Source organism: Silene latifolia, chromosome X, assembly GCF_048544455.1.
Source record: "Silene latifolia isolate original U9 population chromosome X, ASM4854445v1, whole genome shotgun sequence".
Lineage (NCBI taxonomy): Eukaryota > Viridiplantae > Streptophyta > Magnoliopsida > Caryophyllales > Caryophyllaceae > Silene > Silene latifolia.
The window spans coordinates 16,525,340-16,597,428 of record NC_133537.1 but is presented as its reverse complement, the minus strand read 5'-3'; positions in this window follow the sequence as shown (position 1 = coordinate 16,597,428).

Sequence of the window (72,089 nt, the reverse complement as noted above, 5' to 3'; positions counted from 1 at the left end):
CGACTGAGACGCTCCCGAATCAAACAAAACAAAGGTATGAATACCGTTAACAAGAAATATACCAGTGATAACATGTGCATCATCCTCAGCTGGTTTCTTGTCCACCATGAACAACTTTCCACTGGTCTTCTGTCCACCTCCCTGGACACTACTGGCTGATGTGGTCGGTTTAGCACCCGACCCCTGATTGTTGTTGTTGTTCGTAGCTGGTTTCTGATAGGAATTACCGCCATTGCGGTTACCTCCACCCTGATAGCTCTGACTTCCCCGGTTAGACCATGACCCAGACGGTCTATTGCTCGCATAACTCTGTGCCAGCCCCTGAGAATAGCTCCCCTGAGCCAATCTCTGAAAAGTTCGAGGCATACTCGTGCACTCATGTCTCTTGTGGCCTACACCGCCACAGCCATAGCAGGTCATCCCCCAACTATCACTACCACTCATACGGCCACGGCCAAAGGAAGCCCCAGCACTGAACCCTGACCCAGAAGAAAACGCTCTAGCCTGATTGTGGTTGCCTTTCTTGTGACTAGATTGGCCACCACCTTCACTCTCAGCCTTTCTTTTCTCTACTACTCTCTCCTGAGCCATCTCCACCAACCTCTCAGCTCTCCCAGCCCTCTCATAAGCTTCCTTAACATCAGTAAGGACTCCCACGGGTAGCTTATCCATGATCTTATGGGTCAACCCCCTCTCAAACCTCAACACTAGGTTCTCCTCACTCAAACCCATATCCTCAGTATACCTAGACTTCTCATTAAACTTCTTGTAGTACTCAGCCACGGACATGTCAGATGTCATCCTAAACCCATCAAACTCCTCCCTCAGCTTACTCCTCACATGCTCAGGTACAAACTCCTTCCTCGTAGCCCTCCGAAACTCGTCCCAAGGTATAGCAGGTAAGCCCTGCTTCGTGTACATCTCCCTAGCACTCACCTTCACCTTATCCCACCACTCACCAGCTGCTTCCCTCAGGTAGAACGCAGCTTGTTCCACTCTCATCTCATCAGGATAGTGTACCAGGTCCAGTATGTTCTCTATCTCACGATGCTAGTTGTCAAGAAGGTTAGGCTCCCCGGTCCCCTTGTACTCTTTTGGGTTAAACCTCGCTATATAAAGGCTGATCTTGGAGTGATCAAACTCCTTATCCTTTCCTACTCTCTTTAGGGCCTCAGTAAGAGCATCTTGGTGCTCCAACATCTTAACTACATCGTCGATGTTCATGCTCTCAGCTCTCGCATAAAAAGAGTTTCTCTTGGGCGGCATCTTGAAACTATATAAGAAAGGGTGGATATAAACATACGCACTAAAACCTCAAAACACGAAAGCAGACTGCCCAGAACACACTCGATCGAGTGCCTCAACCTACTCGATCGAGTAGCCGCTACTCGATCGAGTGCCCACTATACTCGATCGAGTGCTCCGACATCAGACCCAAAACAGACCTTCTGATCTCTAACATACTCGACCGAGTCGAGTGACCCCCTACTCGATCGAGTGCCCTATGTACTCGATCGAGTGCCCAAAAACACGATTCTGGTTATAAAAACGTCAAATACCCACTCGATCGAGTCAAACCCACTCGACCGAGTACCTCACCTACTCGATCGAGTACCCCCTACTCGATCGAGTCATGCTGACTCGTATATACTACCCGCATGTTACCTGACATATCTCAACATACTATACAACTTTATAAACTCAACATTATAACATAGCTAAGCATGCAATTCTACACAACTCGTCATATGATCAATAAAGCAACTATTTCATGTTATCAAATGCCACATAATAAACATCCAACATGCTTCTTATTCAAACAACATTTTATATACTTCACCAACCTTTCATTCACAATCTCAACCTTCTACTCCAAACATCCAACAATTTACAACATACATCGTCACATCCACATACAAGCTCACAAACATCACATACGACCTTGACATATACCCCCCCATGTGACCGGTTCAAAATTGTAGGGCGAGTTCGCGACTTTAGGATGTCTCCCAAGCCTTTGCATTAGCTCCTACAACCTTTACCCTGGGTTCATTTTAATTGACTCTCTATGTTCATTAGATTCATTGGTTACAGGTTTCAGGATCGTCGCTCTGATACCATTTTGTAACACCCCCATACTCCAAGTGCCTTACCAGGACCACTCAGGTATAAGGATGCTACCATCTCGGTTATCCGAGGCAATGATAATCATAAGACAATAACGAAACATTTAAATAGTATAACTTTAGTGAATAAGATACAATCCAAAACCAAAACCAAAACCAAAACCAAAATACGGTTACATGTTCTCAAAACCAACTGTCTACTCAACTCAAAGAAATGTTTAATAAACTAATCATGCTACAGCGGAAGACTCTATCATCTGACGGTGGCACATCCCAGCTATCCCATGTAACTCGACTCATACCTGCTCAACAACTGCTCACCATCCCCGAATGGATCACCACAGTTTTTAAAACAATAAATGGGGTCAGTACTAATCACACAATTTACATAAATCAACAACATAGTAAACAAACAGCTCAATCATCACAAATATACTCCGAACTCCAATCCCAACTCCACAATCCTGACTACACACTAAAGTGTGTAGCCCTGCTAGAGTGCCCATCGCAACAGGTCACTCCACGCCGCCAGTGGGGGACCGCAGCCGTACCCACCAAATCCCCGCTCATCTCCGTCGAGCGATAAACCCAAATTCCTTAATCTGCACATCCCTCCTGTGGCGGTTTCCACAGGAGGCGAATAATGGGCGTGAAGCCACTCCCGCAAGTGACTCCACTCAGCCAGGGACACGCCCCGAAGAACACAGACAGATATAAACAATCACAGCTACTATCAACAACCAAATCCAACAACCGTCACAATACGAGTATGATAATATTCAACAATCACAAAACACCAACAACATATTATCACTACTACAAATACAGGCAACCACAACGGCCCTTTAACAACGCTTATTCACGAAAATCATCAAAACACGTTGTAGAATTTATTCCGCGAATTTTACCAAACTTAATGACAACGGTTATGTGTTGTTAACCGTTGTTATTAGTTTTAACAACGGGTCATACTTAAACAACCGTTGTTAATGAAAAAACTAATAACAACGGTTAAATTTTAACCGTTGTTAATGGTTTGGCGCCAAATTAGTGAAAAGTAATCACAACGGTTATATTAGAACCCGTTTTTAATACGTTTTAACAACGGTTGTAGACTCAATAACCGTTGTTATTAATATTATGAAAATCTTAAGAACAACATATTGCTTTATTCTGCTATACGCTACAAACACAAACACAAGCTAATACTGCTACTATATCATCCTCCATTCCTCCCTGATCGTCTCTTTGTCTTCATCTCCGTCATTTTGTCACGTCTTCTCTCCCTCATCGCACGTGTTTATCAATCAGGTATATATATGTTTCTTAGAAACGCTTATAACTAGATATAGGATTTTTGGGTTATTATCTAATTTGTTGATAATTTAGCTTAATTGCTTTCCTGAATTTCGTTTATTTGTTTGCCTATTATTGTATTTTCTGAATTAGTTGCCTATTATTACGAATGTAGAATAATGACTCGAACTTGGATGATTGATGCAAATATGAGTGACCGCACCTACAAGGATGGTTTAGCTGAATTTTATGAATTCGTTTCGAACAATTTGAAAGGTTCTTCTAGTATTGCATGTCCTTGTGAAAGATGTGGTAATATTAGCTATATGGCTTTTCCTGACGTTAAAATACACCTAGAAAAGTGGAGATTTAGTCGATCCTATACACTTTGGATTTTTCATGGGGAATCATTAGAGGAAGAGAATAACAACTCAAGAAGATGATGTTGAGGTACACGAAAGGCTAACTGATGATCCTGAGTTTGCCGAGTTTTTTGAGTTGGAAGAGTTGGAAGTAGAGAAGTTGAATGTTGGGTCTATAGAAGAGAATGATGATGAGTCCATTGCTTTTGAAGATGTAGGTGATGACACTAGTAATTGGGATGACCTTAACAACATGTATGAGAAGTTGTGTGAGTCTGAAGCACCTCTTTATCCTGGTTGTAAGTTCACAAAAATGTCGGGTGTGGTGAAGTTGTATAATATCAAGGGGGCAAATGGGGTGAGTGACACGTGTTTCACTAGTTTTTTAGCCTTGATAAAGGAGTTGCTTCCTGATGGTAATGTTCTACCTGTTAAGACATATGAGGCGAAAAAACTAATAAGAGGAGTGGGTATGAAATATGAGAAAATACATGCATGTCCAAATGATTGCATATTGTATCGGAAATTATATCAAAACTTAACCAATTGCCCTAAATGTTTGGAGTGGCGTTATAAGGATAAGGAAGGGATCCCGGCTAAGGTGTTGTGGTATTTTCCATTGATACCAAGAGTCATAAGGATTTATGCGAATCCCGATGATGCAAAAATGTTAACTTGGCATGAAACAGGAAGAATAAATGATGGAAAGCTAAGACACCCGGCAGATGGTAAGCAATGGAAATCGTTCGACGCTAAGTATCCCGAGTTCGGCAATGAACCTAGAAACTTACGTCTAGCGCTGTCCACTGATGGAATGAACCCACACGGAAACATGAGTAGCCAACATAGTACTTGGCCTGTAGTGTTGGCTATTTATAACTTACCTCCATATGTGTGCATGAAAAGAAAGTATTTGATGTTGTCGTTGTTAATTTCCGGCCCTAAACAACCTGGAAATGATATAGATGTATATTTGGAACCTCTTCTAGATGATTTGCGATTGTTGTGGGATAGTGGGATAGAAGTATTTGATGCATATAAGAACGAAACTTTCAATTTGAGAGCGATGTTATTGTGTACAATAACTGACTATCCGGCTTATGGCGACCTTTCTGAGCGTTGTAACCTCTCTTTGTCAGTTGGAAATGTATTTTCCACCCTCTTTCTTCACTATCATGATTCATCTGACCATTCACTTGGTTAGGGAGATTTTGTACCTTGGGCCCGTGTACTTGAGATACCAGTATCCTTTCGAAAGATTGATGAAAGTCTACAAGGACTATACATCTAATCGGTATCGTCCGGAAGGTTGTATTGCTGAACGCGCTATTTTAGACGAAGCTCTTTCATATTGTTACGCTCATCTCTCCCCTGAGGAGTTGATTGGCGTTCCTAAGAATCGTCATAGTGAATGGATGACCGGAAAAGGTATTAGGGGCCGGGTTGAAAAAATTGTGACACGTGAAATGTTGCATTTAGCACACATGTATGTGCTAAACAACGAAGATGAGGTGCAACCTTATATTCAACAACACAAAGATGAGCTCAAATACGATCACCAAAACAAGACCGAGAAGTGGATTGCGAACGAGCATACGAAGACGTTTCCCAGTGGTTTAGGAATATTGTCTTACGATGTCTTGATCAAACTGGTGATGACATCTCTCCTAGGTTACTACGTCTTGGTTTAGGTCCAAATGCCAGGGTCACCTTTTACAACAGTTTTGCCATTAATGGATATACTTTTTACACCCGCGAGCAAGATGAGGTGAGCACAATGAAAAATAGTGGTGTGAGTTCCGAATTTGAGGCAATGCACTTTGCTACTTCAAAAGATAAAAAGCCTATTTGGGGAAAATGCCTTTATTATGGTGTTATTCAAGAAATATTGGTACTAGATTACATTGATTTCACAATGCCTTTGCTTCGATGTAACTGGGTTGATAACAACATCCATTGTGTCCGAAAGGAGAAGATGGGATTTACGTTGGTCAATCTGGGTAAGGTTGGCAATAATAAGGATGATCCTTTCATAATGGCATCCCAAGCTAAACAAGTATTCTATGTCACCGATCCTATGGATAAGAAGTGGTCTGTTGTACTGTCTATAAGGAAAAGAAGGAGTAGTCCATCCGATAATGATGATGATGATCGGGATGTCGTTTTGAGGAATGGATCGGTCTACCACTGTATCTTATTTCGACGATGTTGACACCGATCATGAGGACACTGAAAGCATCTATATGCGTGATGACCATGGTGAAGGTATTTGGGTTAACGAAGAAACTATGACATCCAAGAAACGTCCCCGATCCCGAGATAGTTCATCGGGACACGGTATGCATGCATCTTTGGTGTAAGTTGTCTTATTTTCTTGATCTTATTATTAGATGTGGATCTTTGTGTTGAAATTGCTTTGAATAATGTTGCGGTATGTATTATTACTGAGTTTGGACCGTAATGGAATTACAGTAATTTTTTAAAAAAAAGAGGTTCAACAATAACAACGGTTATATTTAAATTACCCGTTGTTAATACTTTCAACAACGGGTGTAGTACCTCTACCCGTTGTCAATTATTTTTTTGACATATTTCATTTTGGCGCAAATTTGGTGAACATATATTACAACGGGTATATTTTACCCGTTGTAATAAACTTTTGACAACGGTTGACTTTTATTGACCCGTTGTTATTAACATACAACAACGGTTTTGTTTTGAGCACCCGTTGTCAATAGTTTGTCTTAATAAAAAACTAATATAGAAACCCATCCAGCATGCCATACACAAACACACACAACATTATTACTCCAACCGTTGGTATCCTGTGTTAATTCTTCTCTCTTCCTCGCTTTTTACATTCTCGTCGCCGTCGCCGTCGCCCGATTTAAAGCCCGATTCCGTTGCCTTCCCTTATCATCCTGCTCGTTCTCTTTATCATCATCATCAACAGGTATGTTCACTTTAATTTTGTGTTTCGTCATTAGGGTTTTAAGACGATCATCTTGTTTCTTTTTTCATGCATCTGTTTGTTTTTCGTTTTCTTTGTTATCTTTATCATCCCGCATCATCTACTTTACTCCTCTTATCGGGGTTTAGGATTTTAGAAGCTCAATCTGTTGTTTTAAATTTTCATTCCTATTAGGGTTTAGGGTTTTAGATAATACTCTGCATGTACGTTGTTAAGTTGTTCATTTACTATATCATTCATATTTGGGTTTTAGGATTATCATGGGTGAAAAACGTAAAAGAAGTCAAAAGAATAATGAGCCTGGTGATAATAAGCCTGGTGAGAGCGGTGCTACGAAGTGCAAGAGAGTCCTTGCGGCTATAGCCGCTAAACGTAGTTCGAAATAACATGGAGTGAGAAGGGTTTCCCTCTTTGGTCCAAATGCGGGTCTTTTCTCCAATTGGATTGGTGCTTGCACAAGACAGTTTGTGCCTATCCATTTAGATGATGTTAGAACTTTGAATCCAAAATTGGCGGAGTTATACTTGGCTCGTATAAAGGAAGGCTTTATTATACCCGATATAAGCCATGATGAGTATTTAATGCATAAGGCGTGGATGTCCACGGGCAGTGGAAGTGTGGCGTTGCTAGGGATTGGTTGTATGTGGACAAGGCAACGGGGAGATGCGTAAGAGCCCATCGGAAAACAAGTGTCCCACCATCAAGCAGGAAGAATGGGATCTTTTCAAAAAGATGAGAACTACTGAGAAGTTTCGGGTTAAATATCCTCGCCTTTTAACGATTTACCTATCATTTTTTAATTAATGAGTCCTTTATATAATCTTTTTATTATCTCATCTACTTGCGCTTTTATATAATTATTTGAAGGCCGTTAGCAAAAGAAATCGTGCTAACATTTCATGCAAGAAGGGGAAATTCTATGGTTCTCGAGGCGATTCTGAGAAAGATAGAAGAGGACCTCGTAAGTAGCATGCATTATTGCCCTGTGAGACTTTATTTTTTTAATCACACTTGGACTTGCATTGATACACATTTACGTGTATAAATGTTACCATGTTAATGTGTAGGTGGCAAAGGGAGTGAAAGAGGTGGATCGGCATGTAACTTATAAACATGGGCACACGCCTAAAGGATCCCGGTCGTCGCATGACAAATACGATGAGGAAGTTTTGGCCAACATAGTAAGCATTATTTTATTAAGACGAGTTCATTACTAACTTTATTATTTTAGTCACAAATATAATTTGAAGTTTATTTAATATATTATAGGATAACGTATTGAAAGAGGTAGAAGAAGGGAAATTCACTCCCAGTGGTCGTAATGACGTTCTTGCTAGAGCGATCGGCCGACCCGAACATCCAGGTCGTTTGAGGGGCGTCCCGTTACAGGTTGGAGTAACGAAATATTATGGGAAAACTGCCCAGATAAAGAAGAAAAGGAAGACTAAGTCTGAGAACGCTGACATGGTAACATTTATTCTATTATTTTCATTTAAGTTCAATTCACATGTTATTGTTGGGATAAAAATTGCTGACACATTACATTCTTGGCAAGCAGCTTCAGTTAATGGCATCCGTACTACTAAAGTGAATGTTTGGAGGTAAGCTTTCGAAGAAGAAGTGAAGATGATGGAGGATGTCATTTCTAAAGGGGGTAATAATAAGGTACAACAGATTGGTGAAGAGGCCGCTACTACCTTGGCAATACATGAGAAGGAAGTATCGGTCAACGAGATTCAGAAAGATCAGGTACCTAATAATGCTTCCGAAGTTGTAACAACTAAAGCCGATCAGGTACCTAATATACTTCCTTATTTTTCTTTTTTTTTTTTTTGGGTAAGATCGGGGGTGTGTTCACTTTGCGCCAACTTCGACATGGTGCCATTGAATTGGTTAATTTTATTAGGTAAATAATGGGTCCGAAAAGGAGATGCAACTTGATGAGAAGACGGTGATGGAAAACGAAAGATACATCCCCTTCAAGTCGGTTCCTGTTTTCGAAGGTATGCATGAAGTGTTTAATTAGTTAAATTTATATGAATGCTGAAGTTTGTGCAAAAATCGGCTGAGACGAAAGCGTTTTTGCAAAATCTTTTGAATCTTGAAGCGTTTTTGCAAAGATATAATAATGTATGTATGTGTATATTCTTCAGGCCGTAAACAAGAGGCCGCTTATTCTTGCTAACCCTAATAGAATCGAAAAGCCACATGCGTGTTGGCGGGGTCTCGTAGAAAACAAATCTGCAGCAATGAAATCGTAGTTCATGGCGAAAAACTTTTGCCGAATCATAGAATAGTAGAGATAACTACAGTCAATCCAGGCCATGAAAAATTTCCACTTTGCTGTCCCGATTCGTGACGACATTACCATTATGGGAGATGCGCTTGGAAGTTTCATCCAATGGCCTGATACTCACATCTACTTGGCGAAGATATCTCCGCCGCCTCCGCCCTGAGCTTGCGGAAAGCGATTGGGGTTAGAAGAAATACCTTTATATATATATATATGTGTTACATTTTTAATTGTTGAATGTTTTTATATGTTAAATTTATATGTTATTTTTTTTTTTTAGGGAACAAAAAAGGCGGCTTTGGCGGATAAGCCTAAGTCCACAGACATGCCAACGACCTCGACTTCACAACAACTTGATGAGGTATGTATTTAATTAACTTCTCCATTTTTTTAAAAATTAACCTCGCCCCTTTATTTATATTTTGTCTGTATTTATAAAAAGCATGGTAATTTTGTGTAGGGGACAAAAAAGACTGATAAGCCTAAGTCCCCAGTCTTACCTGCTACTACTACCTCATCATTGAAAGAGCAGGTTGACGAGGTATTTAATTAAGTACGCTTTTATTTTTATTACTCCAACTAGGATATGTTACCTTTGGATTTTTTATTATTTTAATTATCTATACTACATGTGTAGGCTGGTGGTAGTAGCACCACATCAAAGACTCATTCTTTCCCGGCCGTGAAAGTTAGGAGTATAAACTCCACAAAATATAAAGGGAAGGATTACATGCAAAAAGTAAGAACGGGGACGATGATGAGACTGTATGAGGAGGTTGGCCATCGCATAGCCTCCGAGCAACTGATAATTATTCCGCTCGAGGAGGATATTCTAGGGGCTGAGCGCCAAGCGCTTATATCATGGGATCTGCTAGCCGTATGGGCTGGACTAGACCAGATTGATATAGCACACATATTTGTTTGGATGAAGTAAGTTTCTTAATAAATAATTTCATAGTCTAATATTCTGACTACTAGGTAGATAGTGTTTTAAATACCGGAATTAATACCGTAATAATGTAGGATATTGAAATTGAGAGTGATCCCAGAGAAGAATATTCCATCTGATCAATACGGATTCCTGTGCCCCTATGTTTTATCTTTATTTATTCCGGATTTCTCGTTCGAACAACGGGTAGATTATATTGCTCGGAATTGACGACAACCAAGAAGCTGATTTTTGGCGCTTATAATGAAAAAGGGTAATAAACAAATTAATATTACGTTTCCCCCTACAATTGCATTTTCATAACTAATATATGTACTTGTTAATAATGATGATGTCTCTTGATGTAGGACTCATTGGGTGCTAGCGACCATCATGCCGACAAAGAAAAAGTTTTACGGTTGGACTCTTTACATCATCAACCAAGCGAGACTTTTAAGCACTTGATTAAAATGTAAGTTTATAATACTGATTTATTTATAATAACATTTTCAATTTTTATTTATAGAAAAAAGCTCGTTCATATTTTTGCCCTAAAAATTAGTTTCGCCTCCTTTTTATTTTTTAAAAAAAGGGCCTTTAAGAAGAAAAGAGCAAACGAGGAGGATCAACCCACGAACGATTCGATGTTGGCCCGATTTTATTACGATAACAGGGGTACGTGCTCAAATACAATAACATTAAGTGCAAAATCTGTTTTTAATACTAATACAATACCTAAAGTTCAAGATTCTGATGTGAGCCTTCTCTCGTCTGTTTGTTTTTATGTAATAATAGGCCCTCGCCAGCCAGATAGCATACAATGTGGATACTACGCTTGTCGGTTCATGTTGGAGATTATTAGGCGAAGATATCTCGTTATTCCAAAAAGGGTTAGTAATAATTTAAACATGTGTTTATTACTTTTTTTTAAATTAGAGCTAATGTTGTCTTGCAATTCTTTGCTATATATACCATGATGTTGCTAATGTTGTCTTGCTTGTCGCTATATATACCATAATGTATTCTCTTTGTTTTTCCAAAGCAGTATGTAATCAACTACCACAACAGATTGAGCAATACTCAAGTATAGATATAGACGAGGTAAGAGACATGTGGGGCAACTACGTCTTAGAATATATATAGATAGAAATGCATGATACTATACTCACGGTTTAGATCGACTTATTAGTAATTTTTTTGTTGAAGTTAGGGAATGATTAATTAGTTCATGTAAATTCAACTCCTTGTAATTATATATATATATATATATATATATATATATATATATATATATATATATATATATATATATATATATATATATGATCTTCTTTATTGTGGTTGAATTGAATCTATTGAGTTCGATGAACCCAGCTATGATTTATCTTTGTCTTTGGTATATGGTCTTTTGATATATGCGGTTTTTGAATGACATGAAACAAATTTAATTTTTCAGAACATTAGGTGTACGTAATAAAAACGGTTACTAAAAAAAACCGTTGTGAATACCTTTCACAACGGTTAATAAAACTAACACCGTTGTGAATGACATTTACAAATAACCGCGCATAATATTCAACAACAGGTTTTAATCAAAGAACCGTTGTTAAAAGTATTCACAATTTTGGAGGTAAAATTACAACAACAGGTATTAAACAAAGAACCGTTGTTACTAACAATTTCAACAACGGGTATGTAACATAAACCCGTTGTCAAAAGACTTCATAATTTTGGAGGGAAAGTTACAACAACGGTTATACATACGACAACCGTTGTTATATTATTCCCTCCAAAATTTTGAAACACTTTCCACAACGGAGAACACCCAACAACAACGGCTTTTAACCGTGGTGAATACTTTAGACAACGGTTTCACTAAATAAGCAAACCGTTGTAAATACCTTCTACAACGGCTGCTTTAACAACGTCCGCTTTTTTATTTTACAACGGTTTTTACCCGTTGTTATAAGCTGTATCTGTAGTAGTGTATGGGACTAATACTGAGTAGGGAAACCCTACCTGGAAAGCAACACAGTCAGACGATCTCAACAGCTGATATCAAAAGGCTTCTTCTACGAATCCTCCTCCTAACATACAATCATAAAATTACTACCAATCAAGAAACACAACAAAACCCCCAAATCCCCAATTTAAGGTTTAACTAACTTTAATGAAAAACTATAAAAACGGTACTTAGATCTTACCCTCGACTCAAGGATCACAAAGGTATAAAGAAAGGTGAAATCCGAACTTCCAAGCTCTGGGATTTGCCAACAATGCGATTGATGCGAAGAACGTAGTTTGTTTTCTCTTTTGAAAGTGATTAGGTTTATAAAAGTGTTTAAAGAAAGTGACGGAAGTAATTATATACTAAATCGCATTATTAACAAAACCCGACAAATCATCCCCCAGAATCAAACCTGGCTTACTCGATCGAGTAGGCCGGTACTCGATCGAGTGCCCCCTACTCGATCGAGTATCAAGGTTACTCGATCGAGTACCCAACAGGTCAGAAACTGTTTTAAAACGTAACATACCCTTACTCGACAGAGTAAGGCCCACTCGATAGAGTATCCAGAGACTCATAAAACCGTAGTATTACAGTATTAGAGCGACGATTTTGGAACCTGTAACAAATGAGCCTAATGAACGTAGCGAGTCTAATAAAATGAACCTGGTGTATGTATGTTGGGAGCCCCAGCTGATGCTTGATTTTGGGTGAGTAGGCGCCCTCATTTCAAAATCATGGCCCCATTATGCTTAAGCCAGTCACCGGTTATGGGAATATCGAGTCGGGAATTATGTGCCTAGTGTCAGTGTGTATAGTGGTTAAGTTAGAAATAATTGTGCTAGAGTCTCTGTTAATGTTTAGTACGTGTAATTAGGTTAATGATTTGCGTAGGGTTATGGTTGAGTAGATGTGTGGGTGAATGTGGTAGAAACGGTGAAGTGTCAGTAGTGTATGACCAGGTTGGGTGATGTGGTGGTAAAGATGCCTTCTAAGTCTTTCTATGCGTATTAGTTAATAAAGGAAATGTGAGCCTTGCATGTGGTGATGATAGTAAGTAGTAAGTTTTGAACTAATGGTAATGTTTGTCAAGTAGTGATTGGAAACTATGATGGGTGAATTTGTTGAGTCCTTGATGATATGGCATAATTGAGTCGGATAATTGGTTGATGAGTCGTTGTGGCATGACTGGAATTTCGGCATATTCGCGTAATATAGGATGGTTAAGGTTAAATGGATGCCTAGTGTAATAAACACGTATGATGGATGTTGAATTTGCAAATGCATGATTAGGAGTAAAACAATGTGTTGAGTGTATGTATGAATAAGTTACTGGTATGGTAAACGGTTTTGCGTAGTGTTTGATAAAGAACGATGTAATATGTGTGATGTTTGGATGAAATAGTTGAGTTACATTTGCGTAGTAATAAGATGTCGTGAATGAATATAATAATCTGTGACGAATTCCAAATACATTTTGGAATCGACACGAGTTGTTGTTTTGCAGGAATCATCAACTAAACTCGTAACTTTTAACCTTGTTCTTAATCTTGCTCGACCGAGTACGTGTGCCTACTCCATCGAATAGACCTCATTCGATCTAGTGGAGGAATTATAAGATCGAAATAGCTGAAACTGCCAGCGAAAACTCGATCGAGTAGCTCCAACTTAATCGAGTAGAGGCCACTCGATCGAGTAACTTACTTACTCGATCGAGTAAGTGAACAATAATCGGGATTTTACGGGATTCTTATACCTTCTTCCCATCTTTCTTCTTTCTATTTCCTTCATATCTAACCCTAACCCTTTCTAAATCTCTCCTTCTCTCAAGTGCTTGGTGTTTTGTGTGTTGAATCTTGATATTATTCTTGTTCAATTCATCCTTTTGCTTGCTAATCATTTCAGATAAGAATGTTTATCCTTTTCTATGTTTTTAATTGATTAGAAACATGTAGGTTGTTGGGGTTTTTCTGAAAATTTGATTTATATGCATAAAATCTTGCTAGTAGTTGTTGTAACATGATCTATTTGCTTTAATTTGTTGAGTATTGATGCTAGAAGTAGAAAAATCGAATCAATTTGGGGATTTGTAAGTATCGAATTTTCTAGGGTTTGGGGATTCAAATTGATTTTTGGGTATCCTTTGCATATGAAATGAGGAAAATTAAGTAATGTATGTTATGGTATCATGTTAAGAATTTATTTTGATGAATTTTGCTCAAAATTTTGCCTGAAAACTCCGTCTTAAAAGTGCCCCAAACTGAAATTCGTCCCACATTCTTTGTGAAACTTGTCTGTTTGTGGAACTATTTTGAAAGTTTAATCCTTAAAATTTGTAGCTGGGTTGTTAATTGATGTTATAGTTGTCATAACTTGATAGCTGTAGAGACCGTCTGCTGAGAATTTGAGAGTTGTATACTTGAAATTTTGGATTGTTTGGTGAAAGTGTGTACATAGTAGCTCTTTTTCCATGACTATACATCAAAGTTTATATGTTTTCAAGTAAGTGTTTGTTTGTATCTCTAAAATATGTGTTGAAAACAGATGCCGAGACCAACTGTTGGAACCCGTCAGAGTAAGAGGGGGAGGGCGTCTGAGCCTGAGGTAGGTGAGGGGAGTGGGGGGACCTACGGTCCCACCGGTGTCGGAGTACCCTTCTGTTGTCTTTGCTGAATTTAAGCAAAGAGATGTTTTCGTTGCTTTGCAGAGACGTCGTTTGAAACCCACCCGCTGCATTGATACTACCATCTTGACTGACCTAGGGATTGAGATTGATGTGAGGCACATCTTTGAGACTTTGGGTATGCCCTGGCTGTATCGTCTTAGGAAACACTCCTATGCTTTTCTGACCTTGGAGTTCATGAGTTCCTTTCGTTATGATGCGGTGGAAAAGACCGTTGAGTTCCGTCTCATGAACACTAGCTTCTTTCTGACCATGGACATGTTTGCCACCCACCTCGGCCTTGCTAGAACAGAGAAAGGAGCCCTTAGGGACATCCCGATCGAGTGTGGAGGTAGTAGTCTCATGCCTTGCTTTACCGGCAAGCCACCTCCCACCTCTAGCAACATGTTGATCAATGACGTGCAACACGTCACTCTGAAGATATTTCTTCGTACTATGACCTGTTTGCTTTATGACCGGAAAGATGTGAGTAAGCTTAACTCACATGAGGTGATGTTGCTTGCGGCGTACCTTAACCCCACGCGAGCCCCGCGAGTCTCTTTCAGTGCCCCGGCCATAGTGTGTGCTAACTTAGCTTTGATGGCCTCTGCTGACACCCGTTTCTTGAGTTGTGGTGCCATTGACACTCGGTTGGCGGAGCGTTTGACCACTTTTGAGGCCTCCTCGGCCTTTACATCTTTGACCCCGACGGTGCATACCTTGGACCGTGAGTACTTTCTCGACCAGAACTGGTTGAGGACCTTGAGGGATGGTGGGTTAGCGTGGAGAGTTTGGGGGATGAGTTGGATGAGGATACCCGACCCTGAGCACCTTCCCGTGACCGAGCCTTTACCGGCGGCTGTGGTGGAAGCCGATTTTGATGATGATGAGGAGGTCCCTGATAGGTAGTTTTACCTCATTGATGATGACCTTTTGGGGGTGATGCCTAAGCCGACGAAGAGGGATCAGGCTAGACCCGAGGATATACAGCCTAGAGTGGGGAGAGGTCTGCGACGGGTGAGAGAGAGGATGGCTGAGACCCAGCCAGAGCAGCCTGTGCCTCCACAATTTCAGTTTCCCAACTACCCTTCCTTATTCACCCCTGAGATGAGAGTGAGTGAGCTCACGGAGAGAGTGTCTACTGCCTTGACACTCCGGAACCTCTATGAGATGGCATATGTTCAGGGCATCGGGACCGAGGCGGCTCAGCCGGTGTGGTGGAGAGGTGTTGGAGATGACAGCGGGGTCTTCTATTCCTATGGTATGGAGCGGTCTACTTGGAGGGAGACTACGAGCTACCCCTACGGTTTCTTGGCACCGTGGCGAGTGGGAGCCGATTCTGGCACGGGTGATGTCGCAGGTGCATGTACAACTGGAGCAGGCACGTCCTGAGGTGGTGGTGGAGATGAGATGATGGATGTGCAGACTATGGAGTCATGATACTCCTTTTGTTTTTATCTTGTTACATGGATTTGTAGTCGTTGATAATTGTTTCGTTTGGTACTTTTATTAGACTTTGGTGTGTATTTTGGCTATAAGGCCGTATTTTTTGAATGCTTTTCAGACTTTTTATGCAGGATGTTGGTGTCGGGAATACTTTCCGACGCTTGTGTACGTTGCCTAAGCCTTATAAAGTGACGAATTGGGGGAATTTTGACCTGTGGCTACTCCATCGAGTGCCCCTCACTCGATCGAGTAACTGCAGAGGTGACATCTGGGGGGGTATTCTGATCTCAGCCAACTCGATCGAGTAATTGATGAACTCGATCGAGTAAGACCAGCTCGATCGAGTGCCTTACGAACTCGATCGAGTAACCCTGTAACATCTCTATTTCATTTTAACACTCGTTTGCATCATCATGTCGGTGGTTGTTATTATAATACCTCTTGTTGTGGGTATGTTATATCGTTGTATTATCTCAACGGTGGTTATACAGTTGTGCATATTTGTATGCTTTATACAACTTCGGTGGTGTTTCTATAATTTCGTATGATTGTAATTCTTGTCGCATAATTTGTATGGTTGTATAAGGAAATAATTGATGCCATGACTGATAGTTGATGATAAAATATTCAGTTGTGTTGTTCACTTTGCTAATAGTTTCATATCTATATGAGTCATATTTATGTAATGTCAAGGAAGCATCGTGGTTAACATGAGTCAAAATGTGCATTGTGGTTTGTGAGTAATGTCAGTGTGGAATAATATATATCGGTTTGTGTGACAGTAAAGTTGTTTGATGGTGAACTTCGGGTACGAAGTTCCTTTTTAGAGGGGAAGAGTAATGTCGCGTGGAAAATGACGCAATTATAGCAATTTTATAGTACTTCTTTGACATTTTGTAGTATTTTAAATGGTTGCTTGGATGATTTTGTAATGGTTATTGTATAATTGAGTAACAGTTTATAATTGTTGAATAGAATAGCGTGTTATAGTATCTTATTTTCAATTAGTTGTCTTCTATGTTGTAATAAAATTGGATGTTAATTGCAAATAGTAGAGTTGTTGTTAGCAGAATTGTGTTATGTGGTTGAAGTAATAGAGTAGAATGAATGAGGTGTTATGCATCAGTAGTAGGACTTTCGTTTTTGAGTGTTTGTATCTGTTAGTTGTTGGCAAGTAATTGATGAAGAATAGTCTGAAAGTTGTGTTGGTTTATGTTTGAGTAATAACATGAGATGAGTGCAAGTAATAGTCGAGTGGGTTGTTCTTGTGTGCAATGTGTGTTTGGTGGTTCAATAGGAAGTTAGTGATTCGACGGGGAGTCGTGTTGTGTAATATGAGCTAGGGTAGATGATGATGATGCTGATGAACATACATAGCGGAATGGTATTTCTAAACGGTTGTGTTGACCTGTGTCGGACGAACAGTGGTGGTTGCTTTGGTTCCTTTGACCTTGTGTTGCGGGGGAGGATGAGTCGAACTTTGGGGACTAAGTCCTTTTTAAGGGGGGAAGACTGTAATACCCGTCCTTTTAGGGACCCGTTGACCGACGTTGACTGACCCTAGACATCTATCTTGACCTTTGGAAACCTTACGAGTGATGACTGATGACAGTGTGAGCTTTGGGTGCGTGATACTCGATCTAGCTGAGGCTACTCGATCGAGTAGCTTGGGAGCTCGATCGAGTAGAAGTCACTCGATCAAGTAAGTAGGTTACTCGATCGAGTAGCGGGTTTGCAGCGGGAAATTATAAATCGTAAATCGTGAAATCCCAAATCATTTCTCCGCCTTCCTCCTAAACCTAAATGTCGTCACACCTCTTCTCCTTCACCATGGTTCACCTCCTTGACGCCTTGTTAGTGAGAGCACCTTAGGGGATGGGATACTTGAGTCGGGTAGCGGTCTTGACGCCGGATTGCTGTATTATAGGTATGTCGTCGTCATCATCATCATCGTCGTCCTTGCTTTCAGTAGATTTATAGTGGTAGTAATAGATGGTTATAATGATTGTATAGGTGGTTTTCATGGTTGATGGGTGTCTTGTGATCGGATGCGGAATTGGTGCGGGTTACTAAAGGTAGGTTCGCCTACTCAGTACTGTTGATTGTCCAGAGAGTCTATTGATGTTATTTGGTTGGTTTATAGTCATTGTTGTTGGTTGGTTGTAGTAGTTGTTAATGTTGTGTTGGTATAGAAGTTGGTGATTGTTGTTGTACAGCTAATTGTGATTGTTTGTCTGTGGTTCTCGAGGTGCGTCCTCGGCTGAGTGAAGTCACTTGCGGGAGTGGCTTCACGCCCTTGATTCGCTCTCCGCGGAACCCGCACGGGAGGGGATGTGCACATTAAGGAACATGGGTTTATCGCTCGGATGAGATGAGCGAGGCTTAGGTGGGAACGGCTGCGGTCCCCCACTGGCGGTGTGGATTACTGGTTGCGATTGGTAATCCGGCAGGACTGGACCTTCGGGCAGTCAGAAGTGTGTGGATGGTTGGAGGAGGTGTTGTGTGTGTTTTGCTTTAGTTGTGTTGTGTCTGCTTGTACTTGTTACCTCAGTTACTGACCTTGTGTGGTTTTGTTGTGTTGTCTGTTTGTGTTGTGTCTGCCGTGATCCACTATGGTGAGCAGTCAGTCTTAGCAGGTTGATGTATAGATCTTAGCTGGGTGCTTGGAGGGACGAGTTTACCATGAGTTATGGCAGAGATTGTTTTACATAGCTGATAGTAGTCTTGAGTTGTATCTTTTATATCGTTGGTCGGATGTTCATAACTTGTAATATAATATAAACGTTCTTTTATCGACATTTGATTATTACTGTCCTCGGACAACCGAGATTGTAACGCCCTTATCCGCCAGGGAAGGTCTTGTTAAGGCTCTTTGGTAGATGGGGGTGTTACAATCACAAAAAAGATGAATAGGATGACCAATGAGTAAGCCCAACTCGGCCAAAATGGAGCGTATCCATAGCGTGTCCTGCACGGGGTAAGCAACAGCTCTATACTCGGTTTTCGTGGAGGATTTGGATACTGTTGGCTGTTTCTTCGAACGCTAAGAGATAAGATTGTCACCAAGAAAGATGGCATAACCTGTGGTGAAGCGAGAGCTATCAGGTCAGCCCGCCCAATCAGCATCAGAATAGGCAACTAAGGAGATACCGACCAAAGGTCGCAACCAAAGTCCATAAGAAGAAGTCCCCTGCAAGTACCCATAGATGTGCTTTACATCCAACATGTGAGATGTACGAGGTGTATGTATAAATTGAGATACCATGTGTACAGAAAATGTAATATCAGGTCGCGTCATCGTTAAGTATTGTAATGCACCAACCATACTACGGTACTCAGTAGCATCAACCAACAAGTCACCGTCAGTGAGGGTAAAGCTTGGTCCGCGAAGGAAGGGGAGTGCGTACATGCTTAGAAGTATGAAGATGATACTTACGGAGAAGGTCATTGACATATTTATGCTGAGAAAGAAAAAGACCACGAGACGTACGCACTGCTTGAATAACAAGGAAAAAATGAAGATCCCCTAAATCTTTCATGGCAAAAGCAGCAACAAGGTTAGAAATAAATGCCGTGACTAAAGAGGAAGAATTACCGGTGACAATAATGTCATCAACGTATAAAAGAAGATATAAGGTGTATTTATGACGCCGAAAAATAAACGTAGAGTTATCGGACTGACTACAAAAGAACCCTTGCTGTAACAAGAAGCTACTAAAACGATGAAACCATGCCCGAGGAGCTTGTTTCAAACCATGAAGAGCCTTTCGAAGACGACAAACATGATTAGGAAAATCAGGATGAAGAAAACCAGGGGGTTGTTTCATGTAGACTTCCTCGGTGAGGAGACCATGAAGGAAGACATTTTTTACGTCAAGTTGACGAATAACCCAACCATAGGAAATAACAATGGAGAGGACCAATCTAACTGTGGTAGGTTTAATAAGGGCTGAAAGTTTCAGTGAAATCTATCCCGGCTTGCTGGTTAAACCCTTGGGCGACCAACCGAGCTTTACATCGCTCAACTGACCCGTCAGAATTGTATTTAGTTTTATAAATCCATTTACACCTGACCAAATTCTTTGAAGCGTCAAATGGTATTAAATCCCACGTCTGATTGGCAATAAGAGCATTAAATTCCTCGGCCATAGCTTTACGCCACTTCTCACTTTTTCTCGCGGTGGAGAAACAAGTGGGATCAGGCTCGGTTAATGTCGTGTTCAAGTTAAGTTTATCAATAGGTTGAAAAACACCATCTTTAGCCCGAGTTTGCATGGAATGAAGATTAACGGAGGGCTGGACCGTGTGCGCAGGAGATTCACTAGGAGACCGAGTGGGGGAAGGGGAAGACCCAGAAAGAAGGGCTGGGGAAGACAGGCTAGTACCCGTCGACGACAATTGAAGGTCAACTGGAGAGGCAGTAGTGTTTCCAGTAGAATACTCAAGGGTGTCAGGAGAATTAGGAGGAGAATTAGGAGTGGGATCAGAAGCAACAGGCATCGGGTCGTGACCACTAGCCAGGGGCGTGTGAAGAGGGAGTAAGAAAGAAGGATCAGAAGCAACAAGCATCGGGTCGTGACCACTAGCCAGGGGCGTGTGAAGAGGGAGTGAGGAATAAGGAGCTGATATGACAGTAGTGGGGGACCAGGACTTGACCAGAATGGTAGGGTCGACATCATTTGTTGCTGTAGAGGGAGATGGACGAGAGGAAACTAGACTGCGATATAGAAAACCGTTTCATGAAAACGAACATTACAAATAATATAGACACGACCACTAAGTGGATCAAAGCAGCGATAACTGTGGACGCGGGCCCACGGGGGCGCTTGGGAACAAGCGTTTGCATTTGTGGAGTCGCCACCAATTTATTGTGGAAAATTGGAAACCGTTCGAATACCTCGTGCCTGTCAAGACACAAAGTAGTGACATGAACACCAAGAACTCGTTACCCTTAGCATTCTATGTCTAGAATGACTCTCATGGATGCCAATGAACACGGATGTTCACAGAGATCTGGAGTAAGGGGTGAGCGTACGTATTAGAAAGCTCTTTTGATCGAACACCTAATCCCGCCCACCTCGATAGCGGCCTCTACTAATGATTAGGGAAATTGTCTATACTCGATATATTGACGGTTAATATGCATGCAATGCAACAAACAATGTTTTGATCCTAACATGTGAGAATTAGACTAAGTCGGTGAACACGTAATTTAACATGCAAGTGGGTAGAGATAGAGATTTAAATCGATTACATGTGAAAACATACAAACAATACAATAAAAGATACAATAAAGAAAATTACACTAATTACATCGGATTTAATGATTTATGTCGAAAATACTTTTAAAACGGATAGTTTGAGAAAAGAAAGAATAAATGAATTAACGAACAGGAATTAGGGTGATAATACGGTTAATAGTTAATTAAATACGTAATTAAATAACTAAGTCAAAGCAAAACGGGAGTTCAGAGACAGAAATCAACCGGGAACAGGCGCAGCAGAGGTGCGTCCCTTGGAAAAGGCGCAGCAGTGTTGGAGCTTGTGTCCTCCACAAATTAGTGTGATAACATTTATAAATCTCTTATAGGTTCACAAGGGTATACTTCGTATTTTATCAGTTGATTAACGATTACCTAATAACGGTTGGCTTGCTAGAAAGTTTGACGTTATTATCATACAGATGGCGGTGATCAACTGGTCCCTAAAGGTCACACCTAAAGGATGTGTTTGAGAGATGTGGTTATGGAAATGTAACCACATTGATGCCTTATATGACTAAACAGTTAGTCAATATGTTGATGAGACGATTATTTAATGCCGATTAAATAATATTAGCTGAGACGAATTAACTGTCAATTCGTAAATTGAATATAATATGTTATATTTAATTAATATATATATAATGTTAAGCTTGGACGAATTAATATGTTAATTCGTAATTAAATGTAATCGGTTATATTTAATCAGCAAGATGAATGTGTCATAGTGGTAATAGTAAGGGTACTCAAACCAAGAGATTATGGGATCGATCCTCACTAAATGACAATTTATATTTAACACATTTTATACATTTTTGGAATAATCGAAAATAAGGAAATTATACTCCTTATTATTTCGGTATATGGGCCGAAAATAAGAAAGAAAAAAAATAAACCCTATTCCTCTTCTCTCTTTCATGGTTTAAGAGGTAGAGAGGGGTTAATTTTCTAACCTAATTCTTTTTCCCATTCTTGTCTCTCATCTAAAAAACACAAAAACAAAACCCTAATTAATTTACTGAAATTTGGGGATCGATTCTAGCAACAAGTTAAGGGCATTTCTCATATCGTCTTGGGTGCAGCTAATAGGCGAATATCATTGCGATATTGTTCTTAGGCCGAATTTGCTAGGACCGAAGGTTGATTCTTCATCTCTTCACCTTTTTGTTTATGTAATTTAATTTTATGACTAGCATTTATCATTATAATTCGTTATAATCCTTAAAATTAAAGGGATACATACAGATAAATCCCACAAATGGTATCAGAGCCAAGGCCACGAATTTTATTTTGATGATTTTCATAAAATTGTATGTAAACAATAAAAGGAATTTCGAAAAAAAAGGGGCATTTCGGCTGAAATTTTTTTTTGCCGAGAGGTTTTTTTTTTCTCTCGTCTGTTTTTCGTTTTTTTTCTTTTTGTTTGATGATTTATTTCCAATTTTATTTTTCATATTGTTGTTTTAATCAGTTAAAATTATCATATGAAGAATTGGTAGATTTTGATTTAATGAAGATTAAGTTAAAATGCAAATAGAATCATCATGTTGATGATATAAAAATTGTTTTTGCTATATAGTTTTTGACATATACGGTTAATCATGTTTTATTAATTCATATGCTAATCATGTTCTAAATAGCAACCATAAACGATTTTCTTCATCGAATTTTTGTTTTAGGGCATTTTTGCCGCAAAAGAAAAAAAAGGAGGCATTAGGGTTCTTGTTTTAATTTGAGCCGTGAAAAAAAAAATTTCTGTTTCGGTTACTGTTCACAGTGGGCAGATTATAAAAAAAAAAAAAAAAAATTTGTTTTGTTTCGGTTTTTACAGAAAAACCGTGAAGAAAGAAAAAAAAAAACGGGCTGGTTTTGTTTTTTTTTTCTTGGTTTTGCCGAGAACATTTATAAAAAAAAAAAAATTTTGTTTACTGTTTTTTTTTTCAGCCGTGCTGAAATTAAAAAAAAAAAAAATTTGGGGTTTCTCTTTTGGGTTTTGCCGAGACCATAAAAAAAGGGGAGTTTTTTTTGTTTTGTTTTGGCAAATTAATTATTGTGAAGCAGTTCATAATTAAAAGATACCTAATTATTTTAAAGCAGTTTAAAATATTGATGGATTAAATTCATATTACAAGTTTAATATGAATTAAGATTAAATTTAATGTGATTAATTGAGGAATTGTCACTTAATTTGATCAATTAGATATGTGGTTTGGATAAAATTAATCATCATAATTAAAGAATTATGTCATGCATGTTTAATTTTTATTAGTTGATGCTTTTCTTTTGTTGAATGAATCGTTGAATGAATTTATTTACGTATTTTTGCAATCGGTTGTAATTTGTAATACTTAGTGTGGCCTTAGTTAATTATGTTTTCGTAATGAAGGAAACATAATTTTTATGTAATTATGAGATCTCGAATCTCCTTTATTTTTCTTTAAGTTTTTGGGTTTTGAAATTAGAATGTAATAAATAGGTTTATTATGTAAATTTATTTATTGTAATTTTCAAAGAAGACTAAAGATGGAGATTGGAGCTCACTCCCGCTACATGGATCAAGATGGAACATCGAGACAAGCTTCTCGGGTCCAAGGATGGATTCCAAATTTGTATTTAATGTTCATTTTGATAGGATAGGCCACACTAGGACTTTATTATTGTTTTTACGTTTTTCATTCCTATTGCTTTTCAGTCACATGATAGTTTATGCATCATTTTCCGCCTAAAACCAAACCACCTACTACTAAAATGCATGAAAATTGACTCATATAGGTTGGATGTTAGTTTTCATGGACATACAGATGTCACATACTTTTTAAGCCATCACCTTAGTTTATTTCATTCTCGCATGCTAGATATTAGTTCACTTAAAATGAATTAAAATAAAGTTGATGGGATCTTCCTCTAAAACGGAAATTGAGATTAGTCTTTATAAGGGCAAACAACTATGAATCCCTTCTTCGTCGATAGGCATAATATGACCCCTTCTACGTTGGGTAAGTAGTTTGTGTTGACTTAGTTTATCTCAACATTATAGTCCGAAGAGTTTCTCGTGATTATGATGGACTAAAGATAGAATTTACAGAAATTTATCGACCAAGAATTCTAACAGTAGAATTAGCCAAAAGGTTGGCTTATCAATTTACAGATAATTGAGTCTTGGGATCATTTATATAATTCTTGAGGGAGGTCAATTGTATAAATGTTTTGAGTCTTCGCGTTATGACACTAGTTCATTAAGACTTAAAATTATAAACGATGCACATGCTTATTATTTTTATTCTTCTTCTCGCAGTGTAGAACACGTTTATTTTGATAATACTGTTACAACAAAATGTCTGGAAATAACGCAATCCAAATGCCTAGTGCCACACTTGGACGCGAGTCCTGGCTGAAAATATTCATGGACCAAATGAATCAGTTCACACGTCTGAAAAACGACGGGTCCAACTTTGCGGACTGGGAGGCAGCACTACGGAATGCTGCCATTGCTGACGGTAAGCTCAAGTACTTAACTGAGCCAATACCGGTAAACCCAGGCCCCAATGCAGGAGTTAACGAGTCACTTGCTTATAGTGACTTCGTTATGGAAGCGGGTGCGATAAAGAACGTACTCATCTTTGCAATGGAAACCAATTTGCAAAGACGCTTCATTGCCCAAGGTGCGAACAAGATTTTCACCACGCTCACTAACGAGTTCTCAAAAGCACCGAGAATCGTTACATATGAGCATACCTGTCGCTTCTTTGATGCGAAACTCCAGAAGGGCCAACCGGTTAGCCCACACATTCTTCACATGATTGAGAATGTCCAGAAGCTAGAGGCACTTGATTGCAAAATCAGTGAGAGCATTGTCATTGACCGAATGCTTCATTCTCTTCATGATGGTTTTGCCCTTTTCAGGGCGAACTACTACATGAATGACTTGAAAAAGAGTCCTCATGAGCTACACTCCCTTCTCGTACAGACCGAAAAGGATATGAAATTGAGTGGGAGCATGAAGCGGGATGTTCTCACGATTTCCAACAAGGGTAAAGGTAAGGGCTAGGCTCATGGCGACCTAGCTGTAGGTAAGCCAAAGTTTAAAAAGCCAGGAAACGGTAAGAGTGGGCCTGGTGAGACTAGTGGCTCACAGGGCAAGGCAAAGAGCAAGGGCGGTGACATAGAGTGCCACCATTGTCACAAGACTGGACATTGGAGGAGAAACTGTCCCGTCTACCGTGAGGACATCAAAGCAGGCCGCGTCGTTCCTGTTGGTATGTCATCTTATATTCATATGATTGAGATTAACCATGCAAGTTTCGGAACTTGGGTACTTGATACTGGTTGTGGTTCTCATCTGTGTAATCATTTGCAGGGCCTAAAGAACATCATACCTCTCGAAAAAGGTGATGTGGACTGCGAGTCGGGAATGGAGCACGAGTTCTTTCTTGTCTCGAAGGGAACATATGTAATCCAACTCCCTAGTGGTTTTGAGTTATTTTTAAATAACTGTTACTATGTACCCAGTTTGTCTAAGAACATTATTTCTGTTTCCGTACTTGCTAAAGACGGTTTTGCATTTTCAATAAAGGATAATAGTTGTATTTTCTCTTTCAATGAAATGATTTATGGCAAAGCAGTTTCCATGAATGGAATTTACATCTTAGATCAAACCACGGAAGTATTACACATGAATAATAAGAAATTAAAGGTTGGTGACAAAGATCAAACCTATCTATGGCATTGTCGAATGGGACACATAAATGAGAAACGCGTAAAGAAACTCGTCGATAATGGGACTATTCCCGCATTCGATTTTTCTACATATGGCACGTGTGAATCATGTCTCATTGGCAAAATGACTCGAATTTCCTTCAAAGGTGTTGGAATGCGCGCTAGTGGCCTATTAGGACTCATACATACTGATGTTTGTGGGCCTATGTCAATTACCGCTAGAGATGGCTATAGATATTTTATCACTTTTACGGACGATTTGAGTAGATACGGATATGTCTACTTGATGGAGCATAAAAGTGAGTCCTTTGTGAAATTCAAGGAATACCAGAATAGGGATGAGAACCAACTGGGTAGAAAGGTTAAAGCACTCCGTTCAGATCGGGGTGGCGAATATCTTTCAAATGAGTTTGATCAACACCTTAAAGACTGTGGAATCGTTTTGCGATTAACTCCACCGGAACACCTCAATTAAATGGTGTGTCCGAACGGAGAAATCGGACCTTACTTGATATGGTTCGATCCATGATGAGTCACACGGTAGTGCCTGATTCATTATGGGGTTTTGCTCTTTTGTCAGCTGCTCTTATACTTAACCGAAGTCCGACTAAAGTCAAGCGACAAGACTCCATATGAAATATGGAAGGGAACGGTCCCTAACTTGTCCTTTATTCGGGTTTGGGGCTGCGAGGCTTATGTCAAGTGGAGACACGAGGATAAGCTCGGCCCGCGATCGGTCAAGACATACTTTATAGGTTATCCAAAAGGAACATTTGGTCATTACTTCTATTCGCCTACCGAACATCGAGTTTTTGTTGTGGCTAGTGCGACGTTCTTAGAGAAAGAATTTCTCGAGAACAAGACAAGTAATAGAACCTTCGAGTTGTCGGAGATTCCAGAACAAACAACCGAAGAACAGATGGAGGAAGTTGTTCCTCCAACTGATGATATGGTTAATATTCCTGAGGAACCTAGGAGGTCGGGTAGAGTCTCTCATCCTTCGGACAGATACATTGGTATGGTCGAGGAGAATGACGTTTTACTCCTAGAGAGTAATGAACCTGCTACCTATAAAGGTGTTATGGCCTGTTCCGACTCAATGCTATGGCTCGAAGCCATGCAATCCGAGATGGACTCTATGTATGAGAATGACGTATGGGATCTAGTTGATTTACCTAATAAGGTAAAACCTCTACAGTGCAAATGGCTTTACAAAATAAAGCGTTATGTAGACGCGCAACCAGATACCTATAAGGCACGACTAGTGGCAAAAGGTTTCACTCAAGTGCATGGATTGCATTATGATGAGATTTTTGCACCTGTAGTCATGCTACGTTCCATTCGGATAATCTTAGCGATTGCCGCATTTCATGACTATGAAATTTGGCAAATGGATGTGAAAACCGCCTTCCTAAACGGTTATTTGGAGGAAGAGTTGTACATGGTGCAACCCGAAGGTTTCATAGATCCTGAACATCCTAAGAAAGTATGCAAGCTTAAGCGTTCCATTTATGGACTTAAGCAAGCTTCTCGGAGTTGGAATCATCGTTTCGACCAGGTGATAAAAGAGTATGGTTTCACTCGATCGGTCGAGGAACCATGCTTATATATCAAGTCGAGTGGGAGCAAGATTATATTCTTGATATTGTATGTCGATGACATACTCTTGATTGGGAATGACATTCCTCTCCTATCTTCGGTTAAAGAATGGTTGAATAACCATTTCCAGATGAAAGATCTGGGTGAGGCACAACGCATTTTGGGAATCCGTATCTACCGAGATAGATCGCGACGGACGTTATCACTTAGTCAGGAGTCTTATTTGGATAAGATTCTTGAGAAGTTCAGCATGACCAACTCCAAGAAGGGGAACCTTCCAATGACGTCTGGGATGCAGTTGAGCAAGTCTCAGTCACCCACGATGCCTGAAGGGATTGAGCGCATGAGTCGTGTTCCTTATGCATCTGCTATAGGATCAATCATGTATGCCATGATATGCACACGTCTAGACGTGGCATATGCATTGAGTATGACGAGTCGGTACCAAAAGACTCCAGGTGAAACACACTGGATAGTTGTCAAAAACATCCTCAAGTACCTACAGAGGACTAAGGATTGGGTATTGACCTATGGAGGAGATACTAAGCTATGCGCAATCTGTTACGCAGATGCTAGCTTCCAAACGGATTGAGATGACTCAAAATCTCAGTCCGGGTTCGTCTTCACTCTTAATGGTGCTGCGGTCAGCTGGAAGAGTTCCAAACAGAGTGTTGTAGCAGATTCTACTACTGAATCCGAGTACTATGCTGCTTCGGAGGCAGTAAAGGAAGCGATATGGATGCGTCAATTCTTACAAGGACTTACGGTAGTTCCTAGTTCGAATGACCCGATCACCATCTATTGTGACAATAGAGGTGCCATCTTCCAGGCTAAGGAGCCAAAGTCTAGCAACAAATCTAGACATGTACATCGGAAAGCTCACCTGATCCGTGATTACGTGGAGCAAGAGGAGATAGTGATTGACAAGATTGCGACGGATGATAACATCGCGGATCCTCTCACTAAACCGTTGAATTATGATAAGCATGTAGGGCACGTTATTTCCATGGGAATTAAGCGTGTTCCTGAGTTGTAGTAGTTGATTATGGATTTGATACATTATCTCTTTCATATACTATTTATAACTTCATCGTTTTTATTATAATATTTTGTTTTTCATGTGGATTGTACTGACAACTTTGAACGCCACAAAGTGAACTGAATTACATTATATTTTGTTTTGGTCCGTAATCGCCTACAAGAGCTGATAACTCTAGCTATTATATTGTGCAGTCGATTGATGGTGGGTTCAACGAGCCATAAATCAAACTGTTGACTGATCGATCACAAATGCGAGATTATAACGATACCTCGTAGGACAAATTTTTGTGACAACGTAATGGAGTCCTAAATGTTTAAAAACATTCGGTGCCAGGTCGTGGATAGGACATCCACTGTGTTCCTAGAGTCGATTCTTTTGACTATCGACTGTCTCTTGAGATTAAGGCAGTTTTTGGGTGACTTTGGTTTCTTTCTCACGATGCAGCAGAATCGGAGGCTAAGTAGATTTTTTCTGGGTCATTTCATACTGTGCTTACATCTGCAAGATCTGAGTTGAGGAAAATATCCAACCCTTATCAGGTATAGTTATTTCTCAGGGCCACTCGAGGAGTTGTAACTGAAATGCGTGGCCATGCTCGAATGATGATTCGTTTATCAGTTAAGTTACTCTCTAGTCGGGGAAACCACTCTTGATACAGATCACTTGTAAAATACGACCTTTGTGAATACGGATTTTGCAAATTGTTTTACATTGAGTGGGAGAAATTTTAGGATATGAGAATCGGTTATCGCACATACACTTGTGAGGACAAGTGGGAGTTTGTTGGAGCTTGTGTCCTCCACAAATTAGTGTGATAATATTTATAAATCTCTTATAGGTTCACAAGGGTATACTTCGTATTTTATCAGTTGATTAACGATTACCTAATAACGGTTGGCTTGCTAGAAAGTTTGACGTTATTATCATACAGATGGCGGTGATCAACTGGTCCCTAAAGGTCACACCTAAAGGATGTGTTTGAGAGATGTGGTTATGGAAATGTAATCACATTGATGCCTTATATGACTAAACAGTTAGTCAATGTGTTGATGAGACGATTATTTAATGCCGATTAAATAATATTAGTGAGACAATTAATTAATCAATTCGTAAATTGAATATAATGTTATATTTAATTAATGTATATAATGTTAAGCTTGGACGAATTAATATGTTAATTCGTAATTAAATGTAATCGGTTATATTTAATCAACAAGATGAATGTGTCATAGTGGTAATAGTAAGGGTACTCAAACCAAGAGGTTATGGGATCGATCCTCACTAAATGACAATTTATATTTAACACATTTTATACATTTTTGGAATAACCGAAAATAAGGAAATTATACTCCTTATTATTTCGGTATATGGGCCGAAAATAAGAAAGAAAAAAAATAAATGTAACGCCCCCGAAAAGCAGACAGACAGCTCAAAATGGCTCTTTTTATTAACAATAGACAGCAACGGAAAAATAGGGCGTCACCGCCGTATTTCCCATCTGGAAAATACAAGGCTATTACAAGAATAAAGATAAATACACTTGTTAAAGCTAAAAACTAATAACTCGATTACATTATTCATCCTATTAGGTCATCTGAAAATCCTCACACTTGTCCTTCCCCGACACTTGTACCCGAAAAAGAATGAAAGTAACGGAATCAGCCAACCACAGGCTGAGTATGACTTCGGTCACCTCCACCGGCCCTACTTACCTCCATTTTAATATTTATACTTCTTCCTTGTCGAACAAGGACTAAAAATAGGTCACATAAACACAGTCGAATAATTATTAAATAGACACGCACAACCTGTCATTTTAGAATACAATAAATCACTTTACAATTATACCGGTCTACCATTACCGAATAGAGAGACATTACGGAGTAGAAACTCCCCTGGGCTAAGCTATCCTCCATGTACACAGGATCCCAGGTCTAAGACCCGTGTAAACCCCCTAGCACTTTCACCAGTAATAATCAGAACCGTAGTTCACATGGGGATGTGCCCCCTTCCATGTACACAGGATAAATTTATAATGTCATCTCTCCCCTGTAATCGTATCCCGAATGCTACAATTGGCCAATAGTACATTATAACAGAAGTATTAACATGACAGTCACACTTTCATATAAAGACAGTTAATATAACATGTGAGTAACATAGTGATAATATAACATTATACGGTCGATAATACTATACAATAAGCACGATATTATTACTTATCTCTACGACGAAGGGTCCCGAAATCATACCTTATAATATATAGATGAACTAGTAGCTAGACATACTAAGGTAAATGTATTCATGTGACTTTTATTTTCTTCTTGTTGTGTGTGTAGATGATATTGTCTTCTAAGTCCTATTTATAGCCGAAATGTCGAGCTTTCTACTTGTTAATATTCTTATCGTAAAATTACGTGGAGGATATACATGCATGCATGGATGCTAATCCCTTCCCCCTCTATAAACTTAAGAACTAAGTAAATGTAATGTATATCTAGTTAGGCAATAAATTTATCCACTCATTCAAATATTATCAGTTAACTAGTCTTTATTATACGATTAAAATAAAATATATTGACTTTTCGGGGTATTACATTCTACCCTCCTTAAAATAAGTTTCGTCCCGAAACTTAAAAATAGAAAATGAAAAAGTTAAAACTTCACTTTCTCAAAATTCTAGAAAGTTATAAGAATTTAACTTAATAAAAATCTTTCAATAATATTTATGAAATGATTAAAGAAAAGATACGCCTTATATAATGGAAGACATGAATTCTCGTCGCGAACAAGAATTCGTGTAATCCAATTCAAAGACAAACTCAAATACGTTTGTAGGTGCTTAGCCTGTTATTAGACGTCCATAATAACAAGCCCTAGCATCCCAACAACCTCACAAGGCCAAAGAAAAAACAAAAATTGAAAATTTCATTTCAAATTCTTAGTAAAGGTAATTAATAATAAATTTTTTTTCTTAATATACAATAATAATTTTCAAAATGAACCAAAGACTTATTTGAACTAATTAAAAATTTTGTTATACGTGAAATAGTTTGAGTATAAAACTTCAAAATCATGGAAACAACACCCAAATTAATGAGCAGGAGGGCAAAAAGTACAAATTTTAAAGGTAAAGTACCGAAACTTGAATATACTAACTCCGTATGAATAGAAATCTCATGCAATTACATGCAATACACGCACAAGAAAAACAGATCACCCAAACTATACATCATTAAGGCAAAGTATGAACCAATAAACAAGTCACTGCACTTAAACAAGTAATCCGAGACACTTTATGTCTACCCCACTCTCTTTTTGTTGGTTTCTATATATGTGTTTGATATGAGTTTTATACTAGACCCAAAAATCTATTCCCCCGCTAGACGTATGGCCGAAGGCTCAACACGCGGTCGCAAGGTTGCTCTGATACCATTTTGTAACGCCCCCAAAAAGCAGACAGACAGCTCAAAATGGCTCTTTTTACTAACAATAGACAGCAACGGAAAAATAGGGCGTCACCGCCGTATTTCCCATCTGGAAAATACAAGGCTATTACAAGAATAAAGATAAATACACTTGTTAAAGCTAAAAACTAATAACTCGATTACATTATTCATCCTATTAGGTCATCTGAAAATCCTCACACTTGTCCTTCCTCGACACTTGTACCTGAAAAAGAATAAAAGTAACGGAATCAGCCAACCACAGGCTGAGTATGACTTCGGTCACCTCCACCGGCCCTACTTACCTCCATTTTAATATTTATACTTCTTCCTCGTCGAACAAGGACTAAAAATAGGTCACATAAACACAGTCGAATAATTATTAAATAGACACGCACAACCTGTCATTTTAGAATGCAATAAATCACTTTACAATTATACCTGTCTACCATTACCGAATAGAGAGATATTACGGAGTAGAAACTCCCCTGGGCTAAGCCATCCTCCATGTACACAGGATCCCAGGTCTAAGACCCGTGTAAACCCCCTAGCACTTTCACCAGTAATAATCAGAACCGTAGTTCACATGGGGACGTGCCCCCTTCCATGTACACAGGATAAATTTATAATGTCATCTCTCCCCTGTAATCGTATCCCGAATGCTACAATTGGCCAATAGTACATTATAACAGAAGTATTAACATGACAGTCACACTTTCATATAAAGACAGTTAATATAACATGTGAGTAACATAGTGATAATATAACATTATACGGTCGATAATACTATATAATAAGCACGATATTATTACTTATCTCTACGACGAAGGGTCCCGAAATCATACCTTATAATATATAGATGAACTAGTAGCTAGACATACTAAGGTAAATGTATTCATGTGACTTTTATTTTCTTCTTGTTGTGTGTGTAGATGATATTGTCTTCTAAGTCCTATTTATAGCCGAAATGTCGAGCTTTCTACTTGTTAATATTCTTATCGTAAAATTACGTGGAGGATATACATGCATGCATGGATGCTAATCCCTTCCCCCTCTCTAAACTTAAGAACTAAGTAAATGTAATGTATATCTAGTTAGGCAATAAATTTATCCACTCATTCAAATATTATCAGTTAACTAGTCTTTATTATACGATTAAAATAAAATATATTGACTTTTCGGGGTATTACAATAAACCCTATTCCTCTTCTCTCTTTCACGGTTTAAGAGGTAGAGAGGGGTTAATTTTCTAACCTAATTCTTTTTCCCATTCTTGCCTCTCATCTAAAAAACACAAAAACAAAACCCTTATTAATTTACTGAAATTTCGGGATCGATTCTAGCAACAAGTTAAGGGCATTTCTCATATCGTCTTGGGTGCAACTAATAGGCGAATATCATTGCGATATTGTTCTTAGGCCGAATTTTCTAGGACCGAAGGTTGATTCTTCATCTCTTCACCTTTTTGTTTATGTAATTTAATTTTATGACTAGCCTTCATCATTATAATTCGTTATAATCCTTAAAACTAAAGGGATACATACAGATAAATCCCACAAGCAGTTGCTGCGTCCGTTCCTTGGCTCAGTTCTGGCTGTGAAGCCGGAATTGCAAATTGTTAATATTCGTTGGTGATTTTAACGATCGATTATGAATAATTGACTCGGATGAAAGTGATTAACAGATTATTTACATATGATTGAGGTGACAAAGCATGAACATGGATGAAACCGATTAGGACAAATTATTTACAAGATTTATAAAATTATTAATTACAAATTAACAAACTAATCAAATTAATTAGACTAAACAAGTTATTAATGATTGATTAATGATGGATACGATAAATAACAGGTGGGAATATATCAAAGATCGAATTCCAGAGACTCAATATTAATGAATCGAACCTCTAAAACCCGGATTGACTTTAATGACGAAAACCCGCAAATATGAATTATAAGGGATTTAAGTCGGGATTTATGACTAATTAATACTAATGATGATGAATAATATATTACATGTTAGAATTATTATGCTTAAATCGTTATATCAAAGAATCGAAGAACAAACGAAAGAAAATAAACGAAACGAATTGACAAAAGACGAAGGAAGAAGAAAGGAAGCAGGAACTGCGGCAGCCTCACGAAGAGGCGCAGCAGGTACTGCGTCCCTTCGAAGAGGCGCAGCAGTTGTTGCGTCCTTTCTCGACGTCTGTCTTCTGATAATTCGTAAAAAAGGTTTAAAAGAAAGGTTTTATAAATCGGTTTTAAGAATACTTTCGACATAAACCTTACATTATGATTACAATAATAAAGAACAATAAATAAAATAGGGATTATACACCCTCAGACTTACATGTTTGACGAAACGAGATGAACTAAGTTAACATTTAGTGATGCTCGACTCGAATGTAGACGAAAGTGCCCTCTAGGAGGAAAACGAATAAGATTGATTAAGTTGATTGATGTGGAGTTGGTCAAATTTATCGGTCACGCAAAACGAGGCTGATACTCAGAAAGATCCGAGTTTACGTGGTCGAAAGTTCAAGCACGTAGACGCCAAAAGTAAGAACGTGGTCTAGAATGCAAAGGGAGAAGAGAAGGGCGGACACTCGCGTGAGAAATATGTGAGACTGAAGGTCTCTATTTATACTAATCACACGGAGGAAATAGGGTTTTTTCGGAGAAACTTTGGAAGTGAATCTCAAAAAGATATGAAAAGATACGAAAAATACGCAGAAAAGGACTTGGGAAGAGGCGCAGCAGGCACTGCGTCTCTTGGAAGAGGCGCAGCACTTGCTGTGTCCTTTCCCAAGTGGTTTCCTCCAGCGGAAGGAAGATTTCCGTGTTTTGATTATGGAATAACGGATTCCAGAACATTCTGACTCGGTTTTAGAAAATGAAGACGGTTTTTTGACTCGGAATCCAAATGTACTCTAATTACTGCCAAAACAACCGTATCGGCACGTAGATGTCAGTTAAGAGGTAGACACAAGTGTTTGAGCTATCACTTGACAATAAACTTACGAATTGTCACAAATCGTTCCGCGTACCAAACATGCGGCCCAATCATCACCGGGTGGTTTGCGGGAGGTGCAGAAATGAGGTATCTACAGAGCCCCCACTTTGACTGAGGCTTAGACAAGGCGAAAGTCAAAGTATATCCATCAGGTCAATCGAAGATTACAACCTGACGACTATGGTGACGCGAGGCGGTTCAAGGGGTCTGAACCAAGGACCTGTCGTCAGGAAAATTTTAGAGTCTGTCGACTATCGGGGAGGGTCGTTTAAAGTCCATTAGACTACGTAAGGAGGCTCGCCAGCCATAAGAAGAGACCATACCTGAAATTCCTTGAAACTCCAGGGGAACAAAACGCAATATTGGGAGAAGACAGCAGGACATAGTCAGGAACTGTTGGGAGAAATCTGCTTGTGGTCGGCTTCAAACAAACTTCGGAAGAGCTTGGGGTCAATGTTGATCTCCATGTCTCGAGAGGGAATGTCTATCCGTGAAATCTCGCTAGGGGAACATAATCGGGAACTTATCTTCATGTCTCGAGAGGGAATGTCTATCCATGTACTCTCGCTGGGGGAACATAATCGGGAAATTATCTCCGTGTCTCGAGAGGGAATGTCTATCCGTGTACTCTCGTTGGGGGAACATAATAAAGGCGTGTCGAAATACCTGTCAAAGAAGAACTGCTCGTTGTGACAAGCTAGGTCTTGGCAAAAAAATGGCGACAGTTTGTTGTTGGCTTGGGAATACGGGTCCGGGTGAAGAATAAACGTCAAACGGACCAAATATGCAATATGACATTGAGGAAGAGGCGCACCAAAGATGGGCCCACGAAATAACGAACTTATAACGAATCTTTGAAAATTCATATGGAGGGAAACTGAGGAAGAGGCGCAGCAAGAGCTGCGTCTCTTGGAATAGGCGCAGCACCTGCTACGTCTTTTCCTGGGCGCGTCAATCCTGCGTAAAAACCCGATGAAACAGAGGGGTTTATTTCATTATTTCGAAATACAACTCTCAATTTCTCTCTCAAATTCCAACCATTTCCGTCAAAATTTGATCCAAAAGCTTGCATTTGCCATGACTAATCGAGGTATGTGTATTAATCTTGCATTTATCTTCCGTATTTGATCGAATTGGACCGACAAAATTAGGGTTTTCAACCCTAATTAGTCGAAAATTTGGGGCTTTTCCTCCAAATGATTTTGCATTGCAAAATTGACTTTATAAATGGCTAATTGGTAATATAAGGATCATAACCATGTATTTATTTCGAATTTTCGTTGAGTATTGAGCATTTGAGTGAAATTGAGACGGTTTCACAGCTAAACAGTAAATCGCTTCGAAAATAGCCTTATGATTGCCCATTTGTGACGAAACTTGATATTTGGAATCCTTGTATGATGGGTAAACTTCCTATCATCTCGGAATTTTGATTTGTGATGGCTTTTTCAGGACACTTTTCTAGGGCATAATCGCCATTATAACGAACTACTGTCGAAATTCCGACTCGAACCCATGACTAGGTTTCAACTTAGGCTTGACTTGACCCAAATTACCACATGAGCGGACGGGTTTGTGGAAAAATTTGCCAAAGATGGCGAGAAAAGAGCGATTTCGGAGCTCCAAAAACTCGAAAATCCTCTAATTAAGGCTTGTCATCACTTGACGCGGCCTAAATTCACTTTAATCTTGCAGGTGACGAGGCTTCTACGTCTAGGAGAGATCCCATGGACGTGGACACCGCTCTTGACCCTTCTCAGATGCTTGAGGAGGTGTTGGAGGAGGCTTTCACCGCTGCGGTGACGGCTGCTGAGGTTGCTGAGGACGAGGTCCTCGAGGCGGAGGTTCCTGAGGAGGAGGAGGAGGCCCCGATATGGGCCAACGTTGGACGGGGTGGTCTCCAGCTGAGGGGAGCACATGCGTGGGCTGAGACCTGGGACAGTAGGCACCTACTTTAGGATGCGGAGGGTCACCTGTCCTACAGGACGGTTTTTTTTTTTTTCGGTGCTCAGTCCTACAGGACGGTGAAGAGCTTGGTAGATCGAATTCATCACTCTTCATTCATCTTTTTTTTCATTTTCATTTGTCATTCCTTTTCTTCTTCATTCAAGCTAAATATAGCTTTTGTTTCGAATCCAAACAGGAGGCCGGAAACATCAAATCTTTCTCGGGCTACACGACGGCGATGGGGTTGCTACAAGAGGCTGTCAGCTGAGGAGCGAGCCATGATCGAGCGGGGAGCATTCGGTGCTTTGGTGCAGGCTTGGAGGGATATCACGAGGATGAAGCTTCGGGCCAACCTCAGTCTGGTTCGAGCTTTCTTGGACCGGTTTTGGGACACGACCTCCACATTTCACATGCCTTTTGGTGAGGTGGGGGTCACGTTGGAGGATTACGGCATGATTTTTGGCCTGCCGTGTAGGACTGAGGTGGTGGAGTGGCCGGAGACAGCCATGAGAGTAGACTCGGCTGAGGCGAGGAGGTTGATCGGCTGGAACTTGATGCCGAAGGCTGCTGTGGTACCCGGATTGGTGCCTAGTTTTTACGTCCGGGACTACTTTGCGGGGAAGACCCCGACATCGGTGGTGATCGAGGGGAGCGAGACGGCTCCTCCTCCTTGTACTGCAGAGCAGAGAGTTCGTTTGTGGCTCTGGTGGTTTTTGTCTTCGATCTATCTCGGAGACAAGGGCGAGAGGCTGTCGACGAAGCTCCTTCCCTTTCTTTCTGACCTGAGTGACCTAGGCCATTGGGAGTGGGTCATTGCTGGTTTTGTGGTCCTCATTCGCTTTATGAGGGCCATGGTTCGTCCGGAGTTGATGGAGAATGGGACTTCTCCTGCTGCTGTCGGCCCTGGACTGTTGTTGGAGGTGTGAACCTTCATCTCATTTTATGAAAGATCATTTCCTTTTCTACGAAAGATCGTTTTTTATTATCCCGCTTTACTGGCGTAGGTGTAATCCTACTTTCCGGGCCTCACGCCCAAGAGGACGGAGCCGGTGGAGAGGGCCTATCCCGTAGTGAGGTATTGGGTGATGTGCCGTACGAGGAGCCAGCGTTCCTTCCGCGACGTCTGTCGGCGGGAGGTGAACGCTCTTCAGTTGGACGGCGTGAGTACTTCACCTTGCATTGTTTGTTTTCATTGTCTTTTTCAGAACTGATCATAAGAATGACCCTTCATTTGCTTTTCTAGTGGGTGCCCATGCCTTGGGAGGACTACGCCGGTGCTCCTCCCTTCGTGGCTGAGGTCCTTCGACCTAGGAGCTCGAGCCGGTTGCTGCTGAGGACGTCGATGGGTCCTGTGTGGTACTTAGGTGAGCGCTTGGCTCATCAGTGCTCTCGGGATGTCTTGACGGTTCCCATCGATCCTCCTAGGACGATATTCAGGGAGCCTTCTGAGGCTGAGAGGGAGGCTGACTTGGCAGGTGTTGGTGGTGACGCCCACCTTCTTCCAGGCGAGGACTACTCGGCGTTCCTCTACGGGAGGCTGGCGTACTGGCCGTTCGTGGTAAATATTTACTCTCCTTTTGATCAATTTGAGAACACGATGAATGATCATCGGCTTAATGGAAATCATTTGACTTTGTAGGAGGTTGAGGCGGCGGGCATCGAGCCCCCAGAGTACCCCGAGACCCTTGAGTACACCGACGCGACGGGGATGACGACGATCTCCGAGCTGCGTGACTTTGACATGGCGGTGAGAGATGCTGGCTTGGACGAGTGGCAGCATCTGATTCGGAGGGTGAGTCTCCTAACTTGTATAATTTTGTGTAAGAACACATTTGCTTGAGTTTGTCCAATCGTTAAGAATCTCTTCTTTTGAAACGCAGGTCGCGCCATCCCGGTTCGTGGCTTTATGGAGGGTAGCCAACCGGCTGTGGGCTACTGCCGTCGAGGCACTTGCTGGCGGCCGAGGACGTCAGGTATGAACCTTCCGTTTACTTCATTTTCGAATTTATTACCTTTCCTTATGTTTGAAATGATTGACATGAGCCAATTCGTGTTGCTTGCAGAGGGAGCGTGAGCTGGAGCGAGAGCTAGCCCAGTCCCGAGAGGAGACAGCTCGCCTGCTGAGGGAGCTCGAGGTTCGTGACGCCGAGGTTGCTGCTCTCGAGGCGAGAGTTGCTGAGCTAGATGGCGACCAGTAGTAGTTTGCTTGTTGTTTTTTGTTTTCGGCTGTATTTTGTACACTTGTACATTTTTGGGACCCACATTTTGGACATTCAGACTTTGTTTTGGGGCTCGAGCCCCCAGTTTGGCGTACATATCCCCTTTTGATTGTGTATATGATGGCCTGAGTGCCTTTGCTACTGGGTTGCTTTATTTGTACCTGCAGGTTAGCTTTGAACAGGTTTGGTAGATGACGGTTTGCGCCGTCATGCTGCCGAAATTTACACAGAAATCACATAGAACATACATTTGTACACATGGCCTAAATTAACGCAAAACAATGACTCGAAAATGCAAAAATTTGGCCGGAAATGACCGGACGGTAGGGAGGGTTACCCCCTAAAAAAAGAAAAAGTAGAAACATATAAGTTTGAAGGTTAATGTGGGATGGGAGTGAAATGATTCCTCAAAAAGAAAAATAAAAAAGGAAATGTATAAGTTTGGAAAAAAAAATGAATAAATTGAATTAAATTGGTGAGATGATTCCCCAAAAAGAAAAATAAAAAAGGAAATGTATAAGTTTGGAAAAAAAATGAATAAATTAAATTAAATTGGTGAGATGATTCCCCAAAAAGAAAAATAAAAAAGGAAATATATAAGTGTGCTAAAATGACGAAAATGTCGATATCGCCTCGAAATGCGTGCCCGTGGAATTAGGAAACACGAAACATGGCAACTTGACGTATTTACCAAAATAATAACCCGTATGAATAGGAAATTATTCGTTGAGGAATTTAGGAAAGATCCAACGCGGAAAATCACAGAAAGAAGGCTGAGGAAGAGGCGCAAAGAAGAGTCTGCGTCCCTTCAAGAGGCGCAACAGTCTTTGCGCTGTTCCCGATGCATCCGTCCTGACGAATTTTAGGAAACAGCTTTTAGTATAAATAGAAACGTCGAGGGAGGTTTTATACACATAATTCTTCCTTCTTTTCTTCGTCTGATTACATAAAGCTCTCAAAATAAGCATACGTCATGAATACTCTCGAAATTCGTCTAAAAGAATGGATAAATGAGTTCTCCAATGTGGAGAAACACGACATGGGTGCTTATAATCTTGGATCACTCTTGAGTTTGAAGTTGATCAAGGTGGTCAAACCATTCCTAGATGCTTCTTTTGATTATTGGGACCCGGATTATCACGTATTTGCCTTCCCTGGAGGCGACATTTGCCCATTTCTCGAAGAAATTGCTGCGATTGGTGGTTGGGAGCCGGAACATTTTCCTGCTATTCGTTCTACTTCTCAAGGATATAAGAATAAGTTTAGGGACTTGCTTGGGTTGGCAAGAGCTGATGTGGACCGTCTTGTGACTTCTAAAGGAGTGCGAATGTTGGATTTCATCGACCGATTCATCAATAGGGCAGATCCCACTATCTCTTATGTTGCCAGGCGAAGGGTATTCGGTTTTGCCTATTACATGTATATGTCCTTCAAGGGCATGTCGATGAGGATTTGAGAGGCGACCCTCGTTATTTGAGCTTGATTGAGCAAATGGAGCTGCGCAGGAGCCCAGCTTGCCTGTGTTTAGGAGGGATCCTATTGGGTTTAGATAACAGGAAAGCCAATCGTGACCTTCCTTATCTGGGGAGCCCCATTATTTTGCAGGTAAAAGAATTATTTCTTTTCTTCTTTTTTTTCTTTTTTTTTGTTTTTTTTTTTTTGTTTTTTTTTGTTTTTTTTTTGTTTTTTTATTTTTTTTTTCTTTTTCTAATACCCGCTTTTGTTAGGTTTGGCTTATATTATGGAGCGTCTTCGATTGATCGAGCCCCCAGTTAATGTTCCTGCTTATCATGCTCGCTCAATTTCAATGAGGACTAGGCTCTACATGGTGGACTTCACTCGAGTATGCAACTATTGGGAAAACAAGTTGAAGAGTGAAGATGGTCCCCTGATCAGATGGATCGTACCATGGTGGCATCTTAAATTTGTCACTGGAGTATCTTCCTTGGATCCTACCCGGTCTGTGCGCATTCCTGGCTTGGAGTTTATGATATGCATCTTTCCAGAGAGGTTAATGAGGCAGGTTGGATTGAAGCAGACGATTCCGAAGCTTGACACTGTCCCGCAGACTGCCGTGGCGCTTACTACTGAGAGTCGAAGAGAATGGGCCATCAAATGGGCTCAAAGAAACATATGGTTCTTGAATTCTTCTATTAGTGCTCTATGGGTGTCAGACTCCTATCTGCGGTGGAGGAAAGCTACTACTCCGGAGGAGCGCGAGAGATTGAGGAAGCGCGAGCCTGTTGACTACAAGGTTCGCGAGGTGGAAAAGGAGAAAGAGAAGCATCTGACTGAGGGAGAGGAAGAAGCCGGATTCCGAGTTGTTCATCCTTCGAAGAAACCGAAGACTTCTCCTGCCGTCGAGATGGTTGTTGACAAGAATGGCAAGGCTAGACCACGAGAGAGACCATTGGTGATTAGGTCTGAAGTGGTGCAAGAGCGTCCGACTAGAGGTCGGGACAGGAAATATGATAGAAATGACAAAGGTAAAGGGAAAATGGAAGAATAGCCTGGGTCTTTATTATTATTTATTACTATTATTATTATAAGAAGAAGTTGGGGTTCTTAGAATCCTAGCCTATTTTTTTAGCATTATTTTTATTATGTAACGTACTATTATTATTATTAGAAATGAAATAAAAAGGTTAATTGGTTATGAAACCGTTGTGATTTTCTTTTCATTATTCTTGTCGAATTTCAAATGCAATTGCAAATGTCCTTCTATTTACATTTAAAATAATTAATGGGTTGTATCCTGTGAAGGATTGCCTACGTATTCATTTAAAAAAATGAAATCAAACCCTTGCGCGTAGTTCAAATAAATGTACAAAAATAATTGTTCTAAGCAAGAGCTTGTAATGAACTTAGAAAATAAGCATGAGCTTTTACTTGCTCCTAAAATGAAATTTAGTTTGTTTGATGATATGAGGATGACAAATTGTCAAAATGCTAGAGCAAGATGACATTAGCTTAATTCAACTTGTCCAGGGGCCGTTTATTTCGTGCGACAAGAGCGACACGTGAGGTTACGCGAGGCGCGTTTTTTGCTCCTATTCTAGGCATAGTAACGTTTCAGTTGGTCGAGGTTTGTTGGGTTGGAAAATTCGTTCCCATCTAGGTCTGTGATCCTAACCGCACCCCCTGAAAGTATGGACTTGACTAGAAATGGCCCGGCCCAATTGGATTTGAACTTCCTTCGCGGATCGACGGGTAAAAAAGCTCTAATTGATTTGAGGACCAAGTCTCCTTCTTTTATATTCCTTGGCTTAACCCTTTTGTTGAAGGCGCGTTTGATACGTGCCTGATATGTTTGCACATTATGTAATGCACGTAACCTTCGTTCATCCAGGAGGATGAGTTCTTCATATCTATCCCTCTTCCACTCGGCTTCTGGGATTTGACTTTCGAGTAAAATACGCAAGGATGGTATTTCTAGCTCGACTGGTTGTACGGCTTCCATGCCGTAGGTCAAATAGAAAGGGGTGGCCCCAGTGGGCGTCCTAACAGATGTACGGTATCCCCATAAAGCAAAGGGTATCTTGCTTGGCCAATCTCTATAGTTTTCAATCATTTTCTTGAGAATCGTGACAACGTTCTTGTTTGCCGCCTCTACCGCGCCATTGGTTTGTGGTCTATAGGGCGAGGAGTGGTGATGCTTAATTTTGTACTTGGCTAGCAATTGTTCAGTCTCATCTTGGAAATGTGATCCATTGTCACTGATAATCTCATGTGGGCAACCATATCGACAGATGATATTGGTTTGAACTTTGCCACGTTCTTGACTGTAAGACTGGTGTAAGAAGCCGCTTCCACCCATTTGGTGAAGTAATCGATTGCTACTAGGATGAAACAATGACCTCCTGTTCTCGCTGGAGTGATCTTGCCGATGATGTCAATTCCCCAAGCAGAAAATGGCTAGGGAGATGTCATGGTGTAAAGCAATAAAGGAGGGACATGTTGTACATTCCCGAAGATTTGGCAATTACGGCAATGTCTTACATATTTGATGCAATCGGATTCCATCGTGGTCCAATAATACCCCAAACGTGTGATTTTGTTTGCCATCATGGGTCCACTCATGTGAGAGCCACATTCTCCATCATGGACTTCTTCCATCACTTTCCGTGCCTGTGAATGATCAAGACAGTAGGATTACACCAAGAGGTGTTCTTTTGTACAATTCTCCTTGCATGAGAACGTATTCGGAAGCTAGTAAAAGAATAGCGCGTTGTCCCTTTTGTCCATATCTGGTGGATAGGTGTCGTTGAGCTTGAAGTTTAGGATCGCTTGGAACCAAGGTTCCTTTGTGATTTCGTCTTCATCGGTGATTTGGTTCACATAAGCTGGCTCTGATCGTCGTTTGATGCATAAAGGCATTTCTGCCATGCTATCGGGCATATTAATCAAAGATGCGAGTTTTGCAAGAGCATCTACAAATTGATTCTCCTCTCGAGGTAGGTGTAGGTAGGTTACTTGATCGAAGAATTTGGCTACTTGGTCTATTCTGGCTTGATAAAGTGCTAAGCTTTCACTTCGGATTTTCCAAGATCCCGTAATTTGGTTGATGATCAAAGATGAATCCCCATGCACTCGAAGATTCTTGATGCCTAAACTTACTGCCGCTTGCAATCCAATGAGACAAGCTTCGTATTCTGCAGCGTTATTTGTCACCTCGAAGTCGAGTTTGACAGAGATTGGTGTATGCTCGTCTTCAGAAGAAATGAGCAACACTCCTATTCAAAATCCTCTTAAGTTCGATGCTCCATCAAAATAGAGGTCCCAGGAGTCTACATCCGTTTGGAGTATATCCTCATCCGGAAACGACCAGGTGTCTATCGTTTGTGTATCATTAATGGGATTTTCTGCGAAGAATTCGGCAACGGCGCGCCCCTTTATAACTTTCAAAGGTACATACTTGAGATCGAACTCTGAGAGCATCAAAGTCCATCTTGCTAAACTCCCATTGAGAACGATGTTCTCGAAGAGGTATTTGACAGGATCCATTTTGGAGTATATTTTGACGGAGTAGCTAAGCATGTAATGGCGTAGCTTCTTCGTTGCCCACACAAGAGCGAGACATGTCTTCTCGAGTGGCGTGTATTTGCACTCGTACTCCAAGAACTTCTTACTAAGGTAGTAGATAGCTATTTCTTCTTTTCCTACGGTTTGAGCTAGCATGGCGCCCATGGTCGTTTTAGTTACCGTGAGATATAAACCAAGAGGTTGATCTCGTTGAGGTGGCATGAGCACTGGTGGTTTGGCTAGTATTTCCTTGATTCGGTCAAAAGCCTTCTGACAGTCAACATCCCACATGGTGTGATCTATTTTCTTTAACTTCTTGAAGATAGGTTCGCAGATCATGGTGAGTTTCGATATGAATCGACTTATGTATTGCACCTTGCCTAGGAATCCTCTAACTTTTTTCTCCGTTTGAGGTTGCAGCATTTCGATTAGAGCTTTGATCTTAGAAGGGTCTATTTCTATTCCTCGTTGGCTAACAACGTATCCCAGAAGTTTACCAGATGTTACCCGAATGCGCATTTTTTAGGATTGAGCCTCATGTTGTATTTCCGTAGCCTTGAGAATAATTTGCGAAGGTTCGCAATATGCCCCTCTCTATCCTTGGACTTGATAATCATGTCATCTACGTATACCTCAACTTCTTTATGCATCATGTTATGTAAGAGCGTAGTTGCGGTGCGTTGCTATGTAGCTCCGGCGTTGATTAACCCAAACGGCATAACCGTGTAGCAATAGGTTTCCCACTGAGTGACGAAGGCAGTCTTATGCATATCTTCTATGGCCATCTTGATCTGATTATATCCTGCGTATCCATCCATGAAGGATAGTAACGCGTGATCTGCTGCATTATCCACCAATATGTCGATATGTGGTAGAGGAAAGTCATCCTTAGGACTCGCTTTATTTAAGTCTCTAAAGTCAACACAAACGCGGATTCTCCCATCCTTTTTGGGTATGGGTACTATGTTAGCTACCCAGACTGAGTACTCGGAAACTTTGATGAACCCGGCTTTGAACTGTTTATCGACTTCTTCTTTGATCTTGAGAGCCCATTCTGTCCTTATTCGACGAAGCTTCTGTTTCACGGGTTTGAAACCTGGTTTGATTGGGATTCTATGCTCTGCGATGTCCCTGTCGATCCCTGGCATGTCTTTGTAAGACCAAGCAAAAACGTCTTTGAACTCGTGCAGGAGGTCTATGAAATTGGCCCTTTCGGTAGGACTCAAGGTTGTCCCTATCCTAAGTTCTTGGGGTTCTAATTCAGTTCCTACGTTGATGGGTTCGGTGTTCTCTATTACTGGTCCCCCTTCCCCCTCTTGTAATATTTCTTGGCTATGTAGGGAGGTATCTCGATCGAGTCTGGGTCTGGGTCATCCTCAGTATCATCGTAAATAGAATTGCATTCAAGATAACACGAAGCAGAACCTGATTTATTCATATTAAAATTTGAGAAAAGTTGGAACAAAGAAGCCATCTGATCTATAGTTAGTGGCGGTAAAGGGATAACCGTTGGGACATTTCCCGTACTACTGTTACTACTTGACACTAAGCTAGGAGAAACTAGGGGAGTGGGAATGATGACAGGAGGATACTCTCTAGGAACTTCTCTAGACTCCGACTCTGACTCTGACTCGAATTCATTGTCTTTTGGTTCTCTTTTGAACATCTCTCTTTCTCCAGTGGTGAGCCTTGAAGAGTCTTCCTTGATTGTTTGTCCATTTGATCGATTTTCTCCATCCCTTTCTGCTGATTGGTGTTGGTTTCTGTGATTAACGCGGTAGGGTTGAAGTGATTGTCTTGAAGTATCATGGTAATGATCTCATCCTGCGCGGCTCTAATAAATCGATCTTCTCCAAATAGTAGACTAACAGCTTGTTCGTCTAAGCAAGGTGCTTAATGAGTCTTGACGGTAGGAACCGTTTCTGGAGGAATGAAGTAGCAATCGTGAAAGATCTCGATTCCGGCTAGCTTCCTTTCGAGATAGTGACAAGGCTCGGGAAATCCGTGAAAGATATCTTGACTTCCTTCCCTAACGAAGTATCCATTTAGGGTAGGGAGGTAGAGTCGCATTTGGATTCCCACATTCTTACGGTTTTGAACCTGAGCGAGCATCTCGAGAACTTCCTCTTTAGTGGGTTTGTACCCTAGTCCAAGGGGTATTCTTTGTGAATTGCCCACTTTGTAGGGTGCAAAGGTGTTCCTTCGGATAGGATTCAAAGGTATTCCCGGGAAGTATCCCTGGGTTTTGAGTATGTGGTTGACCACTAAGTTAGAGTAGGCATTGGAGTATAAGGGTGCCAACTCGCTTTCTATGACATTTATGATATGGAAGCCCCCAAGTTCATGTACTGGATCCATAAGGACTTGATTGCTTGACTTCTTTTCGATTATCGCCTTGATGGGCGACGAAGTGATCGTCACCACTTTACCATTTAGTGGGATTTTGATTTTCTGGTAGAGGGTGGATGTTACCGCTTTGGAAGCGTGAATCCAGGGTCTTCCCAGAAGTATGTTGAAGGATGCCTCGATGTCCACTATTTGGAAGTTAACCTTTCGCTCAATCGGCCATGTGGCTATGGTTAGGTTAACAAGTCCTACTACCTTTCGTCGTGTACCATCATATGCGCGAACACCTTGGTTGGTAGGGGTCCAATCTGACTCTTTCATGCCCAACTTGTATGTCGTTTTCAAGGATATGACATCGACTGCGGAGCCATCATCTACCAAAGTCATTGGCACATTCTTCTTTAGGCAAATGACAGTGATATAAAGAGCCAAGTTATGGCTAGCACCAAAGGGTGGCAAATCTTCGTCCGAGAAAGTAATAGGATTACTTAGCTTTGGTGATTCTTGGAAGACCAAGTTGACCACGTCGTCGGGTGTGGAGTTATGTGCCATATTTAGTTTGGTCAAGGCTTGTAGTAAAGCTTGGCGATGAGGGAATGAGCTTGCCACTAGTTACCAGACTGAAAGATCAGCCTTTGTCTTCTGTAGTTGCTTTAGCAAATGGTCAGTAGAGCCCTCTTCATTATCATTTGGTGCGACCACATTGGTTGGACCGTTCGCTATGGGATTATTTTGAGAAGTGTTGTTTTGGTATGGGCGTCCCGAACGAGTAAGGTGGTCTACGTCTTGATCTTCACAATTTTGGACTATTTCCTCACTGACTTTGACTAAGTAGTGCTCGGTGAGGTACTCATCTTCATCATCATCGGCCCATATTCCATTGATGGCAGTAAGTTCCCTCATTCTTATGATTTCGGCCTCCAATTGGATAATTTGATCGACTAGTTCATCAACCATGGCTACTACTTCTTGCATTGTAGTGTTTTGAGAGAAGACTAGTGGTGCACGTTCTTTAGGTGTGGGTTGGGATCGCGTAGGGTTGCCACTGCACTTTCTAGTTCCATGACTTGCATATTCACACTCTTTGCCCATGCAATGAAATCAGTGATGGTTGGAGAAATGGTAGAGTAGTTCCCTTCCTTCTTTATTGCATGAATTTCATCTTCGACTGGAGAGATGAGGTGTGAACAATCTATGGTAGATTCTTCACTTGTAATCACTAGAATTCCAAGAGGATTCTGAGTGTTGTTAGGCTTACCTCCAGGTGGTATTGGTAGGCGACCGTCTTCAATCATGTCTTGAAGTACATTTTTCAGTTTGTAACATTTCTCTGTATCATGTCCCTTACCTCTATGGTATTCACAGTACGAATTCTCATCACAGAACTTGGATTTCTTTTCTGGTTCGGGTGTAGGGCCTATTGGTTGAAGTTTACCCAGTTTCATCAACCTTTTTAGAGCATTGGCATATGTGTCCCCAAGATTTGTGAATTTCCTTGGTGGGGTACTCTTCTTAGATGGCTCGAGAAGGTTAACTTTATCAGTTTTGCTAGTAGAGCCGTAAGAACGACTTGTTGAGCCTTGATATCCACGACCTACCGTTTTGGACAAGAGCCCTTTACGGATGTCATCTTCGATCATCGTTCCTAGTACGGTTAAGTCTTTGAAGGTCTTAATGTTTTGGTACCTCAAATGATTTGCATTGATGGGCTTTAGGTTGTCCACGAATTTCTCCACGAGGGTAGCTTCATCTGGACGTTCAACAAGTTGAGTACTAGTCTTCCTCCACCTACTTAGAAAGTCGGTGAAACCTTCTTTGTCATTTTGGGTAAGAACCTCTAGAGTGCGCATGTTGACTTGGATTTCAGCATTATCCGCGTATTGTTTGGCAAGCTCAATTGGGGCATCATCCCAGGTGGCGATTTTCTTATGTTCTAGAGAATAGAACCATTGTTTTGGGATGGTGTCAAGAGATGAAGGAAAGATCCTTAAGAACATCTCAGGTTTAATGCCTTTGATAGACATGTAATCCTTGAAAGCACGGATATGGTTCAAAGGGTTTTCATGCCCCTTGAATTTAGGGATATCTGTTATGTTGAAGTTGGTTGGCAACTTGGAACTCACGGCTTCATATTTGCGATTATTTTCCCTATAAATGTCATCCCCTTTGAGATACATCAATTGTTCTTCCAAGTATTGGAGTCATTTCTCAACTGTAGTCATACCTGTGGGAGGGTTTTCGTCCCCGAAGTTATTCACAAATTCGTCAGACACTTCACTTTCCTGAGGAGGCATCCTCGTTTCCACGGCATATATTCGGCCTTCGATTGTGTCAAGGCGATCGTACACTTAGTCTTGAGTAACTTGGAGACGAGCTAGCACGGATAGGATTTGATCATTACCATTCTGGAGTTGGTTGAAGTTCACGTCGCTTGTTTCAGGCATCTTGGAAACTGAATAAGAGATCGACGACGAATCAAATCACGATCGACCATTCTAGGACACTTACTCGAAAAGAAATGTTTTGACTTGTGAAGTGGGAGTGTGCCACTTGTGTCAAGTGAGTTTTGAGGAAACGACGAAGTTTGAAAACGTTGGTCCGAGTCAACCATAGTGTAGTTGTAGGAGTGGACTCGAAGTGAGGTTTTGAAATGGGTTTTAAGGCCCGAATTTTGACTCGATAATTGGACAGAGTTTTGACTTATTTTGCGCTAAATTTGGCCATGTTTCGAAATTTTTTACATTTTAAAGAAGGATTTTGATTTTTACAAAAATCGTCATGGTTTTGTTTAGAAATGGTGATCACATATGGTACAAACATTATACAAGCATTATAACGGGATGCTGAGTGCATTTAAAAGGGTTTTGGTTTAAAGGGTGGGTTGCCATACCGAACAATCAAACCCGAAGTCTGTGGAGAGGCTCGTACCAAACAAGAGTAAGGCCGATTCCTAGTCCATTTTCTCAAGTAGTGAAAGTCCTTGATACAAACACGAGTAAGTACCATGGTATGGATGACGTCAATCGCTATCCATCCTTAGGCCCAAATAAGAATTAGGACCGTTTAGACGGGACGATTGGTCGAATGGGTTGGGTTGGGCCTAGAAAGGCCGAATAAACGATCTAGGAAGACCGTGTTATGAAAACCGACAATTATCTTGTACAAACTATTCCCTAACCTTGTTCAAGTTTCACCCTTTTGGATACACGTAAGTGTATTATCCCCAGCGGAGTCGCCAAACTGTGGACGCGGGCCCATGGGGGTGCTTGGGAACAAGCGTTTGCATTTATGGAGTCGCCACCAATTTATTCTGGAAAATTGGAAACCGTTCGAATACCTCGTTCCATGTCAAGACACAAAGTAGTGACATGAACACCAAGAACTCGTTACCCTTAGCATTCTATTTCTAGAATGACTCTCGTGGATGCCAATGAACACAGATGTTCACAGAGATCTGGAGTAAGGGGTGAGCGTACGTATTAGGAAGCTCTTTTGATCGAACACCTAATCCCGTCCGCCTCGATAGCGGCCTCTACTAATGATTAGTGAAATTGTCTATACTCGATATATTGACGGTTTATATGCATGCAATGCAACAAACAATGTTTTGATCCTAACATGTGAGAATTAGACTAAGTCGGTGAACACGTAATTTAACATGCAAGTGGGTAGAGGTAGAGATTTAAATCGATTACATGTGAAAACATACAAACAATACAATAAAAGATACAATAAATAAAATTACACTAATTATATCGGATTTAATGATTTATGTCGAAAATACTTTTAAAACGGATAGTTTGAGAAAAGAAAGAATAAATGAATTAACGAACAGGAATTAGGGTGATAATACGGTTAATAGTTAATGAAATACGTAATTAAATAACTAAGTCAAAGCAAAACGGGAGTTCAGAAACAGAAATCAACCGGGAACAGGCGTAGCAGAGCTGCGTCCCTTGGAAGAGGTGCAGCAGTTGCTGCGTCCGTTCCTTGGCTCAGTTATGGCTGTGAAGCCGGAATTGCAAATTGTTAATATTCGTTGGTGATTTTAACGATCGATTATGAATAATTGACTCGGATGAAAGTGATTAACAGATTATTTACATATGATTGAGGTGACAAAGCATGAACATGGATGAAACCGATTAGGACAAATTATTTACAAGATTTATAAAATTATTAATTATAAATTAACAAACTAATCAAATTAATTAGACTAAACAGGTTATTAATGATGGATTAATGATGGATACGATAAATAACAGGTGGGAATATATCAAAGAGCGAATTCCAGAGACTCAATATTAATGAATCGAACCTCTAAAACCCGGATTGACTTTAATGACGAAAACCCGCAAATATGAATTATAAGGGATTTAAGTCGGGATTTATGACGAATTAATACTAATGATGATGAATAATATATTACATGTTAGAATTATTATACTTAAATCGTTATATCAAAGAATCGAAGAACAAACGAAAGAAATAAAAGAAACGAATTGACAAAAGACGAAGGAAGAAGAAAGGAGGCAGGAACTGCGGCAGCCTCACGAAGAGGCGCAGCAGGTACTGCGTCCCTTCGAAGAGGCGCAGCAGTTGCTGCGTCCTTTCTCGACGTCTGTCTTCTGATAATTCGTAAAAAAGGTTTAAAACAAAGGTTTTATAAATCGGTTTTAAGAATACTTTCGATATAAACCTTACATTATGATTACAATAATAAAGAACAATAAATAAAATAGGGATTATACACCCTCAGACTTACATGTTTGACGAAATGAGATGAACTAAGTTAACATTTAGTGATGCTCGACTCGAATGTAGACGAAAGTGCCCTCTAGGAGGAAAACGAATAAGATTGATTAAGTTGATTGATGTGGAGTTGGTCAAATTGGTCGGTCATGCAAAACGAGGCTGGTACTCAGAAATATCCGAGCTTACGTGGTCGAAAATTCAAGCACGTAGACGCCAAAAAGTAAGAACGTGGTCTAGAATGCAAAGGGAGAAGAGAAGGGCGGACACTCGCGTGAGAAATATGTGAGACCGAAGGTCTCTATTTATACTAATCACACGGAGGAAATAGGGTTTTTTCGGAGAAACTTTGGAAGTGAATCTCAAAAAGATATGAAAAGATACGAAAAATACGCAGAAAAGGACTTGGGAAGAGGCGCAACAGGCACCGCGTCTCTTGGAAGAGGCGCGGCACTTGCTGCGTCCTTTCCCAAGTGGTTTCCTCCTGCGGAAGGAAGATTTCCGTGTTTTGATTATGGAATAACGGATTAATCTTGTTTTCCTTAATATTTTGTGTGAATATTACGGGAAATTCTTTACCAAAGATTAAAAGATTGCAAAATATGGAATAGAAATATCCGGAACATTCCAGAACATTCTGACTCGGTTTTAGAAAATGAAGACGGTTTTTTGACCCGGACTCCAAATATACTCTAATTACTGCCAAAACAACCGTATCGGCACATAGATGTCAGTTAAGAGGTAGACACAAGTGTTTGAGCTATCACTTGACAATAAACTTACGAACTGTCACAAATCGTTCCGCGTACCAAACATGCGGCCCAATCATCACCGGGTGGTTTGCGGGAGGTGCAGAAATGAGGTATCTATAATAACCTTTGTAACCCGAAGCATATCCCAAGAACACACATCGAACAGAACGTGGTGAAAGCTTATTAGAAGGCTTGCCAATAAAATTAGAAAAACACTCACAGCCGAAAACACAGAGAAAAGAGTAATCAGATGGTTTTGAAAACAACTTTTCATAGGGTGTAGCACCACGTAAAATAGGAGTTGGTAAGCGATTTACTATGTAGGTGGCTGTGTAAACAGCGTCAACCCAAAATTGAGCCGGAAGCATGGCATCAATAAGCATAGTCCGAGTAAGCTCAATAAGATGACGATGTTCGCATTCAGCAACACCACTTTGCTGTTGCGTGTCAGGACATGATTTGCTAAACAAAATGCCACAATTGCCAAAATGAGAAAGAAGTCATTTATTGTCAAATTCACGACCACCATCACTCTGAAAGATTTTAATCTTAGTGTCAAATAAATTTTCAACTAACTGTTGAAATAACAAAAATTGGTCAAAAACATCAGATTTACGCTTTAAAGGGTAAATCCATGTGAAACGCGAAAAATCATCAACAACGCACACATAATATTTGAAACCAAGATTAGATAAAACAGGAGATTGCCATAAATCCGAGTGAACCAATTGTAATGGTTTATCAAAAGTATGGGTTACATCTTGAAAAGGTAATCGGTGCGACTTCCCTAATCGACAAGAGACATAGTCATGTGAAAAATTAGTAACACTAACAATGGCCTTATTTTTCCAAAGGACCTAAGACACGATCGCCACAATGACCAAGTCGACGATGCCAAATGGGACCTGGAGCAGAAAGTGACATAAGTGCAACAAAAGAAGAGGAAGATGTAGCTGACATGGTGGTGGTGTGGATAGAGTAGACACTGCCTTGATTAGTAGCTTGAAGAAGCTCCTCCCCCGTAACTCGATCCTTAAAAGAAACACGAGATGTGTCAAAAGTCGCGGTACAATTATTATCTTGACATAACCTTTGAACTGACATCAAATTAAATTTAATGTGAGGAACGTGAAGAACAGACTTAAGATGTATAGGCCAAGAAGTAGTGTTAAGCATGACATTGCCAATATGACGGATGGGTAATTCACTACCATTTGCAGCTTTGACCCGATCTTGACCCGTATAAAGTGATTTATTAGACCGAATACCTTCATTATTGGTCATATGAGATGGAGCCCCTGAGTCGGGATACCAGACTTCCCCGTTGTGTTCACCCGAAGGGAGAGCCACCATAGCCGGCGTAGACTTTTGAGTGTAGCGAGGACAAGCAAGAGCGGAATGACCTGGGTGAAAACAAATTTGACACACTATAGAAGTAGGAGCGGAACCAAGCACCCCCTCAACAGAATGATTTCCTGCAGTTAACGTATTAGTACCACAAGATGGCAGTGTCGTAATACTATCAGATGACAAAATCGAATTACATAAAACTGTACCTGGGGAGTGTGGCTGAGAATTATTATGGCCATGGCCAGTAGCACCTTGTCCACCTTGATCACGCCCACGGCCTTTGTTATTATAATTTTGACCCTTATTATTTCGCCAATTTCTACCACCCTTATTCCTGTTATCATTCTAACGCCAACCAGAATTATTATTATTATTATTATTATTATTATTATTATTATTATTATTATTATTATTATTATTATTATTATTATTATTATTATTATTATTATTATTATTATTATTATTAGAGTTGGTGTTGGAGCTTGTAGTGGAGGCGGCTAAAGCTTGATGAGTCGGGAGGCTGTTGTCATTATCTTTCAAAAATTTGACCCGTTGTTCCTGAACAAGTAACTTAGCCCGAAGATCATCAAAAGTAACATTGACCTGAAAGTGAGTAATGGCAGTAACCAAAGTCTCGTAATCACGACCCAAACCAGAGACAACATATTGAATCAAATCTTGATTGGAAATAGGGGAATTAATAGCCGCTAAGGAATCGACAATTATTTTTATCTCACGGAGATATTGGTCCATGGACTCATCGTCAGCTTTAGAGACATTAGACAAAATACGCTTCAATTCCATAGCACGAGCCATGCTAGCAGACATAAAACGAACTTGAAGACGGTCCCAAATAAGAGCAGAAAACTGCACATCATGAACCTCCACTAACGTATCACGAGACAAGGTAGCAAATAGCCAAGAACGGACAGTTTGATCAATTTTTAACCAATGGCAATAGTCGGGATTAATAACAGCATTACGCAGGGAGTCATAAATATACATTGGTGGAATAGGAATGGACCCATCCACAATACCCAGTAACATATGAGACACAAGAAATTACTCGAATTGAGTACGCCACGGTAAATAATCCTCGACAGTCCGCAATTCAGTGGTGACAATATTTTTAACATTAGGTGAAGAGTAGGCTAAAGTATTTGAAAGGTGAGAAAGAGAGGGACGGAGGGGATTGAAACCTGGCGGAGTCGAAGATATGGTGGCAGAAAATGGGGGTACGACAGCAGCAGATCTCACAAAGTTCGGACCATCAAAGGACTGTCGAGAGGCAGACGATTGAGTATGATCAATATGAGAAGTAGGGAACAATCGTCGGGAAATCGGTGTGCTCGGAATCGATGTAAAGGGCTGAAAAACTCCATCACCAAAAGCAGAGAAAGACGGACCGGTAGTGAACGGCGTCGGGAAAGTAGTGGAAACCTGAGAAGCAGAGGAAGCAGAGGAGATAGGAGCGGAAGCAGAGGAAATTGTTTGATGGTGAGGAAGAGCCATGGAGATCGACAAAACTTAGGGTTTTGTGTTGGTCTCTTGATACCATATGAAGATAAATATTTGGGGTAAATCTCCTAAGTGGAGAGAGATTATATTTATATTAAAATGATGAGTACACTAGAAGCCATATATTAAAGAGTACATTAGAAGCCAAAACCTAATTACATTATTAGATTCTACTGGTCATATGTTTCATACGGCACAAGTATTCTTTTGGGCTTGTTCAGCCATTCATGCTGAAGCTCTTGCTCTCTTCTTTACTCTCCAGGATGCTCTGAACCGAGGATATCATCATATTGATGCGTCAACTAATTGCCTTAATCTTACTCTCTAAGTGGGGAATATGGAGGATGCAAATCAGGAGATCAAGACCACTCTTACCTTTATGAAAGATTTATTTCTTCAATGTCACTATTTCTCTATAAGTTATTGTCCTAGAAATCTTAATAGGATTGCTCATTTCCTCGCTAAGGATGCGAGAGTATAAGTAACTCCTCTCATACTGTCAAAAAAAAAAATATGACCCAAGTACTGTAGTACCCCATTACAATTATATTGGTTCTCAAATATTACATGAGAAACTACATACATGTATGCTTGGAAATGAGATGTGTACGTATACTTCCTTCGTTTCGGTTAAAGTTTACAATTACTTTATACGCGATTACTAAGGTAAGGAGAAAGAGGAATGTGTGTATAGTTATTAAAAAAATCATTGAAATAAGGAGTGATGGTTTTAAATTTAAACCTCGCAAGTGCACGGTTTATCGTCGTACAAATTGAGGGTCGAATCCACGAGGAGCTAGGGAGATTACTAATCGTCCTAATTCTTTAGCTTAGCTAAGTCGATAATAAAAGGGTGGGGTTTTTAACTAGAGAACTATACTAATCAAATTAAAGTGCAAATAGACTAATTATGAAAATTAAGCAAGTGAGAAATTAAAGTTGTAATTCAATAGAATAAAAGGCCTAGGACCCGGTTTTCTCCCAACAATCCATAATTTTCCCTCATGATTCCCTAGGCTAGTCATTGGGTAGATCTTCAAGGTGGAGATGGCTCTAACTCGCCTAAAACCCCCCTCTCGGGTTCGAGATAGGACACTAGCACTCCCGACCGACCCCTCTCTCGGGTTCGAAGTTCGGTATCCTTAACTTAACACCCGGTTACCCCGAAAACATGCACATTACCAAGATCCCCTAACATTAGCCAAGGTCAATAAGCCCTTATCAAAATCCGGGTCATCCCACTCCTCCTCTCGGAGGTCGATTTCAAACCCAAGACTAGAGGTGCCCTCCATTGGCTCTCCCTCTCGGTCTTAACCAAAGATAGCAATATGACCAGTTACGGGTACTCGATTCCCGACCTAACCAACTTTCGTTGGTGGACAAGGGTCACAAACCAACATTACCCAAAATAGGCCAATTTATCAAATCAATCCTCTAGCCTAACCTTATCAAACCTTCCCAATAACAAGCCTTAATAGGAATCAATCAAGCAAATCATACATGTTGGGTTAAACCGAGTCCTAGTCTAATTAGGGAAAGATTAGCAAAGTAATTAGCAAAGTTTCAAACTTGGAGAATAGAATTAATGTAGATCTAGGGTTGTGTGTCTAAACACGATTTAGAGAGGGTATTTATAGTATCCTCCTACTTAGGTTACAAAAAGGGAATTAAGAGAAAACACGCCGCCGGCCACCCTTCCGACGCCGAGACATTTCAACTTTAGAGCTTTAAAATGCTTAAGGTGACCCTCCGCCGGTTGACCGGCCGCCGGCTGGTCGGCCCAGGAGCATCTTCAGCTCTTCTCCTCCCTTCTTCCTCGCTAACTTCCTCATGTGCCTTGTTCCTTGCTAAATTCCCCTTGGTTAGCCCGATTACCTACAATCAAATGTAGGAGACGGTAATAGCAGGAATGGAAAGCAAAATGCAAGAAAAAGACCTAAGATAATGCCTAAGTTGTTCAAAAGCTTAGCAAAAAGAAGGGTAAAAAGGTGCCATATGTTCAATCATCAAGGAGGAAATATAATTGTCGTCACCCACAGATAAAAGTGTAAACTCTTGGTAATACACGTTAAATATGAAGTGGGTTTTTTTGTCAAACAAAACCTTTAAAAAAAAGTTTTTTGCAAACACCACCTTTTAAAAAAAAGTTTGTAAAACATAACCTTTAATAAAAAAATTTTGTCAAACACGACATTTTGACCGGAGGACTCAACATTTTGCAATGGGGTAACTTTGAGTCGATGTTTGATATACCAAGTGAGATCGGTTTGAGGTGTTCTTGACTCGTTGGAAAGGTGGCAATACAAGCTTTTCAGACGTTATCAACACAATGGTCAAAGGTGGCCTTATGTGGGGTTTATTGCTGTGTAAAGTAAGGCTGGTCAGAGAGGCTAGCTATAAAGCGAGTGGTCATGGGGTTTTTCGTGGGTCTTTAAATGGGGTTATGAAGTTTTGTTTAGTCTGAAATTTGGTATGTAGGTAGAGGGGAGTGCAAGGTAGGTCGTAGTTGTGTTGTTTGTGCTAGTTGTTGGTTGCAAGTGGTGGTTTGAGGCGAGTGAATTGACCCATGAAAAAAATCCTACTTTGATTTTCGTCTAATTGTTTTTTTACCTTCATTTCAACTCCCCTCGAACCACCACTTGAAACCAACAACCACCACAAACAACACAACTAAGACCTACCTTGCACTCCCCTCTACCCACATACCAAATTTTAGACCAAACAAAACATCCTAACTCCATTTAAAGACAAGAAAAACCGCATAACCACTCGCTTTACAGCTACCCGGCCTCTCCGACCAGCCTTACTTTACACAACAGTAGACCCCACATAAGGCTACCTTTGACCATCATGTTGATAACTCCTGGAAAGCTTGTATTTTCACCTTTTCAACGAGTCCAAGAACACCTCAAACCCCTCAAATCGACCTCGTTTGCTATCTCAAACATCGACTCAAAGTTACCCCATTGCAAAATGTTGAGTCCTCCGGACAAAATGTCGTGTTTGACAAAAAAAAAATTATTAAAGATTGTGTTTTCCAAACTTTTTTTTTAAAATGTGGTGTTTGAAAAAAAAAAATTTAAAGGTTGTGTTTGACAAAAAAAAATTCGTATAAAATATAAACTATTAACAGGGACATAGAGATTAAAAGGTGGAGTACTGTAGTGATGCATCTAGCACTCCCCTCACTCCCAATACTACAATGTCGTGATGATGTAGTCCGGAGAGGATAATAAAGGTAAATAAAGCCGTTAGTTTTTCGACAAATATACTCGCAAGTTAATGTTGATGATTTTACTTTAATGATGAATTAATGGGGGTGATGATTGAACCAAAACTTTCGGCTTAAACAAACAGGTGATATTCCTTTGAAATGACTAATCCCCAAACACTCCTCTAATTACCAACCAAAGTATATCCATAAATATCATTTAAATTGAACACAGTACAATTAATCATGTTGTTGTTGTGTAGTGCTCTAACGGCCAAACACAAGGACATGATCGTTATTGCGCACTCGTCCTCGTTCATTTTCTTTTCCCTGTTTTGTCAAAACATTCAACTAAAATTGGAAACTTATCACAATAGTACAAGCCTTTCATACCTAATTTGATTTTGTGGTACATAAGAAATATCATTCTTTATACAAATTTATCACTTTACCTCTACTTTTTATATTACTCAAGTGGCCGGTTTGATCGTGGGACAAGATCCGTAAATGCATAATGCGAAGAGATGTATCCTAAAAAGCATGCAAATTTAACAAAAATGACGCTTTTATTCCACACAACGACAATGTATGCCAATTGCCAATGCCGTGAGCCCGTGATCCTGGCGTGCCCTAGTTTTAAGTTAGAGGCTCAACTGCTCAATTGTTGGTATTTTGGAGTCAGACTCCACATTCATACGGAGTATGAAATATAGGTGTCCAAAATTGAAATATAAACAAAATAAACAACACCCATAAAATGAAATCTGTAAACAAATAACCGAATACAAGGGAGTATACACCTAATTATGTAACAAGAAACTAAATAAAGACGAAGTAAGAATACACGTAAGTTGGAATTTATAGTCTTACGTGTGCTTCGTTCAATAAAACACCATCCGAAATGGCGTGTCCCAGCTCCTCCACCACAAATAGGATTATACATCCAGTTGTACCATAAGCATGGTACAACCAAGTATAAGAATCCGATCGAGCTTATGTGTATTCTTTCTGAGCTAATTTAAAGTTCATGTTTTTAATGTCTAAATGGATGAACTCAATACTTTCTAATAAAGCTCATATTCTTTAATATAAAGTTCGGATACTTTGACACAAAGCTCAAATTTTACACGGTACAACATATACAACTGGTTGTATAGTCCATGAATTGCTCCTCCACAACAAAGAATTTATAGTCTTACATAAACGTCGTTTTACATACTAACTAGTTTTATACCCGTGTAAAAAAAAAAAAAATGCACGGGTCATAATAGCATGCACTATCATTAGATACATGAACATATAATTGAGCATGATTAAATGTTCAATACTGTGACAATATAAATAGTCCTGTTCCGGGTGTAATTCCAGAGCAGATGTTTGTTACCACTCGTAGCTAGTAGAATGATGTCCTTGCTTGAATCCTCCTTGCGGTCTCCTGAAACGATGAACAAACTGAGGGCTCGGCTTTGGCCGAGCGTACTCACTCCGACGCTCAAGTCAGTAAACTTAGAGAGAAGTTGTTGTAACTTGGCTAAGAGTGTATTGTAGAGAGATAAGCAAGATATTACCAGATGAATAGTGGTTGTTAGGTCAATTTGTGGATCTCTTCCTCAATGAAGATTGAGGAGTATTTATAGGCTTTCACCTTTTGTCACGTAGTGGCCAAGTGGCTATCAGGTGAAAAGATCGTATACCCTCGGCCGATGGACTGTGGCGGGCTCGCCGAGGGTCTTGGATATGAGTACGCGGATTTGTGTCCCGGTGGCTAGTTGTCCGCCGAGACCCGGTGACAGGCCGATGGGCTTCACCGGCTAGACTGTCTAAGTCGTTGACTTTGCTGTGAATACCCTTGACCTTGCTCAATGTGTTGACTTGGTCAGCGGTGCAGAATATGCCCCATCAATTTGCCCCCAGCGTAGTCTATGCCGTGGTATGGGCTTCGATGTATGTGAACGTATATTCTGCGCAAGTATTTTTGCAAAATTTCTGGTATCTGCTTCTTCTGAAGCATCGGCGTGGTTCTTGTTAGGCCGTACCATATCCCCCCTCCACATGGATGCGTAAAGGGTGTCCGATGTGGAAAAGGAGGTGACGCTGGCCGAGACCAGGGCTGAGAGTGCCGGTTCTTTTTGATTGCCCCTGGCCGGTGCTTCTTGGCCTGGTCGATCATGCGGCCGGCGGAGAGCAGGTGCCTAGGAATTTGTTGAGGGAGATGAACAGGCGGAGGGATGTGAATGGGCGTGTTGAATACGCTTGGTAACTGTAGCATTGATTGACATTCAACTGTTGCAACGATTGACATTCCGTGGTTGCATGTCTGACACGTGTCCGCTAGCTGATTGGTTGACGCTTCATGGGCTGTGCCCTGATTGGTCCTTCTTCATGGGCTTTTCCCTATAAATAGGGTTGTTACTCCGTGATTTTGGCCATTACTTTCATTTCCTCAAATTTTGAAAATTTTCTCCCAAAATCTTCATCTCTCTAAACCTTCAAGGGCTTTCTTTTCTTCCAATCTTCGGTCTTCGATCCGGCGAGTGTATTTCCTCAAGGTAATCAAACAAATTTTCTTTTATTTCGTTAGTAATTTGCGAACATGTCCTCTGTTGATGCCGGGGCTAGTACTTCTGCGCCGGGGGGTTCCCCGTCGCGCTTTGACGAGGAGGAGATATTAGAAGCCGTCCCGTGAAGGTTTGGGGGCCCTAGGTCTCCCTCTCCCGCTGTTGGTCTGCCCCTCCTGGAGGAGTTGGAGGATGAGGATGATGACGATGATGAGGGGGCTCCCGTTGATGGTGGAAGGACGACTAATCCGGATCATGGTGAGGCCTGCACGACTGGCCTCGACCGTGTATTTACGAATAAATTCGCAAGCGCCCGGAGAGACTCTTTTCGGAGATCATTTCTCCTTCGGTGAGGGGTATAAGATTGTTATCCCCGAGGAGGGTCAGCGGTCTCTTGTCCTCCCCCGGTCATATTGGCGTGTATATTAGGCATCTGGAGTATGGGCTCCGGTTTCCTTTGAATGAGCACGTCATGGCCATTATCAAAGCTATGAACGTTGCCGTGGCCCAACTGCATCCGTTGGCCATGAGGACGATAGTCAGCTTTGTATGGATCTGTCTTTTTTTAGGGGGAGGTCCCATCGCTTAACTTGTTTCGCCGCCTCCATAGTCTTCGGCCAAAAAATCCGGCAAAGTGGGGTGGTACAGCGTACGACAAAGGAGCCGGCTCGTCTCTCGTGAACAAACTCACTTCTTGCAAGGATCGGCAAGGGCGATGGGTGTACGTCCAGGTGCCGGATGACTACCCATTGCCTCGGTCTTTCCAGAGCCCCGTTCACTTACGGTGTGAGACCCGGGATGAGTATGAGAAACACATCACCCGGGGTAGCAAGGTTAAGATGGACGCTTCGTTTGTCCCCCTTACTGCGGATGAGAAGCGGGCGTGCGGTGCTTGATGCTAAGGAGGGATGGCTGCCCCCGACTCGATTATTATCCAGGATGAGTCCGCTATGCCGCGTCGGCCTCATACCGCCCTCGGGTGGGGTGAGTGGGGTCGGTGTGAGGCCCACCTTTGCTTGTTATGTTTCTTTTTCGTAGCGTTGTTTTACTTCCTTTATGTAACTCTTGTTTGATTTCTTGCAGATCGGTTTGGGCGGGATCTGTCCGAGAAGGACTTGAAGAGGCTAGGGCTTGACAAGGACGGAAGGTTGTCAATCTGCGTCCTACGGCCGATTCGAAAGATCGCAGCTATCCCCAACGAAATCATGGAAAAGCAGACTAGGGGATTGGATCAGGAGACGGCCCATGCACGGGTTCTTGTGGGCGTGCCGAAAAGATCAAAGAAGGCGGCGTCCAAGTCGGCGGCGGTTTCAACGCCAACTCCCTCTTCGCCCCCGGTGGTCCAAAAGGATCATGTGGAGGTGATCAACATTACTGAGGAGGAGGTGACCGTTGCTAAGGTCCCTTCTCCGAAGAAGAGGAAAGACCCACCGTCTGCTTCCACCGATGCCGGGGAGAAGCCTGCCTCTACCAGCCCTCCAAAAAAGAGGGTCCAAACTGGTACGGATCTAACTTGTGGTTCGGATTTAGCCGGTTCGTTGGGCGTTCCTGATGACAGACTTTCTGATGTGCCAATGCACGGTGACATGGATGCCCTGTGTAAATTTTTTGTAGATACATCATCGGCGGCAATGCGTTCTCACCGAACGGCAAGCGGGAAGCGACTGAAAAAGACGATTGAGAAGGCGGGTGACAAGAATGTCACCGTTGACTCCTCACCCTGTAAGGCTACTCCTACCGAGCTCGTGGCGGAGGGTGAGAGAATATATAAGAGGTTGGGGAAATGGAGCCGTCTAGCCGCCTCCCTCATCATGGAGCAGAAAGGCCGCGGCCCAACTGGGCCACCGATTGCAAAGCTCAAGCTTGATCTCTCTGCCGCGAGAGGGGAAGCCGGTAAGGCTAAGCCGGATCTTCGCGTTGCCGAGAAGCGTGCGGAGGAGGCCGAGAAGTTCTGAAGGCCGAGAGGGCCAAGGTTGAGGAGGCTGATGGCGCCACGGCCAAGATGATGGAGGAACTGGAGAGGTATAAGGGTGCCTACGACGCCGTGGTTGCCAAGAGGGACGAGTGGGAGGATCGGTTCCAGAAGCAGGCGGAGGTGCTCAGGGACACACAGGCTATCCTTGCTCAAAAAGAGAAGGATATTGACATGCTTCAAGATGATCTCCTCCCAAAAATGTGCGTTCAATTCCGGGACCAGGTCGAGGAGTTTGCCAAGGCGGCAATCGTAAAGCTCGATCCCGACGGCATTTTCCCGTGGGATAAATATGACCAGCTCCTGGATGAGATGGCTGAAGTCGCGGAAGCAATGGCCGAGAAGGCGGAGGCGGCGAAGGCAGCTCAGATAGCGTTGGCCAAGACGGCCTATGATGCAAAGGAGGCCGAAAAGGAGGCTGAGAGGCTAAAGGTGCCTGAAAATGTCGAGCCTTCTCTTGAGCCGGGCACCGTGGATGCCGCGCCTCGATGGAGGGAAGCAACAGGCATAGGGAGACGGGCGGTCGTCTCCAGACTCACCCGGCATCTCGGATAGCCTTAGCTGTTCGGGGGCCAACTATTGAGCCTTTCCTCCCTGCCATCTTTTGGCGCTTCAATTGATATGCTTGTAATCTTTTGCTTTTCTTTTCCCTGTTTGTAAAAACTTTCTTGGTAGGTTGTGTTTAGGCTTACCCCTATGGGGACGGCCGTCGTCTGTATTCTTCTTACAACTCTTTTAACAAAGTTTATCCTTTTGGCCTTTGGCTTGGCCGAGGCATTGATCAACCATCTTTGTTTGTCCTTTTTGCGTTATTAATTGAGTGCCTTCGTTTTTACCTTTGGTATGGCCGAGGCGATTCGAATGCATATCTCAACCGCGTAACGTCTTTGATGTATCGACCGGTGCGCCCCGTCGCTCTCGGCAAGTTGCGGAGGTAATGGGGGTTACGGCTCGATAGCAATTCTTCTAGCGTAACGGTCATTGTGTCCCCGTCGCTCTCGGCCAATTGCCAAGGTAACGGGGTTATGGCTCGGCAGCAATTCTTCTAGCGTGCCGGTCATTGTGTCCCCGTCGCTCTCGGCCAATTGCCAAGGTAACGGGGTTATGGCTCGGTAGCAATTCTTCTAGCGTAACGGTCATTGTGTCCCCGTCGCTCTCGGCCAATTGCCAAGGTAACGGGGTTATGGCTCGAGCAATTCTTCTAGCGTCGGCGGTCATTGTGTCCCCGTCGCTCTCGACCAATTGCCAAGGTAACGGGGTTATGGCTCGGTAGCAATTCTTCTAGCGTTCCGGTCATTGTGTCCCCGTCGCTCTCGGCCAATTGCCAAGGTAACGGGGTTATGGCTCGGTAGCAATTCTTCTAGCGTACCGGTCATTGTGTCCCCGTCGCTCTCGGCCAATTGCCAAGGTAACGGGGTTATGGCTCGGTAGCAATTCTTCTAGCGTACCGGTCATTGTGTCCCCGTCGCTCTCGGCCAATTGCCAAGGTAATGGGGTTATGGCTCGGTAGCAATTCTTCTCTTTGGGTGGCAATTATGGAGGGCAGGCACTTGGATGGAAAACTTGGTTGTTTCTTCATTTAAGATCACGCGTTGGGGTGTCCACATTGGGTTTGGGCACCTCCGCCGCTATACAAAGTACTTTCTTAAGTTGTCGGTGTTCCAATGGCTCATCAAAGGCACGCCCTCCATGTCTGTCAGCCGGTATGTACCCGGCCTCATTTCTTCAATCACCTTATAGGGACCCTCCCAGTTGGCCGTTAGTTTACCGTGAATATTTCCTTTGTTGGTGGCGGCCGACTTTCTTAGGACTAGATCTCCTACTTTTAAGTCCCTCTTGTGGACTCTTCGGTTGTAGGCTCTTCTCATCCGGTTTTGGTATACTGCCAAGTTGAGGCGTGCCGTATCTCGGCTTTCTTCGACTAGATCCAGGGAGGCTTTAAGGCCTTCCTCATTTTCGACTGGATTAAAGGTAGCCGTTCTGAATGTCGGCACCGTCGCTTCAATTGGTAGGACTGCTTCGGATCCGTAGACTAAATGGAAGGGGGTGTACCCCGTTGCTTCTTTCTCGGTGGTCCGAAGGGACCATAGGACGCCGGGTAACTCATCGGCCCATCTTCCTTTAAGGTCTTCCACTGTCTTCTTCAAACCGTTGAGGATTGTCTTATTGGCTGCCTCCGCCTGTCCGTTGCTCGTGGGTGGCGGACGGAGGAATACGCATACTTGATGCCAAGCTCTTCTAACCGTTCATTATCGTGTCACTCCAAAATTCTCAGCCGTGGTCAAATACCATGACTTGGGGCAATCCAAAACGGTTATAACATTTTCCCAGTTACCTTTCGACGGCCGTGGTCTTTGCCGTGCATCGCTACGCTTCAACCCATTTGGTGAAGTAATCAACGGCGACGATTAGGAACTTCCTTCCTCCGGAGGCCGTTGGAAACGGCCCTAGCATATCCATCCCCCACTGTGCGAAAGGGAGGGGGCTAAGCACCGGTTGTAGGTCTCGGGAAGGAGCATGTATCACCGGGGCATGCATCTGACAGTTCGTGCACTTCTTGGTCTTTGTTCTGGAGTCTTGAAGCATGGTGGGCCAGAAGTAGCCGGCTCGGAGAGCTTTGTGGGCTAGTGTTCTTGCCCCCATGTGGTGTCCGCATATGCCCTCGTGAATCTCTGTCAGTATTAGCTCTGCGTCGGTCGGGCCGACACATTTCAAGAGTGGTCTTATTACGGACCTTCTGTACAGTTCCCCTTCGAATACCAAGTACCTGGCGGAGATCCTTTTGAGCTTAGCCGAGAGATTGCGGTTATCCGGTAACTCACTTGTGAGTTTGTATTTCATTATCGGAGTCATCCACGTTGTCTCGGTTTCTACGTCCCCTATCATGCCGATGGTCTCGGTGATGCTCTTCGCATTCCTGATGTCTACAAGCACGGTTCGGCTGACGTTTTTGACGGTTGAGCTGGCAAGTTTTGAGAGAGCGTCGGCTCGGTTGTTCTCGGACCTGGGGACACATTGGATTTGGAAAGATTTCAATTTTGCTATGTCGGCTTTTACCCTTTCTAAGTATCTTACCATCCCGTCATCCCGAGCCTCAAACTCTCCTCTGATTTGGTTAGTAACCAAAAGTGAGTCTGTCTTCAACACAATGTGTTCCGCTCTCCGGCGCTCTGCCATCTCGACTCCGGTTATCACCGCTTCGTATTCGGACTCGTTGTTCGACGCCGAGAAGGCAAATTTCAAAGCGTACTCAAACTCGTCTCCGTTTGGGCTGATGATAAGGATGCCGCTCCCGAGCCGTTCTCGTCGTGGAGGAGCCGTCGGTGTAAACCTCCCATACACCTGGGTTTGGCTCTTCTTGATATGTGCATTCGGCCAAGAAATCTGCAAGTGCTTGCCCCTTTATCGAAGGCCTTGGTTTGTACTGAATGCCGGCCGTGAGAGTTCTACCGCCCATTTGATAAGCCTACCGGATTGTTCGAATTTCTCCAAAGCTTTTTCCAAAGGCTGGTCGGTTAGGACCGTCACGGGATGAGCGTCGAAGTAGGGTTTTAACTTTCTTGCGGCAACGACGACGGCGAAAGCTGCTTTTTCAATTAGCGGGTAATTTCTCTCGGCGGGCGGCGTGTGTATGGTGACAAAGTAGATTGGGTGTTGCTTTGTTTGTCTTCTTCCTCGATGATCACGGACCGACCGTGGGCCGAGGTAATCGCTATGTAAAGGTATAGCGTCTCCCAAAGATCGGCACGGACGAGTTGGGAGAGTCTCAAGATGAGCTTTTAGGCGCTTGAAAGCCGTGCTTTGCTCCTCCCCCACCAAGTCTTTATTCCTTTCAACACTTTGAAGAATGGAGTACTTTTGTCGGCTGACCGAGAGATGAAACGGGCGAGAGCCGCCATTCTCCCAAAGATCATAACCTCTTTTCGATTCCTTGGTTCCGGCAGATTTAGGATTGCTTGGACTTTAACTGGATTAGCATCAATGCCTCTGGCACTGACGAGTACACCGAGGAATTTACCTGCCCGGACACCGAAGTTGCACTTCATTGGGTTGAGCTTCATCTTGTATTTCCTTAGCGAACAAAACGTTTCTCGTAAATCGGCCAGGTGCTCGCTGTCGGACTTGCTTTTCACGATAGCGTCGTCGACGTAAGCCTCAATGTTTCGCCCTTTTTGATTTTGGAATACTTTGTCCACCAGTCTGGTGTACGTTGCACCGGCATTTTTCAAACCAAACGGCATCATTTTGTACATGTATGTGCCGTTCGCGGTGATGAATGCGCATTTAGGCATGTCCTCCTCATTCATGAATACCTGGTGATATCCCGAGAAGGCGTCTAGCAGGCTCGGATGGTGTAGCTCGCCGTGGCGTCGATTAAGCTATCTATCCGAGGCAAAGGGTAACAATCCTTGGGGCATGCTTTATTAAGGTTGGTAAAATCTACGCACATTCTCCATGCCCCCGATGATTTCTTCACCATTACGACGTTGGCTAACCACTCAGGATAAGTACAAGGCATAATAAAGCCTGCTGCTAGTAATTTATCTACCTCGGCTTTGATGGCGTCATCTTTCTCGGCCGAGGAGTTTCTCATCCTTTGCTTGACAGGGCGAGCGGTGGGGAGTACGTTTAGCTTGTGAATGATTACCTCCCGCTCACGCCGGCATCTCGGCCGGCCGAGTAGGCGAAGACGTCTTTATTTTCCCTCGGCCAGATCTAGGAGAGCGGCTCTGAACTTTGGTTCCAAGTCGACACCGATAGTCACGGTGCGGCCTGGGTCAATCTCTACCTCCTCGGTCTCCGCTCCCTCTACCATGCCGACAATGGTATCCGTGTGTTTGCCATCCTGCCGTAAGGATGGGCTCTTCCCCTTTTCGATTTCTTCGCCGCTTTGAAGGATTGCAGGGTTGCACCCTCGGCGGATACTTGGATATTGACCACCTCATCGGTCTCGTTCTTCGAGACGAGCTTATGCGCTTCCCCGGTCCGAGACATACATCAATGTCGAGCCGGATGGACATCACCGCGTCTACCTCACTCAGGGTGTCTCGGCCTATGAGGACGTTGTAGGCGGATGATCCGTCAATGACCACGAATTCCGACATAACGCTCTTGGCCGCACCTCGCTCTCCGAACGTTATCGGCACTGATTGACCCTGGGGGTACCATGCCGCCCCCGAGAAGGCGTACAACGGGCTGGTGCAGGGGGTCAAGTCCTCAACCTTCAGACCGAGGCTAAGAAAGCATTCCCCGTACATAATATTTGTGTAAGCGCCCGTGTCAATTAGGCACCTCTTCACCAAGTGGTTGGCTATGTCCGGGTGGACTGTCGATGGATCGTCGTGAGGAGCGACGACTCCTTCGTAGTCCTTCTTCCCGATTGTCATATCGGGGACGTTGAAGCGGGGTTGCTAAGTTGGGCACAAAGTTGATGGCTTGATATAGCTCATTCAAAGTCCGTTTGTACCCACGAGTGGACTCGCCGCCCTCGTTGCCCCGATGACGACATTAATTACTCCTTTCTCGTTCTAAGACGGGTTTTTTATTTGATCCGCCGCATCTCGCTCTTCGGCCTCCGGCAATATATTTGCCTAGGCTTCCCTTCCGGATCGGTTCCTCAATGGCATTCTTCAAATGCCGGCGAGTTGTCGATGAGGTGGCCGGCGCAGCCGTGGTACTCGCAGTATTGGTTCGAGTCACCGTCTCCTTTTGGCTTGGGAGGCGTTCCCACTTCCGCCCTCGCCGCTTAGGCGAAGACCTTGGCGGCCGATGCGACTGAGGGGTTTTGTCATTGTAATGCCTTTGGTAAAACATTCCCGAATCTGTCGCCGCGCCGTCGAGGCCTGTTTCTTGCGCAGATCTATCGACCGTGACACTTGTTATTGTCTCGGCGTTTATCATCGGATCGTGACTGTTGTTGTCACGGCGCCTCTCATCCGGCTATCATCCCGGCGGCTTTTTCTCTCGAGGGCTCGGCCTCGGCCGGGGCCTACCCGGGTTTTGTGGTAATCTTCCACCTTGATGGCCTGGTCGGCCATCTTCCTCGCGGCGTCTAGGCCTGGCCCCGTGCTTGATGAGCTCGTCTTTTAAGTTTCCCTTTGGGAGGCCCTTCATCATCATCTGAAGCCGCCGGGGATTGATTTCCCGAATCTGCTGGACCTTGCCGTCGAACCTCTTCATATAGCTTCGTAGAGACTCGCCCTCCTCCCGCTGATAGTCGGGAGGTCCGACGTCTCCACGACCGTCCTTTTGTTGCAAGAGTACTTGGGCTAAGAAGGCGTCTTTTAGGTCGGCGAAACAAGATACCGAACCGTCGGGAAGCCCCTTGTACCAATTTTGAGCCATCCCATGCAGAGTCGTTGGGAAGACTCGGCACTGCACCTCATCAGTCTGCTCCCATACCGACATGTAAGACTCGAAAGCCTCGGCGTGGTCGGTCGGGTCGCTGTCTCCTTTATATGTGAACGCCGCAACTTCGACTTGGTTGGCACGGCGGTGTCTAGGACATAATCACTGAGGGGCTGTTTGACCACGTGTCGGATGACACGCGGCGACCGACTCCTCGCGTTCCTAGTCCGGCTTCTCTCCTCGTAGCGGGAAGGACTTCTTCTCCGGCTCGGGCTTCTTCTCCGCTCTCTCCACGAGTCGGGCCACTGTTCCCCTGGTGTGCCTCGTCGGTGTTGCGGCGGCGATGTCCTCTCCCGAGTGCGAGAAGGACTTACGTTTACCACGACCACTTTGGGCTCCTCCTGCGTCTTGATAGGTCCGCTTCTCCCAGTGCTCCGTTCAGGTTTCTTGGAGTCACGTTCTGGGCCCTGGTCTCCTGGACGGTTTCCGCCACTCGTGTGGGCGTACCTATGTGAGCTGGTGTGCTCCCAATCAGGTCCAGGAGTGTCTTCAGTTTTGCTACGTCAACCACCTGTCCCATGATGGTGACCTGGTTGGCGGGCGGCGGCGTGTCCGATGTTATCGGCATTCCGAATTCCGGTTGGACTACTCCGCCGGTGGAGGGTTGCACTACTCCAGAATGGTGAAATGTATCATCTTGGTAGAATGTGGCTTCGTCGGTTGCGACTACCTCTTGTTGTTTCGACATCTTAGCTTTTTGGGTGGGTTTTTTTTTGTGTTTTTGTTTTTGTTGTTTGGGAATGAATGTGACTAGCTTCTAGTTTGCTTTTCCCACAGACGGCGCCAATTGTTCCTGTGTAATTCCGGAGCGGATGTTTGTTACCACTCGTAGCTAGTAGAATGATGTCCTTGCTTGAATCCTCCTTGCGGTCTCCCGAAACGATGAACAAGGCGAGGCTCGGCTTTGGCCGAGCGTACTCACTCCGACGCTCAAGTCAGTAAACTTAGAGAGAAGTTGTTGTAACTTGGCTAAGAGTGTATTGTAGAGAGATAAGCAAGATATTACCAGATGAATAGTGGTTGTTAGGTCAATTTGTGGATCTCTTCCTCAATGAAGATTGAGGAGTATTTATAGGCTTTCACCTTTTGTCACGTAGTGGCCAAGTGGCTATCAGGTGAAAAGACTGTTATACCCTCGGCCGATGGACCTGTGGCAGGCTCGCCGAGGGTCTTGGATATGAGTACGCGGATTTGTGTCCCTACCGGCTAGTTGTCCGGCCGAGAATCGGGTGACAGTAGATGGGCTTCACCGGCTAGACTGTCTAAGTCGTTGACTTTGCTGTGAATACCCTTGACCTTGCTCAATGTGTTGACTTGGTCAGCGGTGCAGAATATGCCCCATCAAGTCCATATTTGGAAATTCGAATATTTGATAAATATTAGATTTGAATATCAGATAATATACAACCGTATTTTATTATAATTATATTAAATGTATTTGACATGTTAGACCCGTTGAATGTATGTAAATTGCAACATTTTATGTAAATTATGACATTTTAACTTATGTTTTAACATAAGTAATTAAAATATGAATATGAAATATGAGGGGGCCACATATAAAAACTCAGTAGTCAATCAAAAGACAAGAGAAAACTTGGCTTTTATACTAATATACTATGTAGATTATTTTCAAGACGATGCCATTTTTCACATTATTTACAAAAAAAAAAAAAAAAAGATTCTTTTATATTTCGTCCTTAATAATGTGATCTACAACAAAGGTTTCCTATGATAAATGAAAATGTCTAAAAAGGATAAATATTCGAACATAAAAATCGACGATAAAATAGAACAAAAGTTTGCTTTGATAAAAGAAAGTCAAAAACGAGAATGAGTAAAAAGTGTACGGTAACGACTAATAACGGTAATTTTCTTTATTATTTAATCGTGGGGTATGTGGTAACGACTAATAACGGTAAGGAAAAGGGTGAAGAAGAGTATTGGGCCAAAGAAGTAAGAAAATAAAGCAGCTGGAATCGGGCTGAGTGAAAAGTGGCCCAACGACCACTATACAGTTCCTTCCAATTATACTCGCATGGTCGCACGTGCACCGACACTATACATTCCGCTTGTACTCATTTCTCATTTCTCACAAATAAGTACTGTAGATCCCGCGCAAATGCACGATTTTTTAGATAATAATGTACAAAGACGTTAAATATTATCACAAAATCTCATTGAAAACGGCACGTATCCGTCACTTTGGAGTGACGGATACCATTTTCTCTCACAAATGACCCAAATAGAGGAGAGAGGGAAGCACATGGGGGTGCCCCCACCTTGTCCCCCCTATCCGTTTTGTGAGTGACATTACCCGTCATTTGCTCCGACCCGTCTTCAGCAAAACTAACTGAAATATTATAGCTTGGTAACATGATTAAGTCGGTATAAGAGAGACTATTTGATAGAGTAGTTTTTACACCAAATAATTAAGATTGACGTTTTAACTGAACCTAATTATATAATTACTTCATTATTAAAAATAACATTATTACAGTAAATGATTAAATTTCCAAGAGAATAACCTCAAGTAATGACTTAATTATACAATAATATTAGAGAATTGCAAAAAGAGATAGTCAACTTGTAGATTATTTGTATCAAAAGACAGGAAAATAGAATTGTGAAAAAAATAGCGCAACATATTTTGCCTCATATCATACATATTATTAATGCAATTCCATATGTATCTTTTAAAATTTGCATCTTATTAATATTTAATATTTTACTGCATTGTATTTTGATATAAAAAAAATGAAATGTAAAACTAATCAAAGAAAATTAAGTTAAGTTGTGATTTTTTTTTTCAATGAATTTGTTTTTTGTCACGAACCTAATAGTAAGTATGTGTCAGGTT